General features: G+C 38.6%; 3 protein-coding genes and 1 pseudogene across 3 annotated transcripts; 3 read left to right on the top strand and 1 right to left on the bottom strand.

Annotated features, from left to right (window-relative positions):
- Nucleotides 1–34237: 34237 nt before the first annotated feature.
- Nucleotides 34238–36770, top strand: LOC107783533 (subtilisin-like protease). Its single transcript, XM_016604511.2, has one exon. The coding sequence runs from the start codon at nucleotides 34266–34268 to the stop codon at nucleotides 36651–36653; it is 2388 nt and encodes a 795-aa protein (XP_016459997.2). The 5' UTR covers nucleotides 34238–34265; the 3' UTR covers nucleotides 36654–36770.
- Nucleotides 36771–39496: 2726 nt separating this feature from the next.
- On the top strand, nucleotides 39497–41974 carry LOC107783534 (subtilisin-like protease SBT1.7). The gene is given in 1 exon segment (NM_001325365.1): nucleotides 39497–41974. A coding segment is annotated over 1 exon segment (2262 nt). The 5' UTR covers nucleotides 39497–39587; the 3' UTR covers nucleotides 41850–41974.
- Nucleotides 41975–60373: 18399 nt separating this feature from the next.
- On the top strand, nucleotides 60374–62991 carry LOC107796405 (subtilisin-like protease; annotated as a pseudogene).
- Nucleotides 62992–63538: 547 nt separating this feature from the next.
- LOC107796404 (subtilisin-like protease) lies at nucleotides 63539–65969 on the bottom strand. Its single transcript, XM_016619161.2, has one exon. It carries the CDS (start codon nucleotides 65896–65898, stop codon nucleotides 63670–63672), a length of 2229 nt encoding a protein of 742 aa, XP_016474647.2. The 5' UTR covers nucleotides 65899–65969; the 3' UTR covers nucleotides 63539–63669.
- Between the last annotated feature and the right edge of the window lie 6120 nt (nucleotides 65970–72089).

The raw sequence follows: 72089 nt of genomic DNA, 5'->3' as shown, positions 1-72089 counted from the left end.
GCAAATTCTAAAATTTGCAGCTTCTGGTGTCATCGCACCTGCGGAGGGACTTACCACAGGTGCGGACTCGCACTAGCGAGTTATGGCTCATGGAAGCGTACAAAGGGGCTGCCCAGTGAAGTCGCAGAAGCGGAACAAACATCGCAGAAGCGAAGGTGCTTCTGCGATAGAAGGAACCGCAAAAGCGAGATAAGCACAGAAGCGGGAGACGGGGTCGCACATGCGGTTGCGCAGAAGTGGACAATTGTCCGCATGTGCGAAGGAAGCTTTCTAGTGCTTCTTCGCAGAAGCAGAAATGCGGTCGCAATTGCGACTCCGCAGAAGCGACAATTGATCTGCAAATGCGGAAATACCTCGAGAGAATATATAATTCGGGGGTTGACCATTTTTACCCATTTTTTGATTTTAAGAGCTCAGGTGAGGCAAGTTTCACGAGATATTTCAAGGAAAGCATTGGGGTAAGAGTTCCTAACTCAATTTTGGTTAAAGTACCCAAGTTTATGGTTGTTTTTAACATTTAATTAGTGATTTAAGTTGAAAAAATTGTGAAAATCCTCTTTGTTAAATTTGAAGATTTGAGGGCCGAATTGTTATCGAGACATGGGCCCCGCTGATGATTTTTTGAATGAAATTTCGGATTTTTATTAGAAAAATTAGTATTTTCATATAGAATTAATTCCTATAACTTGTATTGACTGCATCGAATTAATTGTTTTGGCTAGATTCGAGTCATTCAGAATTGGATAATCGAGGAAAAGGCCTACTAGTGGATTGAATTAACGCAAGTCGAGGTAAGTGACTTGTCTAACCTTGTGTGGGGAAAATTCTCCTTAGGATTGGTATTTTTATTAAAATTGTGATATATTGAAAGTCGTGTATGCGAGGTGACGAGTGTGTACACAGGTTAAATGTGGAAAATTCTGGTTTTAAATTGTGTAGATCTCTGTCACATATTAATTAAATTATTATATCATGTTATACTCATCCTCATTGGTCTGTTTGTATATTTTAAATTTCCTTTACCTTTTTTCTGCTAATTGCTTTACCTGTTTAGTTGAAACTTTATTTCTTTTATTCTATGCTCATTATTTGAAAGTTGAATTTCTTAATTGAATTATTATTAATATGAAGTATTTGACATTTAAAATTTGGTATTAAGGCAAAGTGTTAAAATTGTGAAATATTATTTTTGTTGAGTTATTCACTACCGAATATTTTGTTTGTATACATTGTGATTGAGCCGTGAGCTCCTTATTGTAGAAAATAATGTTGTTGTTCATTTATTTGGCAAGTTGAAATAATTGGGCACTTGAGGTGTGAATTGCGATATATTGTGATATTGATACGCATGCGGTGGTATAAGGTCTGGGTGTTGAAACGCATGCGGTGAGATAAGGCGGGCTTGATATGCGTGGCTAGTAGGGGAACTACTAGAAGCCATGCAGTGTGATAAGGGTGGCTAAAACGCGGGATACTATTTCGGAAAAAATAATTTCTTTAAAACTAAATGTGAAGGCTCCCGCGATGATATAAGAAAAAGAAATATTGTGAATTTATTTATGATTTGGGACTACAAGGTGATACCTCGGGAGTGCCCTTGTTGATATTCTCCTATTGGTGTACTTGTCTTGATTGTTTTGTTTTTCCCCCTAAATAATTATTATTATTATTATTATTATTATTATTATTATTATTATTATTATTATTATTATTATTATTATTATTATTATTATTATTATTATTATTATTATTATTATTATTATTATTATTATTATTATTATTATTATTATTATTATTATTATTATTATTATTATTATTATTATTATTATTATTATTATTATTATTATTATTATTATTATTATTATTATTATTATTATTATTATTATTATTATTATTATTATTATTATTATTATTATTATATACTGCTACACTGTTGTTCGCCCTGTCTTTTATTATTTCCAGTAGGGCCCTGGCCCGACTTCGTCACAACTCTACCGAGGTTAGTCTTGACACTTATTCGGTACCGTTGTGGTGTACTCATACTACGTTTTTGCACATCTTTTTGTGCAGATCTAGGTACTTCCTACCAGACCAGGTCTCAGTGAGCTAGTCTGTACGCGGAGACTTCAAAGTACATCTGCCAGCATCTACAGACCTCAGAGTCCCCCATTATCTTTATTATGTTGTTTTCCTTATCTTCATTAAACTCTGATGTTTAGAGACACTTAGTATTTCTTTTAGAATGTCACGACCCGAAATTTCCACCTTTGGACCTTAATGGCGCCTAACATTTCACTTGCTAGGCAAGCCAACGTTAGAATAATATTATTTATTTTTAAAATAATTTTAAATTTATTAATAACAAGGAAACAAATGTGGAAGCAAAGTTTGAAATATAGTGAAATAATCCATAAAAATAACGGTGTCTAATTACCATCCCAGAATTAGTGTCACAAGTACACGAGCTTCTAGAATAAATACAAATAAAGGTCTGAATAAAATAAAATTGTCTGAAAATAAACAAACAGCTAAAGTAAAATAGACGGAGACTTCAAAATTACGGACGCCATGCAGTTATACCTCAAGTCTCCTCTGGTAGCTGAAATTCGAGCAAGTCTATGTTACACCGTTGGGACCAACTCCAAAATCTGTACAAGAAGTACAGAGTGTAGTATCAGTACAACCGACCCCATGTACTGGTAAGTGCTGAGCCTAACCTCGACGAAGTAGTGACGAGGCTAAGGCGGTTCGCTTACATTAACCAGTACGCAATATTAATAACAACAACAAATAATAGAAATAAATCAGGTAACTCATTTATAATAATTGAAACCAACCCAGCAGTCATAATCCATTATTATTTCAACCAATTCTGTTGCAGCGTGCAACCCGCTCTCACAATATATTCACATTCAATTCTGTTGCAGCGTGCAACCCACTCTCCCAATATTTTCATTTTAATCAAGTCTGTCATATATTTATTTTAATCAAGTATATATATATATAGACTTTTAAATAAGTTTGTTGTGGCGTGCAATCCGATCCCTCAATATTGACTTTTTCAATAAGTCTATTGCGGCGTTCAATCCGATCCCCCAATATTGACTTTTAATAAGTCTGTTGCGGCATGCAACCCAATCCTCCAATATGTACTTTTTAATAAGTCTGTTGCGGCGTGCAACCCGATCCTCCAATATTTACTTTTAATAAGTCTGTTGCGGCGTGCAACCCGATCCTCCAATATTTACTTTTAATAAGTCTGTTGCGGCGTGCAACCCGATCCTCCAAAATATCCATTTCAATCAATTCTTATAGAAGAAATTTCCCCAATAAATGCAACGATTAATATAAAATTATAAGACAACAAGCATATAACAATTATGATTTAATTATGAAACAAACAATAACAAATAGCAAATTATTATAGAAATCAGGAAGAAAATAGGCAGTTTAATATTTAATATGCTAAATGTGAAATAATAATTAAAACACATAATTCAAATAGCATGTAACAATTAAAGCAGGAATTCAAGAATTAATATTTGACAAAGAATAGGAGAGAAATAATTATTATAATAATAAATTTATGATTAAAAAATAATTTATGATTTTTCAAGTAAGCAGGAAAACAATTAATTTGACGACGTATAGACACTCGTCACCTCGCCTATACGTCGTTCATATGAAATTCATATAACAAATAATTTAAGGGTTCTATTCCCTCAAGTCAAGGTTAACCACGACACTTACCAAGCTTCGCAAATTCCAATCAATTACTCGACCACAACTTTTTCTTTTAAATTTATCTCCAAAAGCTTCAAATCTATTCACAAACAATTCGATATACTCAATACGAATCATAGGATTTAATTCCATATGAATTTACAAATATTTCCGATAAAAATTTGAAATTCATTAAAATATTCGGCAGTGGGACCCACATCTCAAATCTCGAAAAAACTTACGAAATCCGAACACCCATTTTGAGACAATTTCAACCATACAAAATTTGTCCAATTCCGATATCAAATGGACCTTCAAATCTTAACTTTTCGTTTTTGAAAGATTTTATAAAAAGTCCAATTTTTTCCATCTAAATCCGAAATAAATGTGAATATAGACATGAATTTGTGAAATATAATCACTTTTGGTTAAAGAACACTTACCCAATTCAAAGTCATGAAAATCCCCCTTGAAATCGCCCAAATCCGAGACTTAAAACTCAAAAATAAGTAAAAATGGCTAATACCCGATTTTATGCAGTCTGCCCAGCATTTTTGCATCTGCGGGCTATATTTTCGCACCTGTGGTCACGCATTTGCGAGAAAAATCTTGCATTTGCGAAGTAGGGCTTCCAGGCGAGGTTCCGCATCTGCAGACATTTCTATCGCACCTGCGACGTCGTAGAAGCGAGTAAACAACCGCAGAAGCGGTCTCTTCCGCATAAGCGATTTAGCCTTCGCAGAAGCGCTCGCGCATTTGCGCCCCATTTCTCCGCAGAAGCGACCCAACTGGCCAGTGCCAAGGTCGCAGAAGAGACCAGCTTCTCGCAGATGCGGTTGCGCACCTGCGATCACCATTGCGCAGGTGCGATTACACCAGGTTCTGCCAAGAACCTGCTGCTTTCAACATGCTCTAAACAATCCGAATTTCGTCCGAAACTCACCCGAGCCTCTCGGGACCTTATCCAAATATTCCTACAAGTCCCGTAACATAATACAGACTTACTCGGGGTCTCAAATCACATCAAATAACATCGAAATTGCAATTCACACCTCGATACGAAATTTGAGTTTTTAAACTTTTCAATTTGCAAACCACGTGCCAAAACATATTAAATGAATCCATTATGACTTCAAATTTGGCACACAAGTCATAAATGACATAATGGAGCTATTTAAATTTCCATAATCGGATTCTGGCTCCGATATCAAAAAGTCAACCCCGTGGTCAAATTTGGAATCTTTAGCCTTTAAATTGTTAGTTCCGTTAAATGGTCATAACTTGAGCTAGGGACTACCAAATTAAATTCCGGGCATACGCCCAAGTCCCAAATCACAATGCGGAGCTACCGGAACCGTCAAAACACCGATCCGGGTCCGTTTTCTATAAATGTTGACCAAAGTCAACTCAATTAAATTTTAAAGCTCTATTTCACATTTTAATCCATTTTTCACATGAAAACTTTCCAGAAAATTTTACGGACTGCGCACGCAAGTCGAGGAATGATAAATGGTGCCTTTTCGAGGTCTTAAAACATAAAATTACTTGTTAAATTTAAAGATGACATTTTTGGGTCATCACATTCTCCACCTCTAAAACAAACGTTCGTCCTCGAACGAAGTTAGAAAAAGTACCTGAGCTGGAGAAAAGGTGTGTATATTTACTTCGCATGTCCGACTCGTACTCCCAGGTAGATGCCTCTATCGGCTGACCTCTCCATTGTACTTGAACTGAAGGATAACTCTTACCTTAATTGTCGAACCTGCCGGGCTAGAATAGCCACCGGCTCCTCCTCATAAGTCAAATCTCTGTCCAATTGGACTGAGCTGAAATCTAACACATGGGACGGATCACCATGATATTTCCGGAGCATAGACACATGGAACACCGGATGAACCGCTGATAAACTAGGTGGTAATGCAAGCCTGTAGGCTACTTCACCCACCATTTCAAGAATTTCAAAGGGTGCGATATACCTAGGGCTCAACTTGCCCTTTTTTCCGAACCTCATTACACCTTTCATAGGTGAAACCCGGAGCAATATTCTTTCTCCAACCATGAATGCAATATCACGAACTTTACGGTCGGCATAACTCTTTTGCCTAGACTGAGCTGTGCGAAGTCGATCCTGAATAATCTTGACATTATCCAAGGCATCCTGTACCAAATCAATACCCAACAACCGAGCCTCTCCCGGTTCAAACCAACCAACTGGCGATCGGCATCGACTTCCATATAATGCCTCATATGGAGCCATCTGAATGCTCGACTGGTAGCTATTATTATAAGCAAACTCCGTAAGTGGAAAGAAATGATCCCAAGAACCTCCAAAGTCTATAACACAAGCGCGGGGCATATCTTCCAATATTAGAATAGTGCGCTCTGACTGTCCGTATGTCGATGGATGAAATGTTGTACTCAACTCCACCCGCGTACCTAACTCACGCTGTACAGGCCTCCAGAAATGTGAGATAAATTGAGTACCTCGATCTGAAATAATAGACATGGGCACACCGTGAAGGCGGACAATCTCACGAATGTAAATTTCAGCTAACCTCTCTGAAGAATATGTAACTGGCACTGGAATGAAATGTGCTGACTTGGTCAACCTATCCACAATGACCTAAACTGCGTCAAATATTCTCTGAGTCTGTGGGAGACCAACAACAAAATCCATAGTGATAAGCTCTGTCACGACCCAAATTATCCCTCCGTAAGGGGTCATGATGGCACCTATCTTTACGACTAGGTAAGCCTAATATTGCAAAAAATATAAAGAAAACACAACACTTTAAAGATAAACAGTATATTATAAATAGCCAAGAGTAGCACCACTCGGCATATACAAAATAGTTTCCCAAGACCCGGAATATCACTAAGTCACAAGCTGCTATAATCTATGTAGCTCTATACAAAAGTCTGAAAATAATAAGGAAAGTCTCTAGACGAGGGAGTAGAAGGGGACTCCGAAGATCTGCGGACGCAAGCAGAAGTACCTTGAAGTCTCCTAGAATCAGCAGCACACACTAACCCCAAGGCTGATAGCTCATACCTGGATCTGCACATGAAAACATGTGCAGGAAAGGGCATGAGTACACCACAATGGTACCCAGTAAGTGCCAAGCCTAACCTCGGTTGAGTAGTGACGAGGTCAGGTCAAGGCCCTACCGGATTAAATATAATAAATTAAACAGTAAAAGATATAAGTAAAATTTACAGTAACGTAGTTAAAGAAATTCTCGAAAATTTAACAGTTAATGGAGCCCTCGGCTCAGAACAAGGTAAACACAGTGGAGGAATCTCTCGGGATACCGTCCCGTAGTTTCAAATGAATATGCAGTATAGGGGGATCTCCTGGAATACGTCCGTTGTCCCAAAGTAAATATGAAGTGCTGGGGGATCTCCCGGAATACGTCCGTAGTCCCAAAGTAAATATGCAGTACAGGGGGATCTCCCGGAATATGTCCGTAGTCCCAAAGTAAATATGCAGTATAGGGGGATCTCCCGGAATACGTCCGTAGTCCCAAAATAAATATGCAGTACATGGGGATCTCCCGGAATACGTTCGTAGTCCCAATTTAAATATGCAACGCAAGATGAAATGACAGGTATGACATCGAGTTATACAGTTTATACTGGACACGGATAAGGCAAATAAGGACTTAACTAAATATGACGCACAAAATGTCAATTAGGCAGTTAAAACACGTAAGCATGATTTTCTAGTCTAAACTACACAATTAAACATATTAGTACAACTTAATAAGAGAAGCAATTTATGATTTAAAAAGGTTAAACAGGATTTTTGCAACAATAGCCCGTGTACGTACTCGTCACCTCACGTACACGACGCCCACACACCAAATAATATCAAGATATCCTATGGGGGAAGTCCCCAACACAAGGTTAGGCAAGCCACTTACCTCAAATTGCTCAAATCAACTCGATATCACGTTCTTGCCACAAGTATCCTACTCCAAATGGCCCGAATATATTCAAAACAGTAAACTACCATCAATACACGCTAATGGAATGAATCCCACAAGAAAAACTATAAAATTAGGCCAAAACCCGAAATTGGCTTAAACTCGACCCCCGGGCCCACGTCTCGAAACCCAAAAAAATTCACGAAACTAGAAAGCTCATTCACTCACGAGTCTAACTATATCAAATTTACTAAAATCTGACACCAAATGGTCCTCTAATCCACAATTCAAACTTCCAAATCCCTAGCCTCCAACTTCCAATTTCCACCTTAAATACACATTAACTAGGTGGGAAAACACATGGCAAGATTATTGACCCAAAATAAGCACAAGGAACTTACCTCAAGAAATACCTCGAAAATGCTCTCAAAAATCGCTCTAACCCGAGTTTGCAAAGCCAAAAATAATAAAAATCGCCAAGCCCTTCGGTTTTAATAACTACCCAGGTATTTCCGCACCTGCGGAACCTGGGCTCGCACCTGCGGGTGCGCTTGTGCGTAAAATGTGCGCATATGTGCAACTCACTTGCCCCATCTGCCTTCGCACCCGCGACGAAAGGGCCGCACCTGTGCACTCGCGCTTGCGGACGTCCCTTCCGCTTCTAGGCATCTTGCGCATTTGCGGGCATCACAAAAGCGGAACTTCCTCGCACCTGCGACCCCAGGCCAACTCTCGACTTCTCGCATCTGTGCCTATATCTTCGCATGTGCGGCTCACGCACCTGTGGTCTATTTTCTGCAGGTGCAAAACATTAGAACCAGCAAAGGCACCAGATTTTCCTAAGTCCAAATTTCTTCCCGTTAAGCATCTGAAACACACCCGAGGCCCCCGGGACCTCAACAAAACATGGCAACCAATCCTAATACACCATACGAACTTAGTAAAGCCTTCAAACCACATCGAACAACAAGAAAATCATGAATTAAGCACGGATTCAAGCCTAAGAATTTAAATTTTTCCAAATGCTACAAACGAAGCCGAACCACATCAAATCTAGTCCGAATGACCTCAAAATTTACACACATGTCACAAATGAACTACGAACCTACAACCACTCTCGAAATTCCATTCCGACCTCAATATCAAAATTTCCATTATCGGCCGAAATCGCCGAAAAACTAACTTTCGCCAATTCAAGCCTAAATCTACTACAGACCTCCAAAATACATGCTGGACGCGCTCCGAACCCCAAAATCACTCAACAGAGCTAACGGAGTCGACAAAATTCCATTCCGGATCCATCTTCACACAGTTCTGACTACGATCCAAACTCTAAGGCTTAAACTCACAACTAGGGACTAAGTGTCCCTAAACTCCCCGAATTCCATAACCAAACACTCCAGCAAATCCCAAAAGCAGAAACAAATATGGGGAAAGCAGATATTAGGGGATCGGGGCTCAAATTCTCAAAACGACCGGCCGGGTCGTTACATCTCCCCCATCTTAAAACAATCGTTTGTCCTCGAACGAGTATAAAGACATACCTGAAACTATGAAAAGATGAGGGTACTGGCTGCGCATATCCTGCTCGATCTACCAAGTCGCCTCCTCGACCGGCTGACCCCTCCACTGGACCTTTACTGAAGCAATATTCTTTGACCTGAGCTTTCTGACCTGCCTTTCCAAAATGGCTACTGGCTCCTCAACATAAGATAGATCTTTGTCCAACTGGACTGAGCTGAAATCCAATACATGAGTCGGATCACCGTGATACTTCCGGAGCATAGACACGTGGAATACCGGGTGAACTCCTGCTAGGCTGGGAGGCAAGGAAAGCTCATAAGCAACCTCCCCAACCCGGCGTAATATCTCAAAAGTACCAATGAACCTCGGGCTCAGCTTGCCCTTCATCCCGAACCTCATGACACCCTTCATAGGCGATACCCGAAGCAAGACCCGCTCACCCACCATAAATGCCAAATCACAAACCTTACGGTTTGCATAACTCTTCTGCCTGGAACGGGCTATGCGAAGTCTCTCCTGAATCACCTTCACTTTATCCAGGACATCCTGGACCAAATCTATACCCAACAATTGGGCTTCGCCTGGCTCAAACCATCCCACTAGGGACCGACACCGCCTACCGTACAAAGCCTTATACGATGCCATCTGAATGCTGGATTGATAACTGTTTTTGTAAGCAAACTCTGCAAGTGGAAAGTATTGGTCCCATGACCCTTCGAACTCCATCACACAGGCACAAAGCATATCCTCAAGAATCTGAATTGTGAACTCGGACTGCCCATTCTTCTGAGGGTGAAAGGTTGTGCTCAGCTCCACCCTAGTACCCAAATCCTGTTGTACGGCTCTCCAAACCGGGATGTGAACTGTGTACCTCTGTCTGAAATGATAGATACTGGAATACCATGAAGGCGGACAATCTCTCTGATATAAATCTCAGCCAATCTCTCTGAAGAGTATGTAGTCAACACCGGAATGAAATGGGCTGACTTGGTCAGCCGATCCACGATCACCCAAATAGCATCGAACTTCCTCAAAGTCCGAGGAAGTCCAACCACAAAGTCCATAGTGATTCACTCATACTTCCACTCTGGAATCTCTAACCTCTGAAGTAATCCACCCGGTCTTTGATGCTCATATTTAACATGCTGACAGTTGAGACACTTGGCCACAAACCCAACTATATCCCTTTCTATTCTTCTCCACCAATAGTGTTGCCTCAAGTCCTGGTACATCTTCGCGGCACCCGGATGAATGGAGTACCGCGAGCTATGGGCCTCCTCAAGAATCAACTCCCGAAGCCCATCTATATTGGGCACACAGATCCGGCCCTGCATCTCATCACACCGACATCACCAATAGTCACATCTCTGGCATCACCTCGCCGAACCTATCCTGAAGAACTAGAATATGAGGATCATCATACTGGCGCTCCCTGATATGGTCATGTAGAGAAGACCGAGCAACCACACAAGCTAATACCCTGCTAGGCTCTGAAATATCCAATCTCACGAACTGACTAGCTAAGGCCTGAACATCTAAGGCTAAGGGCCTCTCAACTACCGGAAGATATGCCAAGCTCCCCAAACTCTCTGCCCGGCGACTCAAGGCGTCAGCCACTACATTGGCCTTCCCAGGGTGGTATAATATAGTGATATCATAGTCTTTAAGTAGCTCCAACCACCTCCGCTAACGCAAATTAAGGTCCTTCTGCCTGGACAAGTACTGCAAACTCCGGTGATTAGTGTAAATCTCATAGGGAACACCATAAAAATAATGGCGCCAGATCTTCAGGGCATGAACAATAGCTGCTAACTCGAGATCATGAACTGGATAATTCTTCTCATGCACCTTCAACTGTCTAGACGCGTAGGCAATCACCCTACCGTCCTGCATCAATACCGCTCCAAGGCCAATCCTCGAGGCATCACAATAGACAGTGTAGGACCTTGAACCTGTAGGCAATACTAATATTGGGGCAGTAGTCAAAGTTGTCTTTAGATTCTGAAAGCTCTGCTCACACTCCTTGGTCCACCTGAACGGAGCACCCTTCAGGGTCAACCTGGTCATAGGTTCTGCAATGGATGAAACTCCCTCCATAAAGAGACAGTAATATCCCGCAAAACTAAGGAAACTGCGGATCTCCGTAGCTGATGATGGTCTAGGCCAACTCTGCACTGCATCCACCTTCTTCGGATCTACCTTGATCCCATCATAAGCCACTATGTGGCCCAAGAATGGCATTGAATCAAGCCTGAATTCACACTTAAGAAAATTTTGCATATAACCTTTTCTCCCTCAAAGTCTGAAGCACGGTCTTCAGGTGCTGCTCATGATTTTCCCGAGACCGGGAATATACCAGGATGTCGTCAATAAACACAATGACGAAGGAATCAAGATAAGGCCTGAATACACTATGCATCAAATGCATAAAGGCTGCTGGGGCATTGGTCAGCTCAAATGACATGACAAGAAACTCATAGTGACCATATCTGGTCCTGAAAGCAGTCTTCGGGATATTCGGCTCCCGAATCTTCAACTGATGATAGCCAGAACGCAAGTCAATCTTGGAAAACACCCTGTAACTGGTCAAATAAGTCATTAATACGAGGCAATGGGTACCTGTTCTTCACTGTAACCTTGTTCAACTGCCGATAATCAATACACATATGCATAGAACCATCCTTCTTCTTTACAAATAAGACCGGAGCACCCCAAGGTGACATACTGGGTTGAATGAAGCCCTTATCAAACAACTCCTGCAACTGCTCCTTCAACTCATTTAATTCAAGAGGAGCCATACGATATGGAGGAATAGAGATGGGCTGAGTGCCTGGCAACAAATCAATGCCAAAATCAATATCTCTGTCGGGCGGCATGCACGGAAGATCAGCTGGAAACACATCCGGGAAGTCCCTCACTACTGGAACTAACTCAACTGTAGGGGTATCAATACTGACATCTCTCACATAGGCCAAATACACATCACACCCCTTCTCAACCATTCACTGAGCCTTAAGAAATGAAATAACCCTGCGGGGAGTATACTCTAAGGTACCTCTCCACTCTAATCTCGGAAAACCTGGCATAGCCAATGTTACGGTCTTAGCGTGACAATCAAGAATAGCATAATGGGGCGACAACCAGTCCATGCCCAAGATAACATCAAAATCTACCATACTGAGTAATAACAAGTTGGCTCTGGTCTCAAAACCACTAAGAGCAATCAAACACGACCGATATACGCGGTCCACAACGAGAAAATCTCCCACAGGAGTAGATACATAAACAGGGGAACTCAAAGAATCCAGAGATATCCCCAAATGTGGAGCAAAATAAGAAGAAACATATGAGTACGTAGAGCCTGGTCAAATAATACCGATGCATCCCTATGATAGACAGGGACGATACCTGTGATGACTGAATCTGAAGCAACGGCCTCTGATCGGGCTGGAAGGGCATAGTACCTGGCCTGGCCTCCCCCTCTAGGGCGACCTTCACCTCGAGATGGATGAGGAGGTGGGGTAGCAGCCGGTGCTGGAAGAATGGCCGGAGGACCCGGTGGAGCACGTGGAGGTTGATAAGTATGTGGAGGTGCATCCCTCCTGGCTCTGGGAAACTCTCTAACCAGGTGACGAGTGTCACCACACTCAAAACAACCTCTCGGAGGATGCGGCGACTGAGAGTGACTCGGACCTGGCCTGCTGGACTGGCCGGTAATAGCACGTCGAGTATGAGCCATACTGGATATTGGCAGTGCATAATAGGGCTCTTGAGGTCTAGGAGGAGCTGGGACACCGCTGGCTGCTGGAAGAGCTGAATGAACAGGGTGACTCACAAAACCCCTACCATATCGTGCTGCTGGTGCACGAGCTCCTGAATAATGACCAGTCTCTCGAGACCTCTTGGCCTCTCTCTCCTCTCTGTCCAGGGCGAACATGCCCTCCACCCTCCTGGCAATGCTCACTGCCTGCTGATAAGTGATGTCTATCTCCAACTCCCTGGCCATACTGGTCCGAATACTGGGGTGGAGTCTCTCAATGAAGTGACAAACCCTCTCTCTGACTGTAGCAACCAGAGCCGGTGCATGGCGAGCTAACCCACTGAAACGGACTGCATACTCCGACACAGTCATAGAACCCTGACGCAACTACTCGAACTCTGCACGCCAAGCATCCCTGAGGCTCTGAGGAACATACTCACGCAAGAACATCTCTGAAAACTGAGTCCAAGTGAGTGAGGTTGCCTCGTCCGGACTACTCAGCTCATAGGCATGCCACCACTGATATGCTGCTCCACTCAGCTGGAAAGCAGTGAAAGAAACCCCACTCGTCTCCATAATGCCCATAGTGCGGAGAATACGATGACACTCCTCAATAAAAACCCAGAGCATCATCTGAAGCTAGTCCGCTAAAAGTAGGTGGGTGGTACTTCTTGTACCTCTCAAGTCTGAGTTGCTCTGCCTCAGAAGCAGCTACCCTGATCTCATGCTGAACCAGAGCCACTGGGGGCATAGGAATATACTCTGGGGCCTGATCAACCTGGACCCTCTGCTCAGAGGTGTGGGCTGCGGGAGTCTGTGCCCCTCCCCCGGCCTGAGATGTAGCAAGAGCTATCGGAAATAGTCCAGCCTGAGCCAGAGTGCTGAACATGCTCAAGAACTGAGCTAAAGTCTCCTGGAGGGTTAGAGTAGCAATAGGGATCTCCGGCGCTGGCCCTCCGCTAGAGCTGTTGGGGGCTCCTCTGACGCAGCTCTCGCAGGTGCTCGGGCTGCATCGCATGGTCGTCCTCTACCCCGACCCCGGCCTCTGGCGACTCTGGCAGGGGGCTCGGGTGCCTGATCATCGGTCCTCCCGGTACGGGTCCTCACCATCTGTGAGAAAGAATAGAATAGAATCTTAGAATTTTTGGTGTCAATAACTCACACGACAAGGAAATCAAAGAAATATGATTGTTCTTAAAAGTTACATAGCCTCCCGAAGATAAGTACGGTCGTCTCCGCACCGATCCGCGAGACTCTAATAAATCGGCTTGTGACTTGCGACTCCTACGAACCTAGTGCTCTGATACCAACTTATCACGACCCAAATTATCCTTCCGTAAGGGTTCATGATGGCACCTAGTCTTTACGACTAGGTAAGCCTAATATTGCGAAAAATATAAAGAAAATACAACATTTTAAAGATAAACAGCATATTATAAATAGCCAAGAGTAGCAGCACTCAGCATATTCAAAATAGTTTCCCAACACCCAAAATATCACTAAGTCAGAAGCTGCTATAATCTATGTAGCTCTATACAAAAGTCTTAAGATAATAAAGAAAGTCTCTAGACGAGAGAGTAGAAGGGGACTCCGAAGATCTGCGGACGCAAGCAGAAGTACCTTGAAGTCTCCTAGAATCAGCAACACGCACTAACCCTGAGGCTGATAGCTCGTACCTGGATATGCACACGAAAACATGTGCAGGGAAGGGCATGAGTACACCACAATGGTACCTAGTAAGTGCCAAGCCTAACCTCGGTCGAGTAGTGACGAGGTCAGGTCAAGGCCCTACCGGAGTAAATATAATAAATTAAACAGTAAAAGATATAAGTAAAATTTACGGTAACGCAGTTAAAGAAATTCTCGAAAATTTAACAGTTAAGGGAGCCCTCGGCTCAGAACAAGGTAAACACAGTGGAGAAATCTCTCGGGATACCGTCCCGTAGAGTCAAATGAATATGCAGTGCAGGGGGATCTCCCGGAATACGTTCGTAGTCCCAAAGTAAATATGCAGTGCTGGGGGATCTCCCGGAATACGTCCGTAGTCCCAAAGTAAATATGCAGTACATGTGGATCTCTCGGAATACGTCCATAGTCCCAAAGTAAATATGCAGTATAGGGGGATCTCCTAGAATACGTCTGTAGTCAAATTTAAATATGCAACGCAAGGTGAAATGACAAGTATGACATCGAGTTATACAGTTTATACTGGACACAGATAAGGCAAATAAGGACTTAACTAAACATGACGCACAGAATGTCAATTAGGCAGTTAAAACACGTAAGCATCTTTTCTAGTCTAAACTACACAATTAAACATATTAGTACAACTTAATAAGAGAAGCAATTTATGATTTAAAAAGGTTAAACAGGATTTTTGCAACAATAGCCCGTGTACGTGCTCGTCACCTCACGTACACGGCGCCCACACACCAAATAATATCAAGATATCCTAAGGGGGAAGTCCCCAACTCAAGGTTAGGCAATCCACTTACCTCGAACTGGTCAAATCAACTCGATATCACGTCCTTGCCATGAATATCCGACACCAAATGGCCCGAATCTATTCAAAATAGTACACTACCATCAATACGCGCTAATGGAATGAATCCCACAAGAAAAACTACAAAAATTAGGCCAAAACCCGAAATTAGCTCAAACCCGGCCCCCGGGCCCACGTCTCCAAATCGACAAAATTTAAGAAACTAGAAAATGCATTCACTCACGAGTCTAACCATATCAAATTGACTAAAATCCGATACCAAATGGTCTTCCAGTCCACAATTCAAACTTCCAAATCCCTAGCCTCTAACTTCCAATTTTTACCTTAAATACACATTAACTAGGTGGGAAAACACATGGCAAGGCAAGGTTATTGACCAAAAATAAGCACAAGGAACTTACCTCAAGAAATGCCTCTAAAATGCTCTCAAAAATCGCCCTAACCTGAGTTTGCAAAGCCAAAAATGATAAAAATCGCGAAGCCCTTCGGTTTTAATCACTGCCGAGGTATTTCCGCACCTGCGGAACCTGGGCTCACACCTGCAGGTGCACTTGTGCGGAAAACGTGCGAAACTGCGCAACTCACTTGCCCCCTCTGCCTTCGCACCTGCGACGAAAGGGCCGCACTTGCGCACTCGCGCCTGCGGACGTCCCTTCCGCTTCTGCGCATCTTGAGCATTTGCGAACAGCCTTGCGCATTTGGGGGCATTGCAGATGCGGAACTTCCTCGCACCTGCAACCCCAGGCCAACTCTCGACTTCTCGCATCTGCGTTTCCATCTTCGCATGTGCGGCTCGCGCACCTACGGTCTATTTTCCGCAGGTGCGAAACACTAGAACCAGCAAAGGCAGATTTCCCTAAGTCCAAATTTCTTCCCGTTAAGCATCTGAAACACACCCGAGGCCCCCGGGACCTCAACCAAACATGCCGACCAATCCTAAAACACCATGCGAACTTAGTCGATCCTTCAAACCACATCGAACAACACAAAAGTCATGAATTAAGCACGAATTCAAGTCTAAGAATTTAAAATTTTCCAAATGCTACAAACGACGCCGAACCACATCAAATCTAGTCCTAATGACCTCAAAATTTACACACAGGTCACAAATGACACTACGAAGCTACAGCCACTTTTGGAATTCCATTCCGAGCTTGATATCAAAATTTCCATTATCAGCCGAAATTGCCGAAAAACTAACTTTCGCCATTTCAAGCCTAAATCTACTACAGACCTCCAAAACACATTCCAGACACGCTCCTAACCCTAAAATCACTCAACGGAGCTAACGGAGTCTACTGAATTCCATTCCGGATCCGTCTTCACACAGTTCCGTCTACGGTCCAAACTTTAAGGCTTAAACTCACAACTAGGGATTAAGTGTCCCAAAACTCCCCGAATTTCATAACCAAACACTCCCGCAAATCCCAAAGCAGAAATAAATATGGGGAAAGCAGATATTAGGGGATCGAGGCTCAAATTCTTAAAACGACCGGCCGGGTCGTTACACGCTCCCACTTCCACTCAGGAATTTCTAACTTCTACAGCAAACCACTAGGTCTCTGATGCTCGTACTTAACTTGCTGACAATTCAGACACCGAGCTACATGTGCAACTATATCCTTTTTCATTCTCCTCCACCAATAATGTTGCCGCAAATCTTGATATATTTTGGCGGTACCTGGATGAATAGAATACCTGAAACTGTGTGCTTCTTCAAGAATTAATTCACGAAGGCCATCCACATTAGGCACAAAAATACGACCCTGCATTCGCAGAACCCCATCTTCCCCCACAACAAACAGTTTGGCATCACCGTGCCTCACCGTGTCCTTAAGGACAAGTAAATGAGGATCATCATACTGCTTCTCTCTGATGTGCTCATATAAAGAGGACCGAACGACTGTGCAAGCTAGAACCCGACTGGGTTCCAAAACATCTAACCTCACGAACTGATTAGCCAAAGTCTGAACATCTGCAGCTAATGGCATCTCACCAATCGGAATATATGCAAGACTGCCCATACTCACAGCCTTTCTACTCAAAGCATCGGCCACCACATTGGCCTTTCCGGGGTGATATAAAATGGTGATATCATAGTCTTTCAACAACTCTAACCATCTTCTCTGCCTCAAATTAAGATCCTTTTGTTTGAACAGATACTGAAGGCTACGATGATCAGTAAATACCTCACACGAGATACCGTAGAGGTAATGCCTCTAAATCTTCAGCGCGTGAACAATGGCTACCAATTCTAAGTCATGAACAGGATAATTCTTCTCGTGAACTTTCAACTGCCGCAACACATATGCAATTACCTTGCCATCTTGCATTAATACTGTACCAAGCCCAATGTGATATGCGTCATAATATACCGTATACGATCCTGAACCTGTGGGTAATACCAACACTGGCGCCGTAGTCAAAGCGATCTTGAGCTTCTGAAAGCTCGACTCACACTCGTCTGACCATCTGAATGGGACACCTTTCTGGGTCAATCTGGTCAATGGGCTTACTATAGATGAAAACCTTTCCACGAACCGACAATAATAAACTGCTAAACCCAGGAAACTCTAGATCTCTGTAACTGAAGTAGGTCTAGGCCAATTCTGAATAGCCTCAATCTTCTTAGGATCCACCTTTATGACTTCTTCCGATACAACATTCCCCAAAAGGCAACTAAGTCTAACCAAAACTCACATTTTGAAAACTTGGCATATAACTGATTATTCTTCAAGGTGTGAAGCACACTTCGAAGATGCTGCTCATGTTCCTCTCGACTGCTGGAGTAAATTAAGATATCATCAATGAATACAACCACAAAAGAATCCAGATAAGGCTTGAACACCCGATTCATCAAATCCATAAATGCTGCTGGGGCATTTGTCAACCCAAATGACATCACTAGGAATTCATAATGCCCATACCGAGTTCGAAAAGTTGTTGTAGGTATATCAGATGCCCTAATCTTCAATTGATGGTAACCAGACCTCAAATCGATCTTCGAAAATACCTTGGCACCCTGAAGCTGATCAAATAAGTCATCAATTCTTGGCAGCGAATATTTGTTTTTGATAGTGGCCTTGTTCAACTGCCGATAATCTATACATATCCGCATAGAGCCATCTTTCTTCTTTACAAATAATACTGGTGCACCCCAGGGCGAGACACTGGGTCTAATGAATCCCTGATCAAGCAAGTCTTGTAACTGCTCTTTCAATTCTTTCAACTCTGGCGGGGCCATACGGTATGGTGGAATAGAAATGGGCTGAGTGCCTGGAGCCAAATCAATACAGAAGTCAATATCTCTATCGGGTGGCATCCCCGGCAAATTTGCAGGAAATACTTCTGAAAATTCACGAACAACTGGTACTGAGTCCATAGAAGGAGCATCCGCACTGGAATCGCGAATATAAGCCAAATAGGCTAGACACCCTTTCTCTACCATACGCCGAGCTTTCATATAAGAAATAACCCTACTGGCAGAATGACCAGGAGTTCCTTTCCACTCTAACCGAGGTAACCCTGGCATAGCTAGGGTCACTGTCTTGGCATGACAATCCAATCCAATATAGCATGATAAGGGGACAACAAATCCATACCCAAGATGACATCAAAATCTACCATATCAAGAAATAGAAGATCCACACTAGTCTCAAGATTATCAATAGTAACCACACACGAACGATAGACATGATCTACTACAACAGCGTCTCCCACCGGTGTAGATACACACACAGAAGCACTCAGAGAATCACAAGGCACAACCAAATATGAAGCAAAATAGGAGGACACATAGGAATAAGTAGATCCTGGATCAAATAGAACTGAAGCATCTCTATGTCAAACTGGAATAATACCTGTGATCACAACATAAGATGAATCGGCCTCAGGCCTAGCTGGAAAAGCATAAAATCGGGGCTAGGCCCCACCACTCTGAACTGCATCCCTGGGACGGCCTCTGACTGGCTGGCCTCCACCTCTAACGATCTGACCTCCACCTCTAATGGACTAACCTCCACCTCTAATAGCCTGACCTCCACCTCTAGCTACCTGACCCTTACCTCTAGCTGGCTAAGCAGGCGGTGAAGCAACCGGTGCTGGTATGATGACACGAGAATCTTGCCGAGATCTGTTACTCGCCAATCTAGGGCAATACCTCCTGATGTGACCAATGTACCCACACTCATAACACCCATCCTGATGCCGTGGCTGCTGAAGCTGACCCAAATGGGCCGGATAACCGCTGTAGTAACTCTGTAGTGGTGATGCACATATAGGAGCTGAATGTGCACTGAATGTTGGCTGCCCAAAGTAAGGCATAATAGGACCGTGACTCCCTAAAGCACCGGGAGATACATGAAGTGATGAATGAAACGGTTAAGAGGATGTACCCTACCAAAATTACCTCTGCCTCCAGATGAGGTACCACTGAAACCACCGAACTGATGAGGCCTCTTATCGGACCTCTGCCCTCTCTCCTGTGAAAGAACCATCTCGATCCTCCTTGCGACATTAGCAGTCGCCTGAAAAGAAATCGCATTTCCGGTCTCCTTGGCCATCTGAAGTCTGATAGGGTGAGTGAGTCCCTCAATAAACCTCCTCACTCTCTCTCCCTCTATAGGTAGTAAAAGAAGAACATGACGGGCCAAATCTAGAAAACGGGACTCATACTGAGTAACGGTTATACTGCCCTGCTGTAGATGCTCAAATTGCTTGCGGAATTCCTCTCTCAGTGTGATAGGGAGGAACTTTTCCAGAAATAGCTGAGAGAACTGCTCCCATATAAGTGCAGGCGATCCGACTAGTCGGGTCAATGTATAATCTCTCCACCACCTCTTGGCGGAACCCGTCATCTGAAATACAAAAAAATCAACCCCATTGGTCTCACCTATACCCATGTTCCGCAGCACCTCATGGCAGTGTTCAAGATAATCTTGTGGGTCCTCAGAAGGTGTACCACTTAAGTGAACTGGAAAGAGCTTGGTAAACTTATCCAGTCTCAATAAGGCCTTAAAATACATGGCGGGCCTATCACCGATCTGTGCTGCAACAACTGGCTGAACTACCCCAACTAGAGGGGCTGCTGGAGCCTGATTCTGGGGAGTCATCTGCTCCAGAACGGGAGTAGTGGGAGTTTGTGCCCCTCCCCCAACCTGTGAGACGGCTGGTGCCACTGGAAATGTACTATTCTGGGCCACGCCCTCCATAAGACTTACCAAACGAACTAGAGCGTCCTGAAGTACTGGAGTGGCTATGAATCCTTCCGGGGCCTGAACTGGTCCAACTGGTACATTCTAAACTAGAACCTCCTCCTGAAGGTCCACCTGAGGTTCTACAACAGGTGCAGCTGCTCGAGCTCTGGACTGAGCTCTACCTCAGCCTCTGCCTCGGCCTCTAGCACGACCTCGACCTCGACCTATACCCCTGGCATAGTTGCCACCGAGGGTTCTAGTCCCTGTCCATCGGTAGAGGTATTACGTGTTCTCACCATCTGCGAGAGAATAAGAGTAGAATGGTTCAATCATCGATGATAGGAATAAAATCGCACGACAGAATAAGAAAGAAGTGATATTGTTACTAAACTTCATAGCCTCTGAGAGATAAGTACAGACGTCTCCGTACCGATCCTTCAGAGTCTATTAAGCTTGCTCGTGACTCGTGAGACCTATGTAACCTAGTGCTCTGATACCAACTGTCATGATCCGAAATTCCCACCTTCGGACCGTGATGGCGCCTAACATTTCACTTGCTAGGTAAGCCAACGTTAGAATAATATTATCCATTTTTAAAATAATTTTAAATTTATTAATAACAAGGAAAAAAAATACGGAAGCAAAGTTTGAAATATAGTGAAATAATCCATAAAAATAACGGTGTCTAATTACCATCCCAGAATTAGTATCAAAAGTGCACGAACTTCTAGAATAAATACAAATAAAGGTCTGAATAAAATAAAATTGTCTGAAAATAAACACACAACAAAAGTAAAATAGACGGGGACTTCAGAACTGTGGACGCCATGCAGTTATACCTCAAGTCTCCTCTGGTAGCTGAAATCCGAGCAAGTCTATGGTACGCCGCTGGGACTAACTCCAAAATCTGCACAAGAAGTGGAGAGTGTAGTATCAGTACAACTGACCCCATGTGCTGGTAAGTGCTGAGCCTAACCTCCACGAAGTAGTGACGAGGCTAAGGCGGTTCACTTACATTAACCTGTACGCAATATTAATAACAACAACAAATAATAGAAATAAATCAGGTAACTCATTTATAATAATTGAAACCAACCCAGCAGTCATAATCCATTATTATTTCAACCAATTCTGTTGCAGCGTGCAACCCGCTCTCACAATATATTCACATTCAATTCTGTTGCAACGTGCAACCCGCTCTCCCAATATTTTTCTTTTAATCAAGTCTGTCATATATTTATTTCAATCAAGTATATATATAGACTTTTAAATAAGTCTGTTGCGGTGTGCAATCCGATCCCCCAATATTGACTTTTCAATAAGTCTATTGCGTCGTGCAATCCGATTCCCCAATATTGACTTTTAATAAGTCTGTTGCGGCGAGCAACCCGATCCTCCAATATTTACTTTTAATAAGTCTGTTGCGGCGTGCAACCCGATCCTCCAAAATATCCATTTCAATCAATTCTTATAGAAGAAATTTCCCCAATAAATGCAACGATTAACATAAAATTATAAGACAACAAGCATACAACAATTATGATTTAATTATGAAACAAACAATGACAAATAGCAAATTATTATAGAAATCAGGGAGAAAATAGGCAGTTTAATATTTAATATGCTAAATGTCAAATAACAATTAAAACACATAATTCAAATAGCATGTAACAATTAATGCGGAATTCAAGAATTAATATTTGACAAAGAATAGGAGAGAAACAATTAATATAATAATTAATTCATGATTTAAAATGATTTATGATTTTTCAAGTAAGCAGGCAAACAATTAATTTGACGACGTATAGACACTCGTCACCTCGCCTATACGTCATTCACATGCAATACGAATATACTCAATACGAATCATAGGATTTAATTCCATATGAATTTACTCAATATTTCCGATAAAAATTTGAAATTCATTAAAATATTCGGCAGTGGGACCCACATCTCAAATCTCGAAAAAACTTACGAAATCCGAACACCCATTTTGAGACAATTTCAACCATACAAAATTTGTCCAATTCCGATATCAAATGAACCTTCAAATCTTAACTTTTCGTTTTTGAAAGATTTTATAAAAAGTCCAATTTTTTCCATCTAAATCCGAAATAAATGTGAATATAGACATGAATTTGTGAAATATAATCACTTTTGGTTAAAGAACACTTACCCAATTCAAAGTCATGAAAATCCCCCTTGAAATCGCCCAAATCCGAGACTTAAAACTCAAAAATAAGTAAAAATGGCTAATACCCGATTTTATGCAGTCTGCCCAGCATTTTTGCATCTGCGGGCTATATTTTCGCACCTGTGGTCACGCATTTGCGAGAAAAATCTTGCATTTGCGAAGTAGGGCTTCCAGGCGAGGTTCCGCATCTGCAGACATTTCTATCGCACCTGCGACGTCGTAGAAGCGAGTAAACAACCGCAGAAGCGGTCTCTTCCGCATAAGCGATTTAGCCTTCGCAGAAGCGCTCGCGCATTTGCGCCCCATTTCTCCGCAGAAGCGACCCAACTGGCCAGTGCCAAGGTCGCAGAAGAGACCAGCTTCTCGCAGATGCGGTTGCGCACCTGCGATCACCATTGCGCAGGTGCGATTACACCAGGTTCTGCCAAGAACCTGTTGCTTTCAACATGCTCTAAACAATCCAAATTTCGTCCGAAACTCACCCGAGCCCCTCGGGACCTTATCCAAATATCCCTACAAGTCCCGTAATATAATACGGACTTACTCGGGGTCTCAAATCACATCAAATAATATCAAAATTGTAATTCACACCTCGATTCGCACTTTGAGTTTTTCAACTTTTCAATTTGCAAACCTTGTGCCAAAACATACTAAATGAATCTGGAATGACTTCAAATTTGGCACACAAGTCATAAATGACATAATGGAGCTGTTCAAATTTTCAGAATAGGATTCCGGCTCCGATATCAAAAAGTCAACCCCGTGATCAAACTTGGAATCTTTAGCCTTTATATTGCTAGTTCCGTTAAATGGTCATAACTTGAGTTAGGGACCACTAAATTAAATTTCGGGCATACGCCCAAGTCCCAAATCACGATACGGAGCTATAAAAACTGTCAAAATACCGATCTGGGTCCGTTTGCTAAAAACGTTGAGCAAAGTCAACTCAGTTGAGTTTTAAAGCTCTATTTCATACTTTAACCCATTTTTCACATGAAAACTTTTCGAAAAATTCTATGGACTGTACACGCAAGTCGAGAAGTGATAAATGGTGCCTTTTTGAGGTCTTAGAATACATAATTACTTATTAAATTTAAAGATGATATTTTTGGGTTATCACATAGAAGCTTGTGACTTATTTCTACCGGATTTTGGGAGTTGTAACTATTTTGAATCGCGGTTTGATTTATTTTATATGTTGAGAATTGAGTTTCAGTTTTGTATTATGCTATTCTGTAAAAATTGTTAGGCTTGCCTAGTCTTAGAGATTAGGTGTCATCGCGACATCCTACGGAGGAAAATTTGGGGTCATGACAATACCTTACCCCTACCTTATGAAGATAGAGAGACTGTTTCCGGTAGACCCTCGACTCAAGAATTGACGTAACTTAACCAGTTGTATCAAATTAATTAACATCAGCTTCAAAACTAAATATTTAATAGAAAAACTTACTAATGATGCACTATCTATATATCATATCTTGATTGTTTCATTCCACAAACACTGCAAGATTGGCTTTCTAGCTTCTTTTTTCTCCTTTTTTGTTTGTAAGTGATTGGAGCAATGTATAACAAGACTATGTTAATTGTTTCATTCATCATGTAGACAGAATTGTTGCCACTATATATGGGAGTTGGGATGGCCAAACAACGTCTCTATTCTTTGCAAATAGAGATGGAATCATAAAAGTTTGTTCAACTTAACAATAACATGATTTAGATAATTGTTACATATTGTATTGTATTCTATTTTTACTTTAAATACAATATTTATTTTGATTGTTACTTAATTTTTATTGTATTATATTATTAAATCCGTTGTTACGTAACAACGAAAAGTGCTACTTTATGTAACTACTGATTTGGTGTGGTCACGTTGTTACCTTATTTTTCTCTCATATTGTGCTTGCTTATTATTAAATAATCATATTTTATCCTTTACCCTACCTTTTTATATAATAATTCTACCTCCCACCTTACTTTTATTTTTTGTAATATTGCATATTTATTCTTCGTATTGTTGGTGCATAATATTATGAAGTGATGACAAACAATACAATCTATCCAAACATTATATACATTACAATACTATACAATACGATACTAGATATTATGAAACGATACATAACAATCATCCAAACAAGCTATAAAGAGAGATTGTAGTAGAGCAACATTAAGGATTCTCCAGGTACAAAGAGTAGATGAAATACTACTATATCCTTTAGTCATGTTGAGCTGCAAAACTAAGTTGCAAAGCTAATTTCCTAAACATCCATTCCACAATAACTTAAGTCATACCTTGAAGACTAATACGAATGGGGGTATCTTTGTCCAATTTTATGAAAACAAGAGAGACACATTTGAAGTACGTGTTGCTAAGTTTTTCCATAGACGGGTGTTTTAATATGCTAAATTAGCTATATAATGCCTTGAAAGGGCGGATGTAAAGGCTTAAAAATATGGGTTCAGCATAACTCAATTGCTTCAGCCGAAGCCTCTATATTTATTAAAAGATCCACTAAAATATGTAGAAAAATTAAATTTAGTGTCACACCGCAAACTCGGAAAGCGCGACCGGCGCTCAACCGAGTGAACCCGACCGAGCAAGCGTATCAGATTTCCTTCTACCCAAACTCATCCATAAATAAGGATAATACATAATTTTGTTAATTAGACAGTAGAGAGATCATGTACACAATACTAAATCGTTTCATTTGTTACCTCATTTAATAATTCTCAAAATAAATAAACACACACACACACTTTCATGGTTCAAAGTGGAACGAGTGATTTAATCATATCACAACTTGTTTAACATTTCCAACACCCATATACAACCCATACTTATTCTACGGAGCCTCTAGGAATACCAAAAGTACAATGATATTGTTGGCAACAAGGCTCCGACTATACCTCAAAATACGATAACTCATACGAAACAAAAGATGCACAACTCCGGAATGAGATGGGGCTCTCCAAGTCAGCTGGGAGAGCACTGCTATCACTGGTCAGTATCCTCCGTTGTGGAACCACCTGCTTCAATTAAAGATGCAATGCCCCCAGCAAAAGGTATGTTAGTACATGTCGAATAGTACTAGTATGAAAACCAAACACCAATTTAAGAACTCGAAAATACAATATGAACATGATGAACCAGGGCGACAATAGAATAACATAGGCAGCCGGTTAAACCAAATCAAGCTTATCAAGAGCTGCCATTAACATTTATAGAATTCAAGATGAGATCCTCTATAACCATTTTCACACAAAGCGGTCCCGCCGCCTCACCCCAATATATGCGGGTGGAGGTGTAAACACAATACCAAAACTCTATTCAAGCGGCCCCTCCGCCTCACCCCATTATATGCGGGTGGAGATGTAAACAAAATACCCATTTTCATACAAAGCGGCCCCACTGCCTCACCCCAATATATGCGGGTGCAAATGCATCAACAATACCAATACATATACAAAGAGGCCATGCCGCCTCATCCTAATATATATATATGTGGGTGGTGGTACAACAACAATACCAAAATCATACACAAAACGGCCCTCCTTCTCACCCCAATATATGTGAGTGGAGGTGTAACCCCAATCACATTCTCTATACAATTTGGCATAATAATTTTTCACATAAATCACGACTTGGAATCATAACACGTAGATACACAATTCATAATTTGGAACACACCCTCAATTTATAATACAATATCATGAGAGCATTTGAAACACAAATTAAACATATATCTTTGTCACAAAACTTATTCGGAATACTCAACTTGTAATAAATATCTTGGAACTTACAAAGATATTGGGGTTCCAATTCTTAACGAAGAGTTTAGCCAGCATACCTCAATTGAGATTCTTTTAAACTTTAAAACATTTCAGAATTCTTAACACTTCGATCTTTTTTAGAAATATAGCAAGTTGGACCAAAATTAGGAAGATGGTCATAATTCTAGCTCATTTGAGCACATTATCAAATACTAGGTGTGCATTAATATTTTTAAGGCCCTTTTTGTGAAGGATTCCATCATCCCACAACCAACTCTTTACCATTTTTAGCTCACAATCTTCCTACACCCTTGATAACTCATGCATGAAAAATAAACAACTCTCATACCCAAGAATTGTCTTGCTAATTACTCATTCTTAGATAAATTGCGAAATTAAGGGCTAGGGTGTAAAGTCTTACCTTCTAGGATGAAGACCTTGTTAATCTTCCAAGATTTAAGCAAGACTTGATGAATAAATTATTGAAAAACTCTCTCCCACTCTAGGGCACTCTCTCACCCTCAAAATATCAGATTTTTGCTCAAAATATAGTCCCTTACGTATATATATAACGAAGTAGGGTCGGGTTATAAAAAAGCCTAAAAATGAAGCCTCGGAATAGGATATGCGGTCTCATATGCGACCGCATAATGGATATGTGGTCTGCATATCGGCCGTACAATTTGGTGCCAAAAACTGAAAAATAATCTGCCTGGGTCTGCGGTCATTATGCGGCCCGCAGACCTGTTCTGCGGTCGCATAATGCGCCGCAAAACCTCCCTCCGAAAAATCTCAAAGACGGATATGCGATCAAAGTGCGGCCAGTGAAATGGTTTTGCGATCGCATAATGGGCCACGAAAATGACATAAAAATGGCTCAAAAGACTGTCTCACTCTGCGACCATTATGCGGTCCGCAGAGTGATTTTGCGGCCGCATAGTGGGCCGCAGAAGTGCATTTCTATGCCTACCCCGACATCACGGAACCCCGATTTTTAGAAAAAATTTCACGGGACCTTACATTTAGAATACACTTATTAGTACTTGAAGTCGTTATCCTAAATTCAGAACTCATAAAGTTTAAATCTTAGATTCGTCTGTGATTCTAATCTTTTTTATTTTAATGTACCCTACTATTTTTCTAGTTGTTAGTGAGGTGATTGTCTATGTTCGATTGTGCAACTGCAGCCAGCACATTTCTCATGTGGTTGTGGTGGGATAAATAAGATCTCTACACCCTTAATCTAAGGTTTCATATTCGAATCCTTGTGAATAATTATTTTTAGTAGGGAGCTCGTCCCCTTTAATGGGTCCTACGTGGTGTGAATCCGTTTTAGTAGAGTCCTAATGCAAATATCAAATATCGAGAAACCGAAAAAAGGACTTCAAGCTAGTAGGGGTGTACAAATAAAACCGACAAACTGCACCAACCCGATAATCCGAGTCAAATCGAGAAACAAAACCCGACTATGATTTGGTGTTGGAAAAGAAACCATATTTGGGTTGGTTTGGTTTTAACTAAAAAAAAATTAAACCGAAACCAAACCAACCCGGCATTATATGTATATAAGTTTTAAATATATTTAATACATAAAAATACTTATAGTAGTGTAGTTTATAAATATTTCTTAAACTTTTTCATAGTTTTAGCTTTTAACGTATTATTTCAAGTTTGGGCTTATTGTCACGACCCGAAATCTCACCCGTCGTGATGGCGCCTATCTCAATACTAGGCAAGCTGACAACATCAATAACCCATAATTTCTTTTAAATACGGAAAATATAATAATTAAGTTTAAGAGAAAATTTCATGAATACTGGATATAAATACACTCCCAAACCCGATGTCACTGAGTACATGGGCATCTATCCATTACAAGTCTGGAAAACACGGCCTATAATAGTCTGAGATCAAATACAGCAAACAAGGATATAGGGAAAGAGAGACAAGATCTTCAAAACACGGCAGCTACCTTTGAATCTCAGGAAAATTAATTGTGTTAAAGAATCAACACTCACTGTGTTCGGAATTACCTGAATCTGCATACGAAGTGCAAGGTGTAGTATGAGTACAACCAACTCAGTAAGTAACAATAATAAATAAGAACTGAAAGTAGTGACGAGCTTCACAGCTAAGTCCAAATACAGTAATTTTTAATATAAAAGGGTAGGCATGCTCTCAAGTTCAACATTTAAAATTCCACAGTAATTTCATATCAACTTCAAATGAAACAAAAGATAATGTCTTTCAGAAATTTCCAAAACAGTAATATATGACAGCTGAAATGCAGCAATAATGAAATCAACGCATCCTCTCAGAGTAACAGTCACTCAGTCCTCCAATTCACGCCAACCTCATAGTCACTCTTTCCTCACAATCACTTATTCCTATAAATTACTCGGCACCCGCACTCAGTAGGTACATACGCTCACTGGGGGTGTGTACAGATTCCGGAGGGGCTCCTTCAGCCCAAGCATTATAATAAGCCAATCATGGCATAAATTAATGAAACATGCTGCGGCTTGTAGCCCGATCCCATAAATATCCTCACAATTAGGCCCTCGGCCTCACTCAGTCATCAACCTCTCCAGTCTCTCGGGCTCTCAGAAATCATGATAAGCATCCCAACATCAATGATATGATGCATCAATAATGAATATGAGAGACTAATATGTAATATGCGAGTAAAAATCGTGACTGAGTATGAAACATCAATTTAGCAGATAATTCAACATGCACACGACCTTTATGGATCCCAACAGTGTCAACACATAGTTTAAACGTGATTTATAGAATAATTTATCTAAATACGTGGAAAAATATACGGATGTCAATAGATTATTCAACTACACAGTTCCATGGAATTGACCAAGTCGTAATTCCTATGGTGCACGCCCAAACACCCGTCACCTAAAATATTTGTCACCTCAAAACCAATCACACAACACATAATCCGGGGTTTCATACCCTCAGGACCAAATTTAGAACTGTTACTTACCTCAAACCGTGTAATTTTTTATTCTGCAATGCCTTTGCCTCGCGAATCGACCTCCAAATGTCTCGAATCTAGCCACAAATAATCCGATTCAGTCAATAAAAATTATAGGAATTAATTCCATATGAAAATATAAATTTTCAATCAAAGTCCGAAATTTTATCCAAAAATTATTTGTGGGGCCCACGTCTCGGAACACGACAAAATTTACAAAATCCGAAAGCCCATTCAACCACAAGTCTAACCATACCAATTTTACCTAATTCCGACATCAACTCGACCCTCAAATCTTCAAATTAAACCAAAGGGGTTTTCTAAACTTTCCAACTTAATTCACCCATTAAATGTTAAAAATAACAATGAATTCTGGTAATTTGACCAATAATGAGTTAAGAATACTTACCCCATTATTTTCCTTGAAAATCTCCCAAAAATCGTTCCCGAGCTGCAATCCGTCAAAAATAAAAAATGGGACGAAGTCCCATTTTCAGAACTTAAATATTCTGTCCAGGCATTCCTTCTCCGCGAACGCGACAGGTCCCTCGCGTTCGCGAAGCACAAAATTGTGTTGTCCAAACATTGCCCTTTGCGAACGCGAGTCACAGCTCGCGAACGCGATATTTTATCGGGCAAACCTTCGCGAACGCGAAGGCAAAATCCTCACCAGCTATTTTCCCTTTCACGAACGCGATACCCAATCGCGAACGCATTGAACAACCTCGTTTGCCCCTAGCTCCTCTTCGCGAACGCGAGACCCCATTCGTGAACGCGAAGAGCAAATCTTATCTGCCTCAAGTTCCCCTTCATGAACGTGAGAACCCACTTGCGAACGCGAAGAAGGAAACCAGACACATGCATCAGAAAATTCCAGCCAAGTTCCAAGTTCAAAATTCATTTTGTTAACCATCCGAAACTCACCCGAGGCCCCCGGGACCTCAAACAAACATACCATCAAGTCCCAAAATATTATACGAACTTAGTCGAACGCTCAAATCACCTCAAACAATACTAAAACCACGAATCATACCCCCAATTCAAGTTTAATGAAACTGAAAACTTTCAACTTCTATATTCAACGTCGAAACCTATCAAATCAAATCCGATTGACCTCAAATTTTGCACACAAGTCATAAATGACATAAAGAACCTGTTTTAATTACCAGAATCGAATTTTGACCCCGATATAAAAAATGTCAACTCCCCGGTCAAACATCCCAAAAATTCAACTTCCGTCATTTCAAGCCTAATTCCACTACAGACCTCCAAATCACAATCCGGACATGCTCCTAAGTCCGAAATTACCCAACGGAGCTAACATAACCATCAAATTCAAATCCGGGGTTGTTTACACATAAATCAACATCCGATCAATTTTTTCAACTTAAGTTTTCAATTATGAGACTAAGTGTGTCAATTCACTCCGAAATCCTTCTAAACCCGAACCAACTAACCTGGTAAGTCATAAGACAATTATAAAGCATAAATTGAGCAGTAAATGGGGGAACGGGGTTATAATACTCAAAACGACCGGCTGGGTCGTTACACTTATAATTTTGGATGCTCCAATAAGTTTTTATAATCCATAAATGTTAGTAAATCAAATAAATCCTAAATGAAAGCAAATCACTACTAATGCTAATAAAAGGCATTCAATTCAATTGTACTATGCATGAAAATAATGTTAGATATCTATTTTTTAGTTTTTCCATGGTATAGATAAAATGTATAACTTATTTTTCTTTTAGTGGTTGGTCATGTAAATAATAGTACTTATTAGTCATAATTTTAAATTATGGTTGTTTTCATTATGACTTATTAATAATATTTATTTTATGCGATTTTATTATCTTTATTGTTGAATATTTTAGTACAATGTCCTGACTCATCTCATATTTATGTTATTTTATTGAAAAATACCTTATATGGTTCTGTTTTACTACGATTAAAGAAATATTTAGAGCACAAATTTTATGTTTTGTGCTATGAATACTTTATAATAAAAAAAAACTCCGAAAAACCCCAAAACTCGAAAAATCCGAAAAAATTCGAGATTAAAAAAATTCGACTTTTATTGGTTTGGTATTTAGGTTTAATAACCCGATACAATTAATTTAATTTAGTAATTAAAAAATCCAAACTAACCCGACCCATGTACACCCCTACAAGTTAGTATAGAATGCAAGTTTGTCCATTGCTTTAATTTAGGGAGGGGACTGCAGCTGCTAATTTTCTAGCAAAGGACGGAATTGCTGGAATTTCAGTGAAACTTAACTTATATACATTGAAAGTGTTATCTTTGTATACTGTTTGTGTATTTGAGTTCTAATAAAAATTGTTACCAAAAATAAAGAAGAAAAACACTTTATATAAAACATTATGTCCATAATAACATGTCTTACCTAGAGAGAGAGAATGTAAACATTAAAACATAAAAGGAGTCACAACAACATAAAACATTTTTTTTTCATTGGTGTCCGATATCCAATTCCATTAACATCGCGAAGTCTCATGTCGAGGGGTAAAACACTCCCTTATAAAGACGACATTATACCCAGCTGAGTTCAAATTTCAGACTCTAATTAAATATGAAGTAATATTTACTACTCTACGCAACTATTGTTGGTAACATAAAATATCAAACCAGTCATTTGGAGGCCTAAATTAAGCAATGAAGTGTATCGGAGGTTGACCCTACTGAAGTTCTTGGAAGATGCATTTACTCATTAGTTGGATACTTAACATGCATGTTCGACTGATAAATAATTCGAAAGAGTTGAGTATTTTATGTAGCAAAATTAATTAATACAAATAAGTCATGCAAATTAATGTCCACATGGTATAGTAGTACAAAGAAAGTTAAATATCCCAACTTTAGATCGTTATAATATGCACATAATAGAAAATAAGGAAAATCATGGGTGCTAAATGCTAATGCCTCTAGCCTTTAGTTTATTAGTGCAATAATTTCCTTTTTCTGGGCAAGGAATAACTTTAGTGCTACAACTTTATCGATATGAAAAACACAAGATCTTAATTAAAGGCAAGCCAAGCTCTTTTAGGGATACAGAAAAAAAGGGACTCATTTTTTCTTTAAAAAAATCAATAGGCCATTGTATATGTGATAAGATGATTGTGATATCTTACTCTTGACTAGAGGCCAGGATTCGAGCCTTAAAAAGAAAGAAGCTTTTTGTAGGGACGGTTTTACCCCCTTACTACTCTCTTAGGGGACCTATACCATAGAGTTACAGATTAGTCAGGTTAGTGAGTTTTAGATATCGGGTCTCTAGAGCAAACAAAAAATAAAAGAACTTTATTTAATATATTTCACCGGTCAGTCAAAAATAATTATAGCCGCTAGTTAAATATACAAGAAAAATATTTACTGATTATGTGTAAAATATGTATATTATTGATTAATATATAAAAAATATACATTGACGACTATTATTTTGAGGAGCGACTATATTGTCTAGATTTTTCAAAATAATAAAATAAGCCATTCGAAGGAAGTATATTATTATGATTCTCACAACTTTCAAAATCTTTTCCTTAAACCCAACTCCTCTCGAGTAGTTTGTGGTCATATATATATATATATATATATATATATATATATATATATATATATATATATATATATATATATATATATGTTGGCAAAAGCAATGTAAGAAATCTATCCCGCTATTCTCTCTCTTCTAATAAACTTCACATGAACATCACATATCTGATTTTGACTATGAAATTAAATAGTAGTGTTCTAAAGTCCACTGAAAAAATCACGTCTTGGTCACTAATTAAGACGAAAATAAAATACTTTCAAGTCACTCTTTGTCCAAAACTCTAATTCCAACTTAACTAAAAATATCTACACTAATAAGTAATAATAGAAACAATATATGGACAATTAATAGTGAAGGTTAAAGCACTTTTAACGATTGAATTTGCTATCGTAATTAAAAGATAAAACGACCGGAATGATAATTAAACAAAGGAAAAATTTGATCGCGGTTGTATAACGACGGAATTTCTTGTTGTCGCTAAATGTTCTATAACAACTTAACTTTTAACGTTCTTTAGGGACCAGCGACAACTGGATTCTTTTCATCGTTATAGCGATCATATTAAGACTTTTAGCGACCAGATATCCCCTCGCTAGAGGCCTAGTTTCTTGTTGTGACATGTCAAGAGACAATTTATTTCCCGCTCTTTCTAATTCAAAAAAAAGAGGGGTGAAGCACCCGTTTGTCTCGTCCCAGCTGCATCAAAGAGTACCTATGCACTATGTTCTGGTTCACTGATAAGGAAGGAGGTTATAGATTCTAGAGGAGGTGTTTCAAAGCTGATTACCAAAAATCCTTTTAAGTTCTCAATGAAAACAATCATATTTCATCAAAAAGACAATGCCAATAAAGTTTAACTCTTCTAAAAAGAAACTTGTTCTTAAGAAGAAGATTACGAGAATCAAGCTTTAGCACATGGTAATTAAGACTAATCATATCTAGGAAAGCGTTCAATTAGACTAATTTACATCACTATCCTTTCATTTTCCTCCTTTTTAAATTGTTTCTTCAATTATAATTCTTTGGTTGTACTTTTATCACACAATAATATTTTAATTAACAAGAGTGGCACTATTAATTAATCATTATTTCAGAAACTTACATGGCGAGTTTAACGGGTCTTGCACCAGATGAGCAATCAAAACTGCAGGACCAAAACACTATATATATTAGTAGTACAAATAATACAAAAAATATCAAACTCTACTTCCCTAACTATTACATCCTTAGCCCATTTTCAGCCATGAAAATCTTGAAAATCCTTTTGGTTATTTTTTCTATACTTGGTTGTTTTTCATGGCCTAGTATGCAAAGCGATTCGGAGATATACATAGTTCAAGTTGAATCACCAGAAAGCCGAATTAGCATTCAATCAACAAGAACGAATTTGGAAAGCTGGTATAGTTCTTTCTTGCCAAAAACCATAGCAACTACTGGCTCAAATGAAGATCAACCGCGGTTGATATATTCGTATCACAATGTGATGAAAGGTTTTGCAGCTAGATTATCTGTAGAACAAGTGAAAGAAATGGAGAAGAAACCAGGCTTTATATCTGCACGGCCGCAGAGGATATTGTTTTTACACACAACACATAGTCCAAGTTTTCTTGGATTGCAACAAAACATGGGCTTGTGGAAGGATTCTAACTATGGTAAAGGTGTGATCATTGGAGTTTTGGACACTGGGATTTACCCTGACCATCCATCATTTAGCGATAAAGGAATGCCTCCTCCTCCTGCTAAATGGAAGGGCAAATGTGAATCGAATTTCACTACAAAGTGTAACAACAAGCTCATTGGTGCGAGGACTTTTGCACAAGCTAGTGAATCGCCGCTTGATGATAATGGACATGGTACACATACGGCTAGTACTATTGCTGGACGTTTTGTGGATGGTGCTAATGTGAATGGTAATGCTAATGGCACTGCAGTTGGGATTGCTCCACTTGCTCACCTCGCCATTTATAAGGTTTGCGATTCTTTTGGTTGCTCTGATAGTGACATTCTAGCTGCAATGGACGCGGCTATTGATGATGGTGTTGATATCCTGTCGCTTTCCCTTGGGGGAAGTAGTAAGGCATTCTATAATGATCCAATTGCACTTGGCGCGTATAGTGCAACACAAAGAGGTATTCTTGTAAGTTGCTCAGCCAGTAATAATGGTCCGTATGATAGCACATTATCAAATGAAGCTCCCTGGATTATGACAGTAGGCGCAAGCACTATTGACAGAAAACTTAAAGCCACTGTTAAGCTTGGAAACAGAAAAGAATTCGAGGGCGAATCAGCTTTTCATCCAAAGGGTCACAATTCAGCATTTTTCCCTTTGTTTGATCCTGCATTGAATGCAACTGATTTTGACAGCCCTTATTGCGGAACAGGTACATTGAATGACCCTGATATTAAAGGCAAAATAGTTTTGTGCATGGCGGGTGGTGGTTATAGCAGGATTGAAAAAGGACAAGCTGTAAAGGATGCGGGAGGTGTTGGCATGATTATCTTTAGTTCACCTGATGATGGTTTTACCAAGTTCGCCGATGCTCATGTCCTTCCGGCTTTGTATATTACTTACAAAGATGGAATAGAAATTCTTGACTATATGAACGCAACATCAAAACCTATTGCAAGACTTGCATTTCAAGGAACAATAATCGGAGATAAAGATGCACCAGTGGTTGCTGCATTTTCTTCTCGCGGACCAAGCTTAGCTAGTCCTGGAATCTTGAAGCCTGATATTATTGGCCCTGGTGTTAACATTCTCGCGGCTTGGCCTCCCTCTCCTGAGAACAAACCAAACATAAAACCTAACTTCTTTCTTGCATCTGGCACATCTATGTCTTGTCCTCACCTCAGTGGAGTTGCAGCATTGCTGAAAAGCGCGCATCCCACTTGGTCCCCTGCAGTTATTAAATCAGCAATCATGACAACGGCTAATACAGTAAACCTCGCCAACGATCCCATCTTAGATGAAAGGCTACTACCAGCTAACATCTTCGCCGTTGGTGCAGGACATGTCAATCCATCAAGAGCTAATGATCCAGGGCTAGTTTACGATACACAATTTAAGGACTACTTGCCTTATTTGTGTGGTTTGAATTACACAAATCGACAGGTGGGAAATCTTCTACAACGTAAGGTGGATTGTAAACAAGTGAAAAGTATTCCTGAAGCACAACTAAATTATCCTTCATTCTCCATCACACTCGGGGCAAATTCTCAGACATATACGAGAACAGTGACTAACGTTGGGGTCGCTAAATCATCTTACAATGTGGAAATAGGTTCACCACCTGGAGTTTCAGTGATTGTTAAGCCCTCTACTCTAAACTTCTCGAAGTTGAACCAGAAGTTGAAATACCAAGTAACCTTTTCTATAAGAACAAATAGCTCAAACAGTGGTGTTGTTCAAGGATTCTTGAAATGGACTTGTAATAAGCATTCTGCAAGAAGTCCAATTGCAGTTGTGCTAGACACTACAATTGGTTTCTAGTTTATTTTTCGATCTCTTTTTAGTAATTGGAACAATGTATAACAAGTCTATATTAGTGGTTTCAATAAAAACTCTAGAATAAGTGCCAAAAGTATTCACATTCAATTTGGCCACACAGATTCAGTTGTTCTGTGAAATTATAATCCCACCTTCTATATCTGGTAGGTAATACCAAGAATTTGGCATAAAATTTATACCGATATTAGCTAACACCTATGATCAAACGGCGGATCCAAATTTAATACTGAAATTAGTATCCTAATCCCAGTAACCAAACGACTCCTCAAAGTACTGGCCTAAGCAAGCATCGAAGAATGAAGGTTAAGATGGTCAGCTCATTTTTTTTTTGAAGAAGAAATCTATACAAGTTTTAAAGAACTAAGTATTACTTTAAATTGAATTGACATATTGTCTCCAATCTGGCGGTTGTTTTATGAAAACTAACTTTACTTTGTCAATCATTTTCCCCCACATGGTATTCAAGAACCACAACACTTCAATGAAAAAGCACATTGTATTAAGTATGCAGTATATGAATTATGAATAGAACCTAGAGAATAGAAAATTCCTAACAACTTCAGCAATCTGCATATGTTGTTTGATCTGCACTAAGGGTGTAGCTTATCGGTCAATAAGGTGAGGGAAGTCACGGACGGAAAGCCAAGGTTCAAATTCTAGTAGATTTTTCAAAAATCACTAGATGATCTCTTCTCAGCCGTCTAAGTCTTGGTAGATAGAGTTAGCCGATATATGTACCGGTAAGAGCCTAAGAGGTAACATGCATTCGATGGAAATTAAGGTGCGTTCAAACTGATCTGGACATCTCTATTAATTTTTTTTAAAAACCATAGTGCTTGATCTTTTACCATCATGTGACTATACTTGAGCCCAATTCAATTAATTTTGTTACATTAGTAAATTTCCTAGAAAATAAGCCATGTCACTTTACCAAAGAGTCTCATAGTCAAAACCAAGAAAAGCAACACTATATAACAGTTTATGGGTATTAACTATATCGTGATATTTCTTTGGCTATAAAAGTATATCATTAAGGATAATGAGAAGTTTAAACTTTAAAGATAATTTTTTTTCTAAATATAGAAATATTTTATTATTTTCTGAACATACTAAAAAAGAAAATAGAGAATTAGAGCCACATAAAATGGAACAAAGAAGTAGTAAGTACTAAGAAGTCAACAATCACATGGCTGCTTGTTTCCATTTCTTATATACTTTCTTCCTTTCATCTAATATATGGCAGTGTTTAACCGGGACAATATTTAAGAAAAATACATGTCAAGACAATTATGAGACTGTAAAAGCATGTCATTAAGGATAAAATGAAAAATTTATAAAAATATATTTTTTTAAATATAGAAACGTTATTCCTTTTTAAAATGGTAAAAAAAAAAAAAGTGTTACCTAAATAGCTCAATTTCTCATTTCATGTCTTATCTTTCTTGAGTTTTGCCCTTTCAAGTTAGTTTAGGGCATCTCTCTCCCATATTATTATGGTAAAATACCCATATAATGTCTTATCAATTAGTTTTGTATTCATTCTCTAGTGCGGATAGTTTTATTAATATATTGTGCAATGGTTTTGGTTGTTAGTGAGATGATTATGCTTTTCTTATGTAGAATTTGCAGGAACCAACAAGTTACAAACAAAGAAAAGAACTAGGGTCCTTTGCAACTTGTTATTTGTCTAGTCAAAATCATAGAGAGGATAAATCAATTCAATAAATCACATGCTCCTATCTTTTCCAGTAGTAGGTACGCTTAAAAAAGCGTATGCGATTAAATCTTATATATATATATTCGCGAGCAAATTTGTGCACACCTCGACTAGTCAATTGGATACCTCGACGATATGTCACCAAAACATGCACCAGAAAAAAAGTTACTGTACCTGCTAAAGCTTAAGCTAGCTAATGGAAAGAAATCATCTAGTATTATTCGCCTTGAATTTGCGCTCCCAAACGATTCTATTCCAAGAGTGACAAAAACAAAAAATATCAAGAAAACCAGTCTTTGTGGCCTATATTAAGGGAAAATATGTTGACTCACCTGAGCTAGATGTATTTGCTCATTAGATGGAATACTTTTAACATGTTGTCCACTTGAGAATTCAAAAGAATTGAGTATTTTAAAACAGGTATATCAATAATACCAAAAAATAAGTCCAACATCAAATAATTGACTAAAGTAACATCAAATGCAAAAAGAAGCCAAAGTTGTCAACTTTAGATCGTTATAATATGAAAAATATTGAGAAAGCATGGCGGCTAATTGGCGGGGTTCTTAATATATTAGTGCAACTTTATGCATTACAACTTTATCCAAAAAATAAATGATTTGAAGGCAACCAACTTCATTTAGGGAAACATAAAAGGAGAGACATTCTTTTAAATTTAATTTACAATCCTTAAGATTACAATCGAGAAATTCTCTAAGGTTAGTGGTCGCATTGTTCTGAATTTGGTAAATAATGAGCCGATCCTTCTATTTTCGCTTAAATATCAAATTTGTATGTATTCTTCAAATTTGTCACTTATAATTAACCCACACATCACGTGTTACACTCTTATCAGTGTATTAGAACTCACTCATTTACGTCATTATCCTTTCTTCTCCTTTTTTAAAATCTTCCTTTTAACTTTAGTTCTTTTTCTTCTCATAATAATTGTTCTCCACTTTCGACCAAAAAAAATAAAAAATACAATTTGTAACATGAGGGCTTTACTGATTAAATAATTTAAAAGCCACCCAACTTGCCGCATATATCTTGAACATAGCCAGCCGCCAGAGCACTATATATACCACTAGTTCATACAATGCAAAGTATCAACTACACTTTCCCTTAGTACAAAATGCTTTAGCTCAGATTATTTCATAATATCAAGAAAATAGAAATATCCCAACCCATTTACAGCCATGAAAATCTTGAAAATTTTCTTGGTTTTTTCCATACTTGGTTGTTTGTCATGGCCTAGTATTCAGAGTGATTTAACGACTTATATAGTACAAGTTGAATCCCCAGAAAGCCGAATTTCGACTCAATCTTTATCAGATCAGGATCTAGAGAGCTGGTATCGATCTTTTTTACCAAATACCATAGCAAGCACACGCTCAAATGACGAAGAAGAGCCACGTTTAGTGTATTCATATCGCAACGTAATGAAAGGTTTTGCAGCAAGATTATCAGCAGAGCAAGTGAAGGAAATGGAGAAGAAAGAGGGGTTTATATCTGCATGGCCTGAGAGGATATTATCGTTACACACTACGCATACTCCAAGTTTTCTTGGATTGCAACAGAACGAAGGGGTATGGCGACATTCCAATTATGGGAAAGGTGTGATTATTGGTGTCTTGGACACTGGTATTTCTCCTGACCATCCTTCATTTAGCGACGAAGGAATGCCTCCTCCGCCTGCTAAATGGAAAGGCAAATGTGAATTGAACTTCACTACAAAGTGTAACAACAAGCTCATTGGCGCGAGGACTTTCCCACAAGCCAATGGCTCGCCAATAGATGATAATGGACATGGTACACATACTGCTGGCACTGCTGCCGGAGGTTTTGTGAAAGGTGCTAATGTGTTTGGGAATGCTAATGGTACTGCAGTTGGGATTGCTCCACTTGCTCACCTCGCCATTTATAAGGTTTGCGATTCTTTTGGTTGCTCTGATAGTGGCATTTTATCTGCCATGGACGCAGCTATTGATGATGGAGTTGATATCTTATCGCTTTCACTTGGTGGAAGTACTAATCCATTCCATAGTGATCCTATTGCACTTGGTGCGTATAGTGCAACACAAAGAGGTATTCTTGTAAGTTGTTCTGCTGGTAATACCGGTCCATTTGAGGGCACTGTTGTAAATGAAGCCCCGTGGATTCTCACAGTAGGCGCGAGCACTCTTGACAGGAAAATTAAGGCTACTGTTAGGCTTGGAAATAAAGAAGAATTTGAGGGCGAATCAGCTTTTCATCCAAAAGTTTCCAAGACAAAATTCTTCCCTTTATTTAATCCTGGAGAAAATTTAACAGACGACTCTGATAACTCTTTTTGCGGACCAGGGCTAACTGACCTTAGCCGTGCTATAAAAGGTAAAATAGTTTTGTGCGTGGCAGGTGGTGGTTTTAACAGTATTGAAAAAGGACAAGCTGTGAAGAACGCTGGAGGCGTTGGCATGATTCTCATTAATCGGCCTCAGGATGGTTTAACTAAATCAGCCGATGCTCATGTCCTTCCGGCCCTGGATGTTGCTTCTTTTGACGGAAATAACATTATCGATTATATGAAATCAACAAAGAAGCCTGTTGCTAGAATTACATTCCAAGGAACGATAATAGGCGATAAAAATGCTCCAGTGCTTGCTGGTTTTTCTTCTCGTGGACCGAGCACAGCTAGTCCTGGAATCTTGAAACCTGATATTATTGGTCCTGGTGTTAATGTCCTTGCAGCTTGGCCTACTTCTGTCGAAAACAAAACCAACACAAAATCAACCTTCAACATTATTTCGGGTACCTCTATGTCATGTCCTCACCTTAGCGGAGTTGCAGCATTGTTAAAAAGCGCGCACCCCACTTGGTCTCCTGCAGCTATTAAATCAGCAATCATGACAACTGCTGACATTGTCAACCTTGGCAATGAATCCCTCCTAGACGAAATGCTCGCTCCTGCTAAAATCTTCGCCTATGGATCAGGACATGTCAATCCATCACGAGCAAATGATCCAGGACTAGTTTACGATACACAATTCAAAGACTACATTCCTTATTTATGTGGTTTGAATTACACAGATCGACAGATGGGAAACATTCTACAACGCATAACAAGTTGCTCGAAAGTGAAAAGTATACCCGAAGCACAACTGAATTACCCTTCATTTTCCATTTCACTTGGAGCAAATCAACAAACATACACAAGAACAGTGACAAACGTCGGGGAGGCAAAATCATCTTATCGCGTAGAGATAGTTTCACCACGAAGTGTTTCCGTGGTTGTTAAGCCTTCAACTCTAAAGTTTACGAAGTTGAATCAGAAGTTGACATACCGAGTGACCTTTTCTGCAACAACAAACATCACAAACATGGAAGTTGTTCATGGATACTTGAAATGGAGTAGTAATAGGCATTTTGTAAGAAGTCCAATTGCTGTTATTCTACAAGAGTCTGAAACACCAGAAGATTAGTGTCTTTCCTTTTTAATAATTTGTTCAATTATAATAAGCCTGTATTAATGGCTTGTATCCAAAATGTAGAATGAGTGCAAAATTTACTCATGTTTTATTCTACTGGTGTTATTTCCTTTCTGGTATGGACTAATATTTCTATTTCAGTCTTTGTTACTTTTTTATTTTTAGAAATGAGTTGGAAAAATTTATTCGAATCATAAAATATATATAACAAACATCGGATGGAAAAAAATTTGCAGAAACTATTAACCAAAGGCCAATCAGAGGATCCACTGCAAGTTGTTATTTGTCATCAACTCATAATCATAGATAAAATAATAAATTGTTATGAAATTAAAGCAATTTAGTAAAACATGAACAAGAAATATTGTTATTAAATAAAATTAATTTAGTAAAACATGAACAAGAAATGTTATTATTAAATAAAATCAATTTAGTAAAACATGAACAAGAAATAGAGATAGAGAGAAGGAAGAGATTTTCGTCTTTTAATTGTGTGTATTTTCCTATCTATTATAAGGCCTTTATATAGGCATGAAAAGTGAAAAATTACTATTACAAAATATGTCATTGAACATGTCATTAAGTATTTGCGAGGAATATTATGGAGGAGGTTATGGAGTTACAATCATAACTCCATAATTATTAGAGTATTGGGAGTTATGGAGATAATGGATAAGAGTAGACATCCACCATAATTTAATTTTCTTATAACACTCCCTCTTGGATGTCCATAGATAATGTGCCTCGTTAAAACCTTATTAGGAAAAAAACCATATGGAAAAAAAATCTCAATGAAGGAAAAAGAGTACACATGTTTAGAAATACGCCTTTTGGTTACCTCGTTAAAGACCTTGCAAGGAAAACGTTGTGGGACAAAAATCTTGTAAGAAAAAAAGAGTATAATACGTATTAACTCCCCCTGATGAGAGCATCAATTCACATCCCTGAGCCTTCGCATCCCAATCTTGTATACTAGTTTCTTGAAGGTTGACGTCGGTAGAGATTTTGTGAACAAATCAGCCATATTATTACTTGAACGAATCTGTTGCACATTGATATCACCATTCTTTTGAAGATTGTGCGAATAATAACTTTGGTGAAATGTGCCTTGTCCTATCTCCTTTTATGAATCCTCCCTTCAATTGGGTTATGCATGTTGCATTGTCTTCATACAAAATTGTGGGTAGTTTGTCACACTTCAAACCACATTTGTCTCGAATAAGATGTATTATAGAACTCAACCATACACATTCTCGACTTGCTTCATGAATAGAAACTATCTCAGCATGATTAGATGAAGTAGCCATGATTGACTGCTTAGTCGATCGCCAAGATATGGCAGTGCCTCCACATGTAAACACATAGCCATAAAATAAGCCCATATCGGTAGTCCCTTTGAGATACCGCAATATGTGTTTGATTTCATTCCAATATTTCCTTGTAAGAGCAGAGCTATATATTGCCAAGACATTAACTAAAAATATTATGTCAGGCTTTGTAGTGTTAGCAAGATACATTAGTGCACCAATTGCACTAAGATATGGTACTTCAGGACCAAGAAGCTCTTCAGTATTTTATGAGGTCGGAATGGATCTTTATTTATATCGAGTGATCTCACAATCATCGGGGTACTCAATGGATGTGCTTTATCCATATAGAATCGCTTTAAAATCTTTTCGGTGTATACTGATTGATGGACAAAAATTCCATTTGTCATATACTCAATTTGTAGACCAAGACAAAATTTTGTCTTTTCAAGATCTTTCATTTTAAATTCTTTCTTTAAACTATCTACTACTTTAGGAAGCTCACCAGGAGTTCCAATGATATTTATATCATCGACATACACGACGATTATAACAAATTCAGATCCTTTTATAAGGACAAATTGAATCATTCTTATACCATTCTTTCAACAGGTACTCACTCAGGCGATTATACTACATGCGCTCTGATTGTTTCAATTCGTATAATGATTTTTGAATATTTATTTAATAAATTTCTTGGACACCTTAATATGCTTCAATGATTTCCATTATACGCATATCAAGTTTTTCATGTATTGCCAGATTAAATCCTGAAATGACTACATTCACCATAGGAGAATATGTCTCTATATAATAAATACCAGAATATTTACTAATCTTCTTTTGTTACAAGTCATCCTTATATCTATCGACTTGACCTCTTTTGCACAAGAACACATTTATAACTCCACTGGCTTTATACTTTTAGGTGTTGGGACTATCCGTCTAACTTCACATTTTTCAGGTGAAATCAATCTTGATTGCGTATTTTTTTATTTTTTATTATTGGCCAATCATTTATCTATCTACATTCCATGACAGATTTGAGCTCAAGATGCTCGTCCATATTAATAATATTAAGCGCTATATTATATTAACAATATCGTCGACGATCATTTTATATCGGTTCCATTATTACTAAATAAAGACATAACTTATCGAGATCTCATTATTTTCAGGTATCTGAGCCTCTCCTATGAGGTCTTATGAAGTGTTATGTCGTGGTGCTCTTCTAAAGCACTTGTCTCCTTAGTATGACCATCTTTATCATTTGCTCCTCTCCCTTTTCAAGGAATTTTATCTTTGGAACCGATTGGTCTGTTACGCTTATTGCGTGCCATAGACTTTATCCCTCATGGACTTTATTCTATTTGGAGCATTAGCAGCTGAAATATGACATTTAGCTTTGGGTCAGCAAATGCGTCTGGCAATAATTTACAAATGAATTACCACTTGAACTTCAAGTTCATATTTTCTTGTACGAAGATCTATATGTATTCATAATAATTCATTCCACGTATCATTTTTTCAGCTGTCAATTTTCTCCCCCTAATGTTGGGATCACCAACACATTTCTCAACCTTCTTTGGGAACCCATCTTTGTGCATTGTGGTGGCATAATTAAATCATATAGTACATTCATATTTCTAGATGGAAATTATTTGGTTCCTGACCCTGAATCAATTGTGATGGGGAGAATTTATCTTAACTTGGCTAGATGCGTACAAGTGTTGTTGTATATTAAATAATACATCTCATACCAAATTTTATTTTGGGAGTTTTTTTTTCTCATAACCAATGGTTTAGCTATAATTGGAAGCATACAATTTCTGCTAAAATAACTTGGATTTAAACCAGTATTATCAAGATAAATCATCATAATTTATATTCTGGAACTTTGCTCTAATAATTTGAGCAAGTAACCTTGCAAAAGTCAAACTGCAGGTTGAACAAGCGCACATGTGACCATAGAATAGATGCATCTATTAAAATCATATAATAATAAAACGATCCACATGGCGGTGACTGGGCCCATAAATTTATCACCTATTATTCGTTCCAGAAATCAAGTGATTCAATCCCAACCTTAACTGATATATCATGAGAATAAGCAGCACAAGAGTATTCTTGAAGAATCCTCTATTTCTTCAATATATGTCAATGCAATTCTCAATTAATTTTTCGCATCATAATTGAACCGGGATAGCCAACCGGTCATGCCAACTATTATTTATTTCAGTAAACCTCTAGTTTACTTGTGGCATGTGATTGCATCATCATGCTTATACTTGTGTAGTACAAATAAAAGAAAAATCGAGTAACCTTTCATATTTACCCGGTATGATTATAGTAATATAAAGATATTCAATCTTCTTTTCATTTATAGTCTCAATATGCCAACCACTTTGACTAATATATTTGAAACTCAAAATGTTTCTTTTGAGACTTACTACAATATCAATGTCATGAACAATTTCATTCATCCGGGTAGTAACAAATTAGTTCTTCCGGAGCTCTTAATTGATCTTCTACAACAAGATCTTTTGTGATACCATCCATATGATCAATGTCTCATTCACGGAGAAAATCATATTATAATAAATTGTCATGGTCAAAATCATCATAAGCAAAATTATTTCTTGCTTAATTTTTATCTTTAATAACTTTTATAAGGCATGACAAAAAAAATTTGGCGTATCATATGTACGCGACCAATGACATATTCATGTAACCACACAATAATATTTATTCTCTTTATTTCACTCAAACCTCCCTTAGAGGTGAGTTGTGTGGTATTCATCCAATCATGCATTGCATGTATTTATTCATTACTTTTATCACATATTGCCACATCCACCTTTAGGAATGGGTTTGCAATCTCAATGATTATCAAAAGTCACATTCTCTTCAAGGAATGGATCATAATCAGCGGCCTGCTTTATTATTTTTCATACCAATTTGATGGTAAACATTGCCTTTACTTTTTGAAAGATATATTTTGAGAACCATCATTGTTCTCTCATTTTATAATTACCACAATGATGACTATTATTATTTTTCCATTTGTCACACCAATGTTCATTCGTCAACCATTTGTCTTCATCTAGACTTATTATGCACTGCTATCACATTCACTTCAAGAATGGAGCAAATCAAGTGGGACAAGCTTCATGCTTTTTCATGAAAAATATATTATTTTTCTTTAGTCATCATTATATCATCAATATGGTGCATTGGGACTCAAACCCAATGCCTTACCTATATAAAAGCATGTTAGGCCATAATGAGTTGGGACTCTAACTCAACTCTTATCATCATGGTGCACCAGAACTCGAACTCAAGTCTTACTCTCATGGCGCGTTGGGACATGAACCTACCGTCTTACCCTCAATTAATGGCATAATATGCCAAAGTTTACTGGAATTCACCCTTGAGCATTCAAAAATATATGAGGTCGTAATTATATGCAAAAGTAAATTAAGTTTTAATAAGACATAAAATATTACTATTCTTGCTTTTGGTGGTCTGATGCATAACTGAAGCTTTAAAAGCATTATAAAAATTAGTGGCAAAAATTATTTATCCATCATAACTTACATATCGTATAACAATCTAAATTATCTGATTTTGCAAAGTCCTTTAATTGAAAAAATCATTGATAATATTTATGCATGGTTGGCTTTAAAAGTTTACTGGCACCATTTCTAAAAATGAGAATGGGATTGCTTCTAAGTAAAAATGATTGAGCTTAAAAATAATATAATTAGATTTATAATTTATCACATGTCTATGCAAATGTATCATTGTTGCACGGTTCAAAATGCAATCCTTTTGGGGTTAATATTAGTCTTAATTTTCATGAATTTGAAGCAAGAAGATATAACACTCATCATCAAATTGAATAAGATGATACGTCAAACTAAGGTCTAGCAATTATTATCATCAAATGAGACTGACTTGAGATCAATATGAGGTTAACTATGCTATTGCAGTATAAAATTTTACCTTTCTCGTCATTATGCATATAAGACTAAATTAATGACACGACAGTGTCATATTTAGTGCTTACCACAAAATCTTTATCGAGATGTAATGAAAGTTTTCCTTGGCAAAGCAGCAATAGCAGTTGTAGCTTCCATGGAAGGTTTTCACTTCTTTTAGGAAGTATTAGAAGAAATAAAATAGCATTCGTGCCCATAACGTGTTATGAAATTAAAGCAATTTAGTAAAACATGAACAAGAAATGTTATTATGAAATAAAATCAATTTAGTAAAATATGAACAAGAAATAGAGATAGAGAGAAGGAAGAGATTTTCTTCTTTTAATTGTGTGTATTTTCTTATCTATTACAAGGTCTTTATATAGGCATGAAAAGTGAAGAATCACTATTGCAAAATATGTCATTGAACATATCATTAAATATTTGAGAGGAATATTATGGAGGAGGTTATGGAGTTACAATCATAATTCCATAATTGGAGTTACAATCATAACTCCATAATTATTAGAGTATTGGGAGTTATGAAAATAATGGAGAAGAGTAAACATCCACCATAATTTAATTTTCTTATAACAGTCATCACATTCTCCTATTATGTAGCTGTATACTGTGTAGGTGGATTTTATTTACTTTGGGATCTACCTAACACTGTTTTGATAAAGACATAATCCTTATAACTATATAAGTCATAGTAACTCCTACATTTACTCTAATTCAACCAAATAAATCTACCTTTAGATAAACGTCCAAATTTACCTTTAAACTTTTGTCGATGGTTTAAAATCGGAACAAAATAAGGGATAGCTAAATTTATAACTGGTAATTGAAAAATAGCTACGATTTCAAAAGTAATCAAAATTTAGTCATTTTTTCATGTAAAGATAAAATCTAAACAAAAACACCCTTAAAAATCCGAAAAAATTTCAGCATAATATACTAGAGTTCGAATTTCTTACATATGAAATTCTAGCATAATGTGCTGGAGTTCCAACATAATATGCTGGAAGTTTAAATGCAGGAGTTTTAATGTCCAGCATATTATGTTGAAATTTTCCGTGTGCTGGAGCTCCAACATAATATGGTGGAAGTTTAAACGCAGGAGCTCCAATGTCCAACATATTATGCTGAAACTTTTCGTGTGCTGGAGTTCCAACATAATATGCTGGAAGTTTATACGCAGGAGCTCCATAATCCAGCATATATGCTGTAACTTTTCGTGTTTCAGCAAAATAGTGGCTATTTTTCAATGACTTTGCAAACGCTGACTATTTTTTAATTATAAATCCGAAAACTGGTTAGCCCGTACTATTTTCACATTAAAATCATCCTTACTTTGAATTTTCACTAAGTACGGGTAAGGGTGGTAGACCAAAAATTTAGCAGACTGCAAAAATTAATTATTTCAGACAGTATATATTGCAAATTTGACCTTGCTCCCAACATAAAATATATAGAAAACCTGTATTTGTGGCCTAAATTAAGTAATATTATTTTGACCCTATCTAGGTTCTTGAAAGATGTAATTATCCATTAGAAGATGTAAACTTCAACATATTGCCAAATTGAATATTATAAATAGCTGAATATTTTATATAGGACAGAGGGTATATCAAAAATGCCAGATACTAAGTCCAACATCAAACAAAAAATTAAAGCAACATCCACATGGTATATGTAATATGTGTAAAAGAAGTTAAAGTTCCCATCTCTAGATCCTTATAATATGCACATAATTAAGAAAAAAGGAAAGCATGACTGCAATTGGTCTGGCACTTAAGTTTCTTTTCATAAAAAAATCTGCATTTTATTCATAATTAGAATTCTTAAAAGCCAATTGGGAAAATTTAAGCTTCCATGCAAGAAACCTGGCACTTAATTTATTAGTACCTTTTATCATGACAAGGATAACTTTAATAATGTGCTACAACTTTTATCCAAAAATAAAAGATCTTAAAAGATAAGCCAAGTGCATTTAGGGGTAATAATAATAATAATAATAATAATAATAATAATAATAATAATAATAATAATAATAATAATAATAATAATAATAATAATAATAATAATAATAACAGGAATAGTAGTAAGACCGGTAATTCCATCACATGATGCTTCTCTTTTTTCCACACACAATAATACATTATGTAACATGAGGAGATCTATTTGTATACGGTTAAAATCGATCCTCGGTCGTGAAGATCGATCGAGGATGGCATTTCAATCGAGGGGTACCTTCATGGAGACCCCGAGCGTATTCCGAGATGGGGGTGTCGAGCCCGGGCGCTCGAATCGAACGAGGTAACATCAGTCGATACAGGTCCCGAACATCGATGCCCGAAAGTGATCACCTAGCTCGAAATCAAGGCCGAGGTTCCGATCCGGTATCGAGCTCGAGGCGGTATCGAGTTCACAGACAAAAGCTGTTACAACCACACCAAAGGAGAGAATCTCTGCAGGAATTAAGGAGGAGACATACCATCATGGGTCCTCCACTAGTAATATTTATTCTATTATGTTGCTATAGATAAAGTAGCAATCATTGGCTATATAAGCCAGGAGAGTTTGTAATAGAAGGCACTTTTCACTTGGATTAAGAATTTATTGTGTTTATCTTTCTAAAGCTCACCTAATATCTGTGTTCATCATCTTCTATTTTTGCAACATAAATACGTGCATTGTTATTTTCATATCAGAAGAATCTACTTGCCCTTAGAACCATACATAAATTCAACTTTATCCGATTTTTTGGATAAACAGTTTGGCGCCCATCGTGGGGCTAAGGATAACAAGTGATTATTTGATACAAATATACAGCACACTCCAGCTTACAACTTCATGTCAGCAATGGCTCTGCCAATCGACCTCGAAGCCAGCCTTCAGGATAAAACCAATAACTTGGTGCCCGTGGCCTAAAGGCTACCCAACAACGTCAACGAGGCTCGAATCGAGGAACCCGAAATTCGAGTCGAAGTACCAGTAGATATCAATTCACGAATAGCTCTAGAAGCGAATCAACGTTCCGAGCAGGAAAGAAGCGTTCAGGGTGGCGCTCGACCCATAGCCCGAGACACCCACAGCACGGGGGAAATCGGGGTCAGCTTGCGCATGATTTTCGAAATGCTACAAGCCCAACAAGTAGCGATAGCTCAGTTGCAGAGCCAAACTCATATGCGAAGTAATCCAAACTCCAATCCGCTTCTTCGAGAAGTAACCCCCAGAACGGAGCCCGACACAGTGAAACCGAACGAGCAAAAATCAGGAACCGCTCCTGAAATTGCTAAACTGCTCGAGGAGCTCACAAAGTGAGTCAAAGCTAACGACAAAAAATTCGAAACATATGATGCTAGGATCGATCAGATCCCGGGGGCTCCGCCCATGATGAAAGGGCTGGATTCGAATAAATTCATACAAAAGCCTTTTCCATCGAGCGCGGCCCCGAAACCGATCCCAAAAAAGTTCCGTATGCCCGTAATTCCCAAATATAACGGCACGACCGATCCTAACGAACATCTCACCTCCTATACATGTGCCATCAAAGGCAACGATTTGGAAGACGATGAGATCGAGTCCGTATTATTGAAAAAGTTCAGAGAGACCCTCGCTAAAGGAGCAATGATCTGGTATCACAACTTGCCACCGAATTCTATCGATTCTTTTGCCATGTTAGCAGATTCGTTCGTGAAAGCACATGCTGGTGCCGTGAAGGTCGCAACGAGGAAATCCGATCTATTCAAAGTAACACAAAGGGGTGACGAAATACTGAGGGAATTCGTATCCCGGTTTCAAATAGAACGCATGGATTTGCCACCAGTCACAGACGACTGGGCCGTACAAGCTTTCACCCAAGGGTTGAACGAATTGAGTTCGACAGCATCACGTCGGCTGAAACAAAGCTTGACCGAATACCCTGCAATAACTTGGGCGGATATACACAATTGGTACCAATCGAAAATCAGGGTCGAAGATGATCAATTGGGATTTTCGTATGAACCCACACGTCAGAACCGCGCAACCACTAAAATTCTGAAGGAAACCAACAGAGAACAAAGGTCAAACAAAGACCGATATCAACCGTACGTCACAGATCGGGTGAACCACAGTTCGGCGCATGAGACAGTTAGGAATAACCGCAGATATGATCGGGGGCAAATTTCTCGGGGACTTATGAGTAAGAGAGGTTTTGATAAACATGCTGATCCTGTAGAAGTTCCTCGATTATCGGAATATAATTTCAACATCGATGCATCCGCCATCGTATCGGCCATCGGACACATCAAAGATACTCGATGGCCTCGACCCATGCAGACCGATCCGGCCCAAAGGAATCCCAATCAAATATGCGAATATCATGGCACCCATGGTCACAAAACGGAAGAATGCAGACAATTAAGAGAGGAAGTAGACCGCTTGTTTAACAAATGGCACCTCAGGGAATTTTTGAGTGATAGGGCGAAGAACCATTTTAAAAACAGGGACTTTGGCAAATGAAACGAAGAAGAAGAGCCACAGCACATCATTCACATGATCATCGGCGGCGTCGATACCCCTCAGGGACCTATACTCAAACGCGCTAAAACATCGATTGTGATGGAAAAGCGACCTCGAATTCAAGATTACACTCCCCCAGGGACTTTATCGTTCAATGATGAAGATGCAGAGGGAATCATCCAACCCCATAACGATGCACTGGTAATATCCGTACTCATGAATAAAATTAAGATTAAGCGTGTGTTAATTGATCCAGGTAGCTCGGCCAATATCATCAGATCGAAGGTCGTAAAACAGCTCGGCCTACAAAACTGGGTCGTATCCGCAACTTTGGTTTTAAACGGATTCAATATGGCATGCGAAACCACCAAAGGCGAGATAACCCTACCGATAAACATCGCCGAAACAATTCAGGAAACAAAGTTTCACGTGATCGAAGGCGATATGAGATATAACGCCCTTTTCGGAAGGCCGTGGATCCACAACATGAGAGCTGTACCTTCGATCCTACACTAGGTCCTCAAATTCCCAACACCGACAGGCGTCAAAGTAGTGTACGGAGAACAACCAACCGCAAAAGAAATGTTCTCCATTGAAGAAGCAAAACCAACATCTTCTTCTTCGCCAGTGAGTGGATCGGGTTCAAAAGGAGGCACAGTCGAAGACCGGAATGCCAAATAGCAACCAAAGACATCGGCCTCGACCCAGCCAGATAAGCAAAGCATCGAAGAAGATAGCGATCAGTGGATCCCTCGATCCTTCGTGACCCCTGATGACTCCGATGCCACCGAATCAACTATTGAGGAATTGGAGCAGATCATTTTGATCGATCACTGGCCCGAACGAAAGGTATACCTGGGAAGGGGTTTGAGACCCGAACTCAGGAAGAAAATTATTCAATTTCTTATCGATAACTTTGATTGCTTTGCTTGGTCCTATTTAGATATAACAGGAATCCCGCCAGACATAACGACACATCGACTAAGTGTGTCCCCTAGATTCAGACCGGTGAAGCAAAAAAGAAGACCCCAATCGGAGGTGAAGCACGCATTCATAAAAGATGAGGTAACTAAACTGCTCAAAATAGGATCCATTAGAGAGGTAAAATACCCCGAATGGTTGTCCAATGTGGTCGTAGTACCTAAAAAGGGAAACAAACTTAGAATGTGTATAGATTACAAGGACTTGAACAAAGCATAGCCCAAAGATTCTTATCCACTGCCCAACATCGATCACTTGATCGATGCCACGGCCGGCCACGATATCCTTACTTTTCTCGATGCCTATTCCGAGTATAATCAAATCCAGATGAACCCGGAAGACCAGGAAAAGACTTCGTTTGTGACCAGATGCGGAACATATTGTTATAACGTAATGCCCTTCGAGCTAAAAAACGCATGAGCTACTTATCAACGCCTAGTAAATAGAATGTTCGAAGAACAAATAGGTAAATCAATGGAAGTATATATTGATGACATGCTAGTCAAGTCCCTGCGCGCAGAGGACCATTTGACCCATTTGCAGGAAACGTTCGATATTCTGAGGAAATACAACATGAGGCTCAACCCCGAAAAATGTGCTTTCGGAGTCGGCTCGGGTAAGTTTCTCGGCTTCATGGTGTCAAATCAAGGAATCGAGATTAACCCAGACAAAATCAAGGCCATTGAAGACATCACCTCGTGAACAGCGTGAAAGCTGTACAAAGGTTAACAGGAAGAATAGCAGCCCTAGGCCGATTCATTTCAAGATCATCAAATCGAAGCCACAAATTTTTCTCTCTACTCAAAAAGAAGAACGACTTCGCTTGGACACCGGAATGCCAACTAGCATTGCAAGAACTGAAACGATATCTATCGAACCCGCCACTGCTGCACACTCCAAAAACCGATGAAAAACTTTACTTGTACTTGGCAGTATCAGAAGTTGCCATAAGCAGTGTCCTAGTTCGAGAAGAAGAAGGTACGCAATTTCCAGTTTACTATGTAAGTCGGACTTTAGGGGAAGCGGAAACTAGATACCCGCACTTGGAAAAATTGGCGCTTGCGCTGGTTAGCGCCTCTAGGAAATTACGACCATACTTCCAATGCCATCCCATAAGCGTATTAACCACCTGCCCACTTCGTAATATTTTGCATAGGCCCAAACTATCGGGCCGATTGGCCAAATGGGCCATCGAACTCAGCGGGTACGATATCGAATATCGACCTCGAACAGCCATCAAGTCTCAAATTTTAACAGACTTCGTGGCCGATTTCACGCCGACCCTCGTACCCGAAGTCGAAAAAGAACTACTGTTAAAATCAAATTTATCAACGAGGGCATGGATCCTCTTTACGGACGGAGCTTCGAACGTAAAGGGATCCGGGCTAGGCATAGTTTTAAAATCTCCCGGGGGTAACATTATTAGGCAAGCTATTAAAACTATCAGGTTAACTAATAACGAGGCCGAGTATGAAGTAATGATTGCAGGTCTCGAGCTAGCTAGGAATCTGGGAGCGGAGGTCGTTGAGGCCAATTGCGACTCTTTGCTAGTGGTGAGTCAAGTAAACAAAACCTTCGAAGTTCGAGAAGGCAGAATGCAAAGGTATTTGGACAAACTGCTCGTCACTTTGAACCATTTCAAACAATGGAGTCTACGACATGTTCCTCGAGAACAGAATAACGAGGCCGATGCGCTTGCTAATTTGGGATCATTGGTCGAGGTGAATGATTTGAACTCGGAGACTGTCGTTCAACTTTCAAGATCTGTAATCGAGGAAGGGCACGCCGAAATAAATTCTACTAGCTTAACCTGGGATTGGAGAAACAAGTATATTGAATACTTAAAAGATGGAAAGCTCCCTTCAGACCACAAAGAGTCCAGGACCCTTAGAACTAAAGCTGCTCGATTCACCTTGACTGCGGACGGAACGTTATATCGAAGAACATTCAATGGACCGATGGCGGTATGCATAGGTCCGGGAGATACCAATTACATCCTCCGGGAAGTACACGAGGGCACTTGTGGCAATCACTCCGGTGCTGACATGTTAGTTCGAAAAGTGATCAGAGCAGGGTATTATTGGATCGATATGGGCAAAGACGCAAAAGAATTTGTTCGTAAATGCGATAAATGTCAAAGGTTTGCTCCGATGATCCATCAGCCCGGAGAACAACTTCACTCGGTCCTATCACCATGGTCATTCATGAAATGGGGAATGGACATCGTCGGCCCCCTGCCATCGACCCCAGGTAAAGCCAGATTTATTTTGTTTGTGACTGACTATTTTTCTAAATAGGTTGAAGCGCAGGCGTTCGAGAAAGTAAGAGAAAAAGAGGTTATCGACTTTCTGTGGGATCATATCATATGCCGATTCGGAATACCATCCGAAATAGTATGTGATAATGGGAAGCAATTCATTGGCAGCAAAATCACAAAATTCTTCGAAGATCACAAAATAAGAAGGATACTAGCAACCCCATACCACCCCAGTGGAAACGGACAAGCCGAATCCACAAACAAAACTATTCTTCAAAATCTGAAAAAGAGATTAAACGACGCTAAGGGAAAATGGAGAGAAATCCTGCCCGAAGTCCTTTGGGCGTACCGAACAACATCGAAATCCAGTACAGGGGCGACCCCATTCTCCTTAGTATACGGCTCCGAAGCATTGATACCAGTCAAAGTCGGAGAACCTAGACCCAGGTTTCGATTCATGACGGAAGAATCAAATAACGAGGCTATGAACACCAACCTTGAATTATTGGACGAAGGACGAGAATCTGCCCTCATCCGGTTGGCCGCACAAAAGCAACGAATCGAAAGGTATTACAATCGAAGAACTAAACTTTGCCACTTCAAGCCAGGAGACTTGGTGTTAAGGAAAGTCACTATCAATACTCGGAATCCAAACGAAGGAAAACTAGGACCAAATTGGGAAGGACCGTACCAGGTGCTCGAGCACTTTGGGAAAGGATCGTACAGGATCGGCATCATAAACGGCAAACAGCTATCAAGCAGTTGGAATGTATCATATCTAAAATGGTACTACTGCTAAGGTCCGACCTTATTCATCTGTCCCGTACAGAAGTTCGAACAAAGAACAGAAGTATTCTTTTGCTCAAAAGCACATGTTGCACTCTTTTTTCCTTAGACCGGCCTTTTCCCAAATGGGTTTTTTGCGGCAAGGTTTTTAATGAGGCAACCATCGATCGTGTTGCGCTGACAAAATAGTATCCGAGGCTTTCAACCCTTAGCCCGAACGGCCTCGAATACCGGGGGGCACCAGGCCCTCAAATACATTGAGTTCAGATGCAACAAAATCTTCTCACAACAATAGAGAAAAATTGTAAGAGCCAAAATGGTCAAAATAAACCATGTTCATATTTGATTTCCCCAAAACATATGTACAATGGCTTGAGATTTATTATGCAACTAGAATTAACAATCACTCGAATAATTAAGCCTACGGGCTTCCACATTGTCTCGAGTTCGAAATAATCACTCGAATATTAAGCCTACGGGCTTCCACATTATCTCGAGTTCGAAATAATCACTTGAATATTAAGCCTACGGGCTTCCACATTATCTCGAGTTCGAAATAATCACTCTAACATTAAGCCTACGGGCTACTCCTATATCATGTTCGATATACTCGGCCGACCATTGAGCCTACGGGTTACTTCAACATCGAGTTCGAAATAATCACTCGAATATTAAGCCTACAGGCTTCCACATTATCTCGAGTTCGAAATAATCACTCGAATATTAAGTCTACGGACTACCACATAATCTCGAGTTCAAAAAAAAAAACACTCGAACATTAAGCCTACGGGCTACTCCTATATCATGTTCGATATACTCGGCCGACCATTGAGCCTACGGGTTACTTCAACATCGAGTTCAAAATAATCACTCGAATATTAAGCCTACAGGCTTCCACATTATCTCGAGTTCGAAATAATCACTCGAATATTAAGTCTACGGGCTACCACATAATCTCGAGTTCAAAAAAAACACTCGAACATTAAGCCTACGGGCTACTCCTATATCATATTCGAAATACTCAATCGACCGTTGAGCCTACGGGCTGCCAAGTTCGAACAAAGACCCAATCGAATTTGAAACATTGGAAAAGCTACGAGTTTACGTTAATATTCGAATCATCACCAACTCTACAAGCAAAATCAACCTTATCATATATATATACAAAATTGCCTACGTAATTAATTTACAGGTAATGAGAATTAGACTCTAAGCTTCTGGGTCGAGGTCTTCCCCACCCTCGGACCTACTTTTGCTACCATCATCGTTATCATCGTCATCATCATCAGAAGCCAAGGCTTCAGCTTCTGCTTCAAGCTCTTTTGCCTTTTTTACCTCTTCGGTAAGATCAAAACCTCGAGCATGAATCTCCTCGAGGGTCTCCCTCCGAGATCTACACTTAACAAGTTCGGCAACCCAATGAGCTCGAGCATCGGCAATCTTCGCCGCTTCCCGGGCCTCCACCTGAGCTGCCTCAGCATCAGCTCGGTATACAGCGATAGACTTATCCGCCAAAACTTTCGACGACTCAACCTCCGCCTTAGCCTCAGCAAGTTGTATCTCAAGCTCATCGATTTTCTTAGTCTGAGCCAACACCTTTTGCTTGACGTTTCGAAGCTGAACGTCGGCTGATAGTAACTTTGTTAAGATGGTTTCTTTCTCCGCTGCCAGGCGGTCAATAGTCTCCTTTCACTGGTTGCATTCGGCCCGGATTTGATCGACCTCCTCTCGAAGTATCCCGATCTTCTCGATCTTTTACTGCAACTGAGACAACGGATGGTTAACTTCCACAGTCGAGTCGAATCCATACTTTAACAGAACAAGGCTCACCTGCTGATCGAACTCGACCCTTTCTTCACGGACCTTAGCCAAATCCGCTTGAAGGTCCTTGATAGCCTCCTCCTTCTTGCTAAAAAGAAGCCGAAGGTCATCCCTCTCACCTAAGACCTTCCGGAGTTCGGCCTCACACTGGCTAAGATCAACTCGAAACCTACCGATGGCCTGCACAGTTAGAAACTGTCATCAAAACGAGGAGCTTACTCTAACAAAAGCTGTATGGAAAAGTACGAAAGAATTATTACCCGAGTAATAAAAAGCTGAGCTTCCTCTAACAAAAGAGAGGCATCACCGATATCGGAACTGTCATCAACACCGATAAAACAATCCTTAAAAGGATCCGCTGCACTTGAGCCAGCATCGATATCGGGAGCCTTCAGCTCTCGAACCTCCTTCAACGCCTCCTCAGAAAAAGACGGAAGGGAAGGTGAATGGCCCATTGCCATTGCCCCGAGCAAATCACTCGGAGTACTCCGATCGAGATCTAGGTCTTCGGAACCAACCCCGATGGGCACGGACGCCATCGGCTCAGCGGCTCTAACAACCTCGACTGCCTCCGCGGGTCGGACTACCAAAGCTGAGGAGCTATCTTCTTCTTCTTCTTCCTCCCTCAGTCGATGGACCGAGTCGATCGAAAGGGCAATGATTTTTCTCCTCACCGTTCGAGTTTTGGGCTTAGGGTCCTCCGGCCGAGAGGAAGCCCTTCGTTTCTTTTCTTTCCCCTGTTCCAGGACCGGGGGCTTGTTGCCTTCATCAACGCTCAAAGGCCGCAGAACGGCATCCCTAGTTACACCTATATACAAGGGAAAAATCAATAACAAAATAAACGCAGAATATACCTCGAGAGAAACAGGAACCGAACCTCACCATGATTCTTGGCCTCCCATCTACCTTTAGCCAAATCACGTCAAGCGCGCTCGGCATAGGATGAAGTCGAGGCTAACTTTCGAACCCAATCCTCGAGATCAGGCACAGCTTGTGGCATCCAAGGTGCAGCTGAACATCAGAAAAATAATAATAACAAACACGGAAAAATATACGAAAAGCAAACACGGATCACTTACGGTCGAAATTCCATTTTTCAGGAAACGGCATCTTTTCCTCCGGGATAAGATCACGAGTCCTCACCCGAACATATCGACCCATCCAGCCTCGATCCTTATCTTCATCGATGCTCGACATCAAAGCCTTCGATGCCCGACGATATAGCCTAATAAGTCCACGATAAATCCGAGGCCGATACAATCGTATAAGGTGGCTCAGAGAAAAATCCAACCCTCCGGCTTTGATAGAGAAGAAACGCAATAAGATGACTATACGCCATAAGGAAGGATGAATTTAGCCGAGGGTGACCTGATATCTCCTGCATAAATCAAAAATCACAGGATCGACAGCTCCCAAAGTAAAGGGGTAGGTGTAAACACTCAGAAATCCCTCCACATAGGTAGTGACGCTCTCATCGGAGGAGGGGATTTGTATCACAACCTCAGAACCCCAGCCGCAATCTTTCCTGACGGCCTCGAGGTAAACCTCCGCTATAGAGCACATATACATCGATACGTGCTCACACTGACCCGGAACGGACGAAGGATTCTCCACTTTAAAATCAGCCTTTATAATACACGGGCCGGGAATATAATCTTGAATGGACGGCTCGGTCGGCACCTTATCGTCACACGGCCGTGAGGAGGAAGCTTTCTCCTTATGAGGTACAATTTTTGAAGTTTTCGCCATTAATACGAGAAGAAAAAGTCACAAAGAAAGGTGAAAGAGGGGACGACACCAAAACTCTGGTACAAGCGGCACTAAAACGACGAAATAAGAGAAACTAATCAGAGAGAATTTGGGAAAAGAAGAAGCACAAAAGTGGAAAACATTGTATGCGAAAATCATTTATAAGGCATGGCGATTCGTCTAGCGGTGGCCGACCACCGACTGACGCGCATTAAATGCCTCGATAAAACAAAATCGATGGGACAGCTATCACGCACGTCATAGTCAAAGCTGATAGAAACGTCATTATCGATTCGGTCGAACCTTAGGGAAATCACATCGTTCCTCGTCATCTCCTTTCCGAGAAATGAGGGGGCTATCTGTATACAGTTAAAACCGATCCTCGGTCGTGAAGATCGATCGAGGATGGCATTTCAATCGAGGGGTGCCTTCATGGAGACCCCGAGCGTATTCCGAGATGGGGGCGTCAAGCCCGGGCACTCGAATCGAACGAGGTAACATCGGTCGATACAGGTCCCGAACATCGATGCCCGAAAGTGATCACCTAGCTCGAAATCAAGGCCGAGGTTCCGATCCGGTATCGAGCTCGAGGCAGTATCGAGTTCACAGATAAAAGTTGTTACAACCGCACCAAAGGAGAGAATCTCTGCGGGAATTAAGGAGGAGACATACCATCATGGGTCCTCCACTAGTAATATTTATTCCATTATGTTGCTATAGATAAAGTAGCAATCATTGGCTATAAAAGCCAGGAGAGTTTGTAATAGAAGGCACTTTTCACTTGGATTAAGAATTTATTGTGTTTATCTTTCTAAAGTTCACCTAATATCTTTGTTCATCATCTTCTATTTTTGCAACATAAATACATGCATTGTTATTTTCATATCAGAAGAATCTACTTGCCCTTAGAACCATACATAAATTCAACTTTATCCGATTTTTCGGGTAAACACTATTGATTAAACAATTCAAAAGTTCCAAGCAGAATTTACTGCATCTTGAACCATATATGTTAGTACTTCAAAGAATGAAAAGCATAAACTCTTCTTTAATTTCCTAAATACATAAGTAGCTCATGTATTACTTCAAAATATCAAGAACTTAGAGTTTTTTAGCTCATTTGCAGCCATGAAATTACTGAATATCCTTCTTGTTTTCTGCATATTTGGCTGTATATTATGGCCTAGTAGGCAAAGCAACTTAGAGACTTACATAGTTCAAGTTGAATCTCCAGAAAGAAAAATTTCCACTCAATCATTATCTGAGGATCTTGAGAGTTGGTACCAATCTTTTTTGCCAAATATTATTGAAAGTACAAGCTCAAATGAAAAACCGCGGTTAATATATTCATATCACAATGTGATGAAAGGTTTTGCAGCAAGATTATCAGCAGAGGAAGTGAAAGAAATGGAGAAGAAACCAGGCTTTGTATATGCATGGCCAGAGAGGATATTATCTTTACACACTACACATACTCCAAATTTTCTTGGATTGCAGCAGAACATGGGAATGTGGAGGGATTCCAACTATGGAAAAGGTGTGATTATTGGAGTTTTGGACAGTGGGATATTTCCTGATCATCCTTCGTTTAGCGACAAAGGAATTCCTCCTCCGCCTGCTAAATGGAAGGGCAAATGTGAATCAAACTTCACTACAAAGTGTAACAACAAGCTCATTGGCGCGAGGACGTTCCCACAAGCCAATGGTTCGCCAATAGATGATGATGGACATGGTACACACTGCAAGTACAGCTGCTGGAGGTTTTGTGGAAGGTGCCAATGTATATGGAAATGCTAATGGCATTGCAGTTGGGATTGCTCCTCTTGCTCATCTTGCTATATATAAGATTTGCGATTCTTTTGGTTGCTCTGACAGTGGCATTTTAGCGGCTATGGATGCAGCTATTGATGATGGAGTTGATATCTTATCCCTTTCCCTTGGTACAAGTACAAGTCCATTCCATAATGATCCGATTGCACTTGGCGCGTATAGCGCAACACAAAGAGGTATTCTTGTTGTTTGCTCTGCAGGTAATAGTGGTCCATTCGAAAGCTCAGTTCTAAATGAAGCACCGTGGATTCTCACAGTAGGAGCAAGCACTCTTGACAGGAAAATTAAGGCCACTGTTCAACTTGGGAACAAGAAAGTATTTGAGGGCGAGTCAGCCTTTCATCCAAAGGCTTTTAGTACAAAATTCTTCCCTTTGTTTGATCCTGCACTAGATGGAAGTGAGTTTGACAGTTCTTATTGCGGAACAGGTACACTGATTAACCCTGCTATTAAAGGCAAAATAGTCTTGTGTATGGTTGGTGGTGATTATTCCAGGATTTCAAAAGGACAAGCAGTTAAGGATGCTGGAGGTGTTGGCATGATTCTAATAAATAGCGTAGATGATGGTTTTACGACATCAGCTGATGCTCATGTTCTTCCGGCTATGGATGCAACTTATGATGATGGAATGAAAATCACTGAATATATTAACTCAACAAAAAAAACCTGTTGCGCGTGTTACATTCCAAGGAACTATAATTGGAGATAAAAATGCTCCGGTTGTTGCTGGATTTTCATCCAGAGGACCAAGCATAGCGACTCGTGGAATTTTGAAGCCTGACATTATTGGTCCTGGTGTTAACATTCTTGCTGCTTGGCCTACTTCTGTTGAGAACAACACCAACACAAAATCTACCTTCAACATAATTTCCGGTACCTCTATGTCTTGTCCTCACCTCAGTGGAGTTGCAGCATTGCTTAAAAGCGCACACCCCACTTGGTCTCCTGCAGCTATTAAATCAGCAATCATGACAACTGCTGATACAGTAAACCTCGCCAAAAATCCCATCTTAGATGAAAGGCTTCTTACGGCTAATATCGTTGCCATTGGTGCAGGACATGTCAATCCGTCAAGAGCAAATGATCCAGGACTAGTTTATGATACCAAATTCAAGGACTACTTACCTTATTTGTGTGGTCTGAATTACACAAATCGCGAGGTTGGAAACCTTCTACAACGCAAGGTGAATTGCTCGGAAGTGAAAAGTATTCCTGAAGCACAACTAAATTATCCTTCATTTTCCATCACATTTGGAACAAATTCTCAGACATATACAAGAACAGCGACTAACGTCGGGGAAGCTAAATCATCTTACAATGTGGAGATAGTTTCACCACCAGGAGTTTCTGTGACTGTTAAGCCCTCTATTCTAAAGTTCATGAAGTTAAACCAGAAAAGGTCATATCAAGTAACCCTTTCTAGAACAGCCAATAGTTCAACCAGTGGTGTAGTTCAAGGATTCTTGAAATGGACTAGTAATAGGCACTCTGTAAGAAATCCAATTGCAGTTGTCTTAGAAGAAACCGCAACATTGGAGTTCTAGTCTCTTTTCCTTTTAATAATATGTTCCGTGTGTAATAAGTCCGCATTACTGGTTTGAAAGTACTCACATTCTATTATACTTGTGTTACTTTCTTTTACACTAAGCTCCCGCTATGCGGGGTTCGGGGAAGAGCTGGACCACAAGGGTCCATTGTACACAGCTTTACCCTGCGCTTTTGCAAGAGGTTGTTCCCACGGCGGAGTTTGGGGAAGAGCCGTACCACAAGGGTGTATTGTACGCAGCTTTATCCTACGTTTTTGCAAGAGACTGTTCCCACGGTTCGAACATGTGACCTCCTGGTCATATGGCAGCAACTTTACCAGCTACGCCAAGACTCCTCTTTTGTTACTTTCTTTTCGGTGTGGGCTAATATTTCTACTTTATTCTTTTACTTTGTTTATGTAATTTTTTTTTTTTACATCTTTTCAGTTTATGTAAAAATTTCACTACATCAGTTCTATTTTCTTAATCGTCAGTAATATTTTTATACTTCCACTTATTTTAGTTACTTCTTTATATATTGAATTACTTTCTTATATCCTTATCTTTAGCTGCATACAAATTTATGTTGATTCTAATTTACTTGTATATTCTAGTTTATGAAACATTCTTTTAATTTTGATTTATATTTCAAAAGGTTTGATATCGTTTTACTTGAAAAGTAAATTGCTTGTTCTTGTAATATGGCTTAATTATGGATACACTTTCTGCATTTTAAATCAGGCACTTAGATCCTCTATAAATGGCCTATATAAATTTACAGTTGCAAGCCATGTCTTCTATAATCATACACTCAAAAACCCCTATTCATTGAATTTCTATTATATATGGAGTTTAATGTGTACGATTACATAGTTTTAAGTTATAAGAGGGATGTATCCATGATAAAGTAATTTTTATAGACTGAAACAAAAGATGATTGAAAGGCAAAATGCATTTGAAAAACGACTCTTTGAATTAGACAAACCATAAAATCTAATAACATATTGTCACATGCTTATTGTAAAAGGATCAAATTATAAGAAAGGTAAGGCAAATAAACGTGCAATTTTACCAGACTAGCACAACTGCGATTGGACTTCGTACAGAGTGCCTATTACTAGTCCATTTCAAGAATCCTTCAACTACATCACTGTTTGAGTTATTGGCTGTTTTGGAAAAGGTCACTTGGTATGTCAACTTCTGGTTCAACTCGGAGAATTTTAGAGTAGAGGGCTTAACCATCACGGAAACTCCTTGTGGTGAAACTATCTCCACACTGTAAGATGATTTAGCATCACCAACATTGGTTACTGTTCTAGTATATGTTTGAGAATTTGTTCCCAGTGTGATGGAAAATGACGGATAATTTAGTTGTGCTTCAGGAATACTTTTCACTTCCAAGCAATTGACCTTGCGTTGTAGAAGTTTTCCCACCTGTCGATTTGTGTAATTCAAACCACACAAATAAGGTAAGTAGTCATCGAATGGAGTGTCATAAATTAGTCCCGGATTATTTGCTCTTGACGGATTGACATGTCCTGCACCAATGGCAAAGATATTAGCCGTAAGAAGCCTTTCATCTAAGATGGGATTGTTGGCGAGGTTTACTGTATCAGCAGTTGTCATGATTGCTGATTTAATAGCTGCAGGAGACCAAGTAAGGTGTGCGCTTTTTAGCAATGCTGCAACACCGCTGAGGTGAGGACATGACATAGAGGTACCGGAAATTATGTTGAAGGTAGATTTTGTGTTGGTTTTGTTTTCGACAGAGGTAGGCCAAGCTGCAAGGACATTAACACCAGGACTAATAATATCAGGTTTCAAGATTCCAGGACTAGCTGTGCTCGGGCCACGAGAAGAAAATGAAGCGACCACTGGTGCATTTCTATCTCCGATTATCGTCCCTTCAAATGTAATTCTAGCAACTGGTTTCTCTGTTGAATTCATATAGTCAAGAATTTTCATTCCATCACTATAAGTAACATCCAGGGCAGGAAGGACATGAGCATCGGCTAACGTAGTAACACCATATTCTAGCCCATTGTAGATGATCATGCCAACACCTCCAGCATCCTTTACTGCTTGTCCTTTTCCAATCCTTGTATAACCACCACCTGACATACACAAAACTATTTTGCCTCTAATAGCAGGGTCAGTCAGTGTACCTGTTCCGCAATAAGGGCTGTCAAAATCACTTGCATTCTTTGCAGGATCAAATAGAGGGAAAAATGTTACACTAGAAGCCTTTGGATGAAAAGATGATTCGCCCTCGAATTCTTTTTTGTTTCCGAGCTTAACAGTGGCCTTAATTTTCCTGTCAAGAGTGCTTGCACCTACTGTGAGAATCCATGGGGCTTCATTTGAAGTAGAGCTATTGTATGGACCTTCATTGCCAGCTGAGCAACTTACAAGAATGCCTCTTTCTGTTGCACTATATGCACCGAGTGCAATGGGATCACTATGCAAGGGACTACTAAATCCACCAAGGGAAAGGGATAGGATATCGACACCATCATCAATAGCAGCATCCATGGCAGCCAAAATTTCACCGTCAGCGCAACCAGAAGAGTCACAAACCTTATAAATTGCCAAATGAGCAAGAGGGGCAACCCCAACTGCAGTACCTTTAGCATTCCCATATACATTGGCACCTTGCACAAAACCTCCAGCAGCAGTGCTGGCTGTGTGGGTGCCATGTCCATCATCATCTATTGGCGAGCGATCGTCCTGTATGTAGGACCTCGCACCAATGAGCTTGTTGTTACACTTTGTAGTGAAATTTGATTCACACTTGCCCTTCCACTTAGCAGGCGGAGGAGGCATTCCTTCGTCGCTAAATGAAGGATGGTCAGGAAAAATACCAGTGTCCAAAACTCCAATGATCACACCTTTACCATAGTTGGAATCTTTCCACAAACCCATATTCTGCTGCAATCCAAGAAAACTTGGAGTGTGAGTAGTGTGTAAAGACAATATCCTTTGTGGTTGTGCAGATATAAAGCCTGGTTTCTTCTCCATTTCTTTAACATGATCTGCTGATAATCTTGCTGCAAAGCCTTTCATCACGTTGCGATATGAATATATCAAACGGGGCTCTTCGTTTGAGCTAGAGCTTGTTATGGTCTTTGGCAAGAAAGAGTTGTACCAGCTCTCTAAATCCATTAATGATGATTGAGTGAGAATTTGACTTTCTTGGGACTCGACGTGAACTATATACGTCTCTAAAGGGATCTCAATAGTTGGCCATGCAAAACAACTAACTATGCAAAAAAGAAGAAAGATTTTCAAGAATTTCATGGCTGAAAAATAGGCTAGAAGAACTCTAATTTCTTCTTGTTCTGAAGTACAGTTGATACTTGAATCTTTAAGCAACTAATATTATATATAGTGCTTTGGCCCTTTAATTTTGACTGGTTTTCTGGTTCAACGCAATGGAAACTTTTTCAATTATTAATTCACATAAAGCACCTCATGTTGGTTATAGTATTATTGTGTGGAAAAAGGAATACCATCATTAAAGGAAGGCTAAAGAAAAGCAGGAAAAGAAAAGGAAACTGATGTGAACAAGTTACAAGGAATTGCTGAACTCTTTCCTATATAATTGATTATTCTTAATCACCATCTACAAACCTATATTATGTTCGCAGCCAGCCAATTTTGATATCTTCAAAATATATGGAGCAAAATAGATAGCTAAAATTTATATAGCCGATCACAATTTGTTTGGAATTAATGCATAGTTAAAGTTTTGGATGAGTTTGATTAGAGGAAAATCCATTTTGAGCTGTAAATCTTTTATCCACTACTTCCAATGGTCCATTGAGATTAAAAGAAAAAACAGATCACTCTACTTTTTCTTTTTCTAAATGAAAGTGGTTTACCCTTAAGCTTATTTTTTCTTTTTGGATAAAGTTGTGGTGGAGTTGTAAGTAATCCTTCATCCTTAATCGCAGGTCTCGGATTCGAGTCTTGAATATAAAATCGCCTTTGGTAGGGAGCCTTTTACTCCTCGCCTCCCCTCACCACCGCACCCGCAAAGTAGGACTTCCCGTCACAAATGCCGATTAGTCGGACCTCAGAGCGGATATGTGGAAACATGTGTCAAAAAAGAGGTGGAAATGGCACTAAAAGAAATTAAGGACCAGGCCAATTCAGCCATGCTTTCCCTTTCTGTGCATATTATAACGATCTAAAGTTGGGAACTTTAAATTCTAAGTATATAACATGTACCATGTGGATGTTATTTTGTTCACTTATTGGAAGTTGGAGTTGGCCTCTGTCATTATTGGCATGCTTAACTCTTTTGAATTCCAAAACTCTTAGAATCTTTTTTAGCAACATTCAAAAGTGTCCATCTTAATTTAAATAAATACATCTTCCAAGAACCTCACTACTCTTTACGTTAATTTCTTCATTCTTGACTCTCTTTTCCAGCGTCAACCTCCTTTTCCTTTTTCTTTTTGGGATCACAAAGTAGTGCTTGGGTTGCGTCTAAAGTAGAGAGCGCACACTTTATTTATTACTAGTTTTCGAACACGTGCGTTTCACGTATATCCCAATCTCGTGTGTAAAAACTTTTTAAAACGACATATATTAAATGGAAATGCAAGCTAAAAAAGATGAACTTTGGAAGCGATATGACATTGAACTTAAAATGGTTGAATACATGTGTATGTTTAGTGATTAAGTTATTTTGATGTTATTATAAGGTGCAAATATGTGTACCGTGATCTTTCTATATGAATGATGTTCTTAGAGAATTTGTCTACATCAATCCAAAATAAAATTTGGAGACAGAAGATTTACTGTCTACAAGTATGTCTTTCAAAGAAATTAAATGACTAATGCACATATATGCTAAGTCTTTATTTAAAAGTAGATATTATTACCTGAAAGAACCACGTGATATTAATTTTGGTTAAAAAAAAGTTAATTAATCAAACTTCAAGGACACATGAAAATAAAAGCCAAAAGATAAATATGTAATGTATATTTCCCTCATCATCCCTACATTTCCTCTTCAATTCATTTTTAACATGAAAAATTGTATCACCTATACAGTTTAAGATGAAAGGAGTATATACTGATTAATCTTTTTAAGTTTGTAATTTCTTGAAATATTGATATTTCTTTCATTAAAATTTTAGAAAGGACGAAAAGAAAGATGATAGAGGTGATTCAAATGTGACAATAATATTTATGCAAAATCCCTAAATTTATGTCTTTTTTAAGAGTTAGATATCATATAACTAACATGAAAATAAAGTATATAATAAATCATGAATATATTATAAAGGACACCTTGGATGAAAAACAAAAATAGAAGAGATAATGTTTGCACAATAAGGTAGCAACATTATACTTCATCGATCAAAAAGAGCATTTGCGTGAGTATAATATTGTGTCATTCATCCACCCACCAATCCACATCGATCTTTTTCTCTTCCATTTCACTTCAAGAAACTCATATCCGTTAGAGATCATATTGGGAGTTTCACTTCCACGTTTCAAAACAATTATTAGCCAAAAATAACAAATAAATAAATCACCAAACTAAAAAATAGGATAAAATCTAAAAACAAATAGAAAAGAACAAATAGCATTTGGAAAAAAACTATTATCAGGAAAAAATAACACATCAATATATTACCCAAAACAAAAATATATAAGATAAATAAAATTACATCCAAAGTAACAATAAATTCTAGGCGACAGATTATAAGAAAATAAAGAGCAGAAAAAATATATGAAAGAATGAATAGCACATGAAATTCTGGTTTAATACTGATGTTTTTAGCAAAGAAATTTGGTATTAATGCATATATTTCAGTTTTCAATGAGTGACCTTTGATTTACATATATTGAGAAGTTTTTATGATTAAAGATGAGGATTATACGTAATTGGAAAAAACGAAAAGTCATTTTACCACTATCATTGAGTACCAGGAAAAAGTAACGTACACTAAATAACTACATTAATATCATTATTACATGTATTAATTAGTCCATTGAAAGAGAAGTAAAATTTTGAATAAAGAAAGTTTTAAAAATGGGAAAGAGATATATGGGTTTTTGGTTTGATAGATGAATGAACTTGTAAACTTAGAATATTGAGTGAACATTAAAATTTATTCATCGGTGGAAAATAAAGACACAAACAAAGGAAAATGGCCAAATATACCCTTATACTTTTGAAAAACTTTTAAATATATCATTCAGTATACTATGAGTCCAAATATACCTCTGCAGTTATATTTTGTGTTCAAATATACTCCCCATTTAAACTGAGGGACACATGTTATCGTTCTGTTGACCGATTCTAAATATCTCTTAATTAATTAAAAAGACTCATACCCATAATCATACCCGTTACCCATACCCGAAAAGCAATTTTCTAAAGTAATTTTTTTGTAAAAACTAAATAGTGTTTTCTCTTTTTTTACAAAAATATTGTTTGAAAAAAACTGAAAAAACTTTAAAATATTTTTTTGTAAAACCTGGAAAAATAAAGCATTTCCTAAAGTAGTGGACTACAGGTGCATTAGTTTTTAAAAAATGAAAATATTTTGCAAAATCTTTTTTTTAGTTCTTACAAAACATAAATCGCTTTAAAAAACTGAAAAATTAAAAAATATTTTTTTGTAAAAACAGAAAAAAAATAAACTTTCCTAAAGCAGTGGACTACAAGTGCATTAGTTTTAAAAAAATGAAAATATTTTGTTGAATATTTGTTTTTCAGTTTTTACAAAAACATTGCTTTAGAAAATTGCTTTTCAGTTTTTTTTCCAGTTTTTACAAAAATATTGCTTTAGAAAATATTTTTCAGTTTTTTTATTTTTTTAAAGCAATGTTTTTGTAAAAAAAAAAATTAATTTTTTCAGTTTTTAGTAAAAACAAATTCAATTTTTACAAAAAACTTGCTTTAGAAAATTACTTTTCGTGTATTTGTAATGGGTATGGGTCTTTTTAATTAATTATGAGATATTTAGAATTGGCCAATAGACGATGACACGTGTCCTTCCGTTTAAATGAGGGGTATATTTGAACCCAAAGTATAGCGGTAGGAGTATATTTGGACTCATAATATAACGAAGGATATATTTAAATATTTTTTGGAAGTATATGGGTATATTTGACCCTTTTCCCCGCAAACAATCAAGGCTGAATTGATTAAATGTTGGGTTGTAAATTCATTGTTGTGCTGCTGAACTTGTAATTCAACCATAATGTAACTAAAATATTATGTACTAATTATTATATGTTTAATTACATTTTGGTTTATTATAGGGGTAAACTTGTAATCTAACTTTGAAGATAGGATCTTCCCACTTTTAGTATAACTAGTATCACGTTAATAATGACATGTGATGATTTAAATATTTGTTTATATGAAGAAAAAATAAAGTTTAATTAATGAGAGAAATTTTATGTATAATAATACAACAATCATTTAAATGCCGAAAAATATTAGTACAGCATAATAAATGAATTTAAAATAAAAGGACATTACCAAAAATTACTCAAATGATCAATTTTGTCATGTTAGTTAGATAATTACATATTATAGTTTAAAAGTATTTAATGTGATGGTATCTTAACGAATACTTCTTTATGGACAATATATTTTTATGTTTGTTTCTTCCTAATGCATTAGTTGTTCTGCCTTAACAAGAACTCTTGAAAGTGCAACATACAATTGTTCGTGCAAGAAAACATAGTGTGGTAAATATAGTCCAATATTTAGGATGTTTGTCCTTATGTTTTATTTATTACATTTGCAAAACATAAACATACTAAAAATTATTTTCACACAAATTTAAAAAGATATTCCTTAGTTTCAGAAGACGAAAGTTGAATTTGAGGGATAAGAATATACTTAGAAGCACATGAACCAGTATCATAATGTTTGCATGTATGACGTTATCGTCAAAACTTATATATACCATTTGTGTGCTATTACATAAGCTACTCGACGTATCTAAGTTTTTCAGTAGCATGACAAGCATATTTTTCTTCAAAATCAATTGATATACAATGGAAGATCAATTTAACTTAGTCTATTATATATACAGTGACACTAACATACGTAAGAAATAAGAAACTTGACGACAAACACGTATGGTAGAAGGTCATTTGGTATTAAAGTATTTAATTATTCTTCTTGGTAGTAATTATTGGTATCATTTTATGCTGAATCAAAAACTGAAAAATATTTTATTTTTACTATAAAATTTTGCAATCAACCTTTTATTTAGTTGATCAACTTATTCATTTCTGCTAGCTAAGATTCTATTATGCGATTTGCACAAATTGCATTTTAATCCAATGATATAAAGATTTCTCTTATTAAATGTGCCATTATTACCCATTGGGATTGATAACCAAGTTGGTAGGAAGAACCAAATTATCTTTTATTGGATTCTCTTATTCGTTTCCGACACGAAGCAAGAAGACACTGAATAATGAATATGTTCTTACTTTATATTTTATATCAGTTGAGTCTTTTTCATTTGAGGCCAGAAGTATAACTTTGGCAAGCTAGCTTTTATAGTCTTCGCTTTTGTCGATTTTGGAACTACTGGTAGTACTTGACAAAAATCACCTCCCAAACTATTAATTTTTCACAAAACTATTTATTAATATCCAATATATCTCTATAACTTCGGTCAACTATTTCGATCGTTTGACACTTAGCCATAAGTGCTTCATCCCATATTATCAATTTTGCTTTCCTTAAAAATTTAGCATCATTTCTCTGCTTTGATATATTTGTAATGGTTATTTAAATTATTTTAAGAGGTATATCAAATCTAAAATGGATGGTCTCACAATAAAATCGTTGTTGGTACACCACTTGCTATTGTTGCTAACATTGTCATGCCTTTTGATATGATATTTTCAAGTAATGCATGACACATAAATATTATTTCGATTCCGCCGGAGGCATCTACAAAGAATAATCCCGTTATACCATAATCGACTCTTTATAATATAGTCTTAAAAATTATTCTTGTTTAGGATTTAGCTTTGATCGTGCTTCCTCGTACACTTGCATATCATTTTGATTCTTAATAATATACTAACATTTTTACTCTGTGTTCTAACACTCTTTTTATGGAATATATTTTTGTACCCTAAGATATTTGTTTTTAACTTGAATAAAAAATTTACTCATATGATGAGTTCAAAAAATAATTGAATTGGATTCTCTTGCTAAATAATTAATTAAAATATTTAATAATTTAGTTTTAACATAAAAAAATAATTGGTTCTATGTTGATTAAGATCTTAATATTAGTTCATCTCTTGTTTTAAATATTTAATTTTAATTATAATTTTATCCACCATAAATTTTATTTTCAAAGAGTAAAAGATTTATATGGCATGTCACTTTTAGATCTTTATGTTTGTAGAACCATTAGTAGTATTGACTCTTACCAACCATTTTTTTCCTCTTTTTTACACATTTATATTCTTAAATATTTTCT

Source organism: Nicotiana tabacum, chromosome 15 (assembly GCF_000715075.1).
Source record: "Nicotiana tabacum cultivar K326 chromosome 15, ASM71507v2, whole genome shotgun sequence".
NCBI classification, from domain to species: Eukaryota; Viridiplantae; Streptophyta; class Magnoliopsida; order Solanales; family Solanaceae; genus Nicotiana; species Nicotiana tabacum.
The sequence above is the reverse complement of the archived record's forward strand: the minus strand, read 5'-3'. Positions and strand labels throughout refer to the sequence as shown.

Excerpts from the sequence above, each read along its gene's own strand:
- LOC107783533 (XM_016604511.2), top strand. The coding sequence starts at position 34,266 with ATGGCGAGTTTAACGGGTCTTGCACCAGATGAGCAATCAAAACTGCAG.
- LOC107796404 (XM_016619161.2), bottom strand. The coding sequence starts at position 65,898 with ATGAAATTCTTGAAAATCTTTCTTCTTTTTTGCATAGTTAGTTGTTTT.